This window comes from Ricinus communis, chromosome 7, assembly GCF_019578655.1.
Source record: "Ricinus communis isolate WT05 ecotype wild-type chromosome 7, ASM1957865v1, whole genome shotgun sequence".
NCBI classification, from domain to species: domain Eukaryota; kingdom Viridiplantae; phylum Streptophyta; class Magnoliopsida; order Malpighiales; family Euphorbiaceae; genus Ricinus; species Ricinus communis.
This window is the reverse complement of record NC_063262.1, coordinates 17,543,289-17,615,377: the sequence shown is the minus strand read 5'-3', so window position 1 is coordinate 17,615,377 and position 72,089 is coordinate 17,543,289. Positions and strand designations below refer to the sequence as shown.

At 33.1% G+C, this 72,089-nt stretch overlaps 2 protein-coding genes across 4 annotated transcripts; one reads left to right on the top strand and one right to left on the bottom strand.

Moving 5' to 3' along the window:
• Positions 1-30,942: 30,942 nt before the first annotated feature.
• LOC107260814 lies at positions 30,943-32,094 on the bottom strand. Its single transcript, XM_015715555.2, has one exon. It carries the CDS (start codon positions 32,092-32,094, stop codon positions 30,943-30,945), a length of 1,152 nt encoding a protein of 383 aa, XP_015571041.2.
• A 3,238-nt stretch (positions 32,095-35,332) lies between these two features.
• Positions 35,333-42,546, top strand: LOC8287576 (mannosyltransferase APTG1). Of its 3 annotated transcripts, none has more exons than XM_002513186.4 (9): positions 35,333-35,690; positions 35,910-36,027; positions 38,700-38,804; positions 38,966-39,252; positions 40,947-41,228; positions 41,335-41,536; positions 41,871-42,022; positions 42,121-42,283; positions 42,371-42,546. In XM_002513186.4, the coding sequence occupies exons 1-9, from the start codon at positions 35,467-35,469 to the stop codon at positions 42,449-42,451; spliced, it is 1,614 nt and encodes a 537-aa protein (XP_002513232.1). In that variant the 5' UTR covers positions 35,333-35,466; the 3' UTR covers positions 42,452-42,546. The 3 variants fall into 3 exon arrangements, with proteins under 3 accessions (XP_002513232.1, XP_048233355.1, XP_025012080.1); XM_025156312.2 differs by lacking the exon at positions 35,333-35,690 and adding an exon at positions 37,624-37,717; XM_048377398.1 differs by lacking the exon at positions 35,910-36,027 and having other exon boundaries at positions 35,554-35,690.
• The last annotated feature ends 29,543 nt before the right edge of the window (positions 42,547-72,089 follow it).

Sequence of the window (72,089 nt, the reverse complement as noted above, 5' to 3'; positions counted from 1 at the left end):
TCCTCTGACTTCTTTCTCCATCTTTGGTATTGGCATATTTTGAATAGCCTTGACCTTGTTTGGATCAATCTTTATGCCTCACTGACTCACCATGTGCCATAATAACTTCCTTGATGTAACCTTGAATACACTCTTCTTCGGATTAAGTCTCAGGTTATACCTTTCCACTAATCTTAAAAACTTATCAAGAGCTTGGAAGTGTCCTTCCCTTGTCTCGGACTTTACCATCATGTCATCTACATGCACCTCCAAATCTTTGTGCATCATGTTATGAAACAAGGTAGTGGTTTCTCTCTAATAAGTTGCTCATGCGTTCGTTAATCCAAAAGGCATAACCTTGTAGTAGTATGTTCCTCATTTGGTGATAAACGATATCTTCCACTTATCCACTACTGCCATCATGATCTAATTGTACTTGGAGAAGCCATCCTAAAGGAGTATATCACATTCGAGGCAGCACTGTCGACTGCTACATCTATATGAGAAAGGGGAAAGTTATCCTTAAGGCAATGCCTTATTCAAGCCTTGGCAATCCACGCACATCTGGACCTTACCATCCTTCTTTCAGACTGGGACAATGTTTCCCAACCATTCAAGATAGTCTACCACGTCAAGAAAATTGGCCTTAACCTACTTAGCAACCTCTTCTCATATTTTGTCTGCCCATTCTAGCCTTAATCTTTTCATATTTTATTTGATTGATTTAATGTCTGGATGAGTCGGAATATGGTGCTCTGCTACTTTCCTGTCTAGACCTACCATGTCATCATAAGACCAAGCAAATACCGTTTCTATTTTTTCTATTATTCTTTCAAATTCATCTCCTTAGGAGTTATACTGTGAGCTATTAAAATATTATGTGGATTTACATTTTTGCTTAAATTAAATGAATTGATTTTTATGGAATTAATATCAAACATGCACATGTCATAATTGTCAAAATGCATACCACCATCAAGAAAAATATTGCACAAGCAATTAAAATCATTCATATCATTACTCTTAGAAATGAAAGAAATATCGTCCTCATAAATGTCGAACATTATTACATCATCATAAAAGACATAAACAATATTATCCTTTATAAGAGCAGTTAGCTCTTCTTGACTCACTTTTCTCCAACAAGGTGATGAACACTTCCAGCTTCAGCTCCTCTATCTTGGTAGTCACCTTCTAACGGACTTTCTTGAGACTCAGCTCGACCATTCTATCGATGATTAGGTTCTTGAAAATCTCGAACCTTAGTACTTCAGTCCTAGTTATAATGACAGGTTTAGACTCCCTAAAGTAGGGCTTGTACTCCTGGACAAATACATCTTTTAGAGTCTTACCTTTTGGTTTGCCCTCGTCTTTCTCTTTGGAATAACCCAATCCATGCTGAGTCTTTTGACCTTTGAAGTCCGACAGCTCTGCGATATCGTATTGATTCTTTCCCAGCCCCATTCCAGGCATGAAGTTCATCTTCTTGAACATGCTGGCTACTTTAGGATCCATGCAGTCCTCATAGAGAATAACAACTTGGAATCCAGTAAGGGCATCCAGCTCCTTGACAGCTTCTTGGATAGCTGAGACAATCTTGCCACCTTCAGCGTTGATAATAATGATCTCGCCTTCATGAGGAACTTTACCTTTTGATGCACAATAGAAGGAACTCCTCCTAGAGCATGGAACCAAGGCCTTCCTAATAACAATGCAAAAGTTACTAGAATGTCTAGGACAATGAACTCCACACAGGATTTGATAGGACCCGTCTTATCCAGTGCTGAAAGTGTTCCCTCCATATCTTTCTTTATTTCATTGTAGGCCCTTACAACCATATTTGATGGCTTTAGGTCTTTCGCAGTCATCCCTAGCTTAGAGAGTATGTGAGAAGGACATACGTTGATGGTTGGCCTATCATCCACCATCACACATAGAGTTCTCTTCCCTTTGGCCTCTACTACTTTATAAAAAGCCTTATTGTGGTCTCTTCCCTCAAGTGGTAGGTTTTTATCCGAGAAAGTGATAATCTCAATGGTCTTGTCAGTAACCGTTTTGATCATTTCCTCGAGGGTAGCTGTTGTGCTAATGCTTATACTAGACAAGGCTTGGATTAGAGCCTTTCTATGATCCGATGAGTGCATCAGCAGGTCCCAGATGTCGGCTGTCTTCTTCTCTTTCTTCCATTACTCTAATAACCCAGCATCCTTATCTTCAGGCGCTTGGTTATCTTGCTTCAGTTCTTGTACTCCGGCTTTCTTACCCTTACTCGCTGGCTCAGTTTCCTGATCAAAGTCACTATCTGCCTATATATCCTTGGCCTCAGTGTCTTGGACTTAACACTCATCCCTAAAGCTATACTAGATGTCAATAGCCATGACCGACTTCTTTTCCCCTTCTTTTCAAACCTTTAAAAGACAAGGCTCACAAGCTGCTTGATCATCGTCTAACCTACAACCACTTGGCATAATTTTTTCAATTTGAATGTCGGCAAAAGGATGCCTCGAATATCAGACCTTGAAGTTAAATTTTCCTGAAGGCTGCTCTAGCAGGTCTCCACACTCATACCGAGGAAGTGCTCAACTTGCCATTTCCCACAGTTAATCAAGTCATGAATCTCGTGGCTGAGACGGTTGCACTGGTCTGTCACATGCCCGAAAGCTTTATGATACTCACAATACTAGTCATTATGAGGCCTAAGACTATTCTTTGGTAATTGGAACTTGAGTTTTCTACTCCATTTTAAATGACGAAACACCACAAATAGTAGCGCTCCCAGGTTGGTGAATGCTCTTTGTGTGTGGTTTAGTTCTGGTTCTTGCTTGGGTTGGGTTATGCCTTCGAAAGAGTTTATGGCCTCCTCGTCATTGAAGTCAAGGTTGATCATAGATACTTAGTTTGAGGGTGGTATATTATTGTACTTTGGTAAGGAATTTCTTTTGGTGCTGGGCTGGTCAGGATCAGTCAATTTTCCGGCATCGATATGCTTCCACCGAATACAGTTTTTAGTATGGTGGCCGGGTGCTTGGTGGAATTTGTAGTAGGTGTTGGGTTTATAACCGAGTGCATTAGGGTTTAGTGGGTTCTTAAGGGTAGTTGATTGGAGCATGCCATCTTGTACTAGCCTCTCGAAGATTTTAAAGAGAGGTTCCTTGAAGTTGGAAAATTTCCTTGGTTATTGCACAACATTCACATCCATGGTCCTGCTCCTTCTAACTTGTTAATTTGCCCTTCCACCGATTCTCACAGTCTTTCTTTTCTTATTTTTTATTTTTTCGACCTATAGCCCCTCGTCGTACAAATCCATGAAAGTCTTTGGGTCATCATCTGTAACCTTTCAACCCCATCCTGGTAGTACATTTCGGACCACCATATGAACTTGGTCTTTTTGAGAAGGCTTGTTCTTCATTAATCCTGCCTTATTCGTCCATCTTGTCAAGAAATTATAGGACTCATTTGGCTTTTGCATGGTGGACTTGAGATCCTTAATTGACATTTTCAAATGAATATTATAATCATATTGCTTGACAAAAGAATTACATAAATCATGCAATTCAGCTTGGTTGGATTTTTCCAGAACATTGTACTAGTTTACAGCGGGTCCTTCAAGGAACAACACAAATAGCTTGACAATTTGGGTTCTAATTAGTTAAGTAGTTCTCATGATTATTATATATTGTTTCAGATGAACTTTCGAATCACCAATCATATTGAACTTCTTCATCTCGGGCATTCTGATCTTCGTAGGCAGCTTGTCTTTGCCTATCAAAATCAGCTCTTCAAAATCATAAGTAGACCGTCTATAGCACTCATAACTACAGCTCAAACTCGATTATTTCTTAGTAATTGTTTTACTTCACAAGTCATATTAATTTCTTGACCAACAGTATCCCGACCCTTAACTACTAGAGTGCTATAAATATTAGGCATCTTTCTTGGAGGGAAAAGCTAGGCTGATCAAGTGGTTACGCTCCTCTAGCACGCCATATTCAAGTGGTCCTCGCCTGCACAAGTAGGTTTGGAACCCTGATTCTCTTATTGCTTGGTAGGCCTAGGTGAGCGAGGAAAGGTTAGATGCAAAATCCAAATTTATTCTTTATCTAACCAATTGTACTTATACATGACCAATTTTATATTTTTAAATAATTTGGTTGTTAAAATAAAAAAGAAAGAGATTGTTGACCTAAGAGTCAATTGAACTTAATAACCAAAATAAATATTGCTAACTTTATTTTTAAGTGTCTATATGACAGTGTATTAAAAGATTACAAATTGGCCAAAGCTTCCCTAAGCTTTCAAGAAAGTATTGTAAAAAGACCCAAAAAGCGTTGATGTGTGCTACTTGTGTTAGCTACAATCTAAGGCAGTGTACCTATCGATGCAGTCTAGCACTAATAGCGAGTATCAAGGTCGTATTCCTCGGGAAAGTGAAAGCCCAGAGTTACTCCTTTGTTCTTTGTTATATTAACCTAAAATGGGTAATGAATAATTTCTAAACTAACTAATAGCTACAAGCTAATTTCTAAGGGAGATGCAGGAGTAATTGATAACTAAAAATAACCAAGACAAGAAAGCGAACCCAAAGGGAACCTAAACTAGTTGGCAATCAAACAAAAGATAAAGGATTTGTGAGTCTAATTATGGTACCCGTGGATGAATTCTTAACCGAATTCGGTTTCTCTCTCAAGATAACCGAATTCCTAAACCTAATAACTTAAAGTTGGAATCTCTTCCTAACGATTGATTCTTAAATTAGCATTAAGCTTTAACCCGCCTCTATTAAGCTTTGTTAATTCTTAATCTAGCTAGTTAATTATCCTTATCTCTAAGCGATTATTAATCAGTTCTTGCTATTCAAAATTCCAATTGCCAAATGGACTTCTCAATCATACAAAGTAAGAATAATGAATTATCTTATTAATACTGAAAGCAAGAAAATACAAAACTAACCCACAAAACTAACCCAAACAATCCAATAATATAATACTAAGCCAACATAGTAAAGAAATCCCAATGGATTTAATCAATCTAGCTAATCATGTTCATTATTAAAATCCACAAGAATTCAATTACAACAATGAGTAAAGGTAGAGAAAACCCGATTACACCCTTGGATGAGAGTAAACAGCCCAAATTCCTCTTGCTCGAATTGAATCGATTCTTGTTCCTCTTGCTCGATTTGAAAACCAATCACTGAACCTCGCCCAATCTTCAATCTTTGAAGGGAATCCGATTGAAACCTTGATCCAAGTCTCCTTTTCCCTTGGTTTCAGCTCAGAAAACCCTTAGGGAGAGAAAAATTAGGGTTTGGGACGTTCTCCCCTGCTCTTATTTTTTCTTTTCCTCTCTTATTTCTTTTAATTAATTCCCCCTGTCGCCGCCAACACGGCCGTGTTCCTGGCCGTGTTGGGGACACGGTTTGGTGTTCCTGGCCGTGTTACTCTCTGTCGCCGTGCTCCCTAAGAACTACTTTTTCTTTAATGTTTGATGCACCCAACACGGCCGTGTTGGTGCCCATGTTGGGAACACGGCCAGTATTGAAACCAACACGGCCATGTTCAGCTTCCTCATGCTCGTACTTAGCTTGTTTCGACAGCTTCGGCGTCCAATGATGCTCCAATTCTTCCCTTTATCATCCTTTGACTTCTTTTGGACCTAATGCACACAAACAGACGCATAGGGTGAGTGTTGGGACCAATTCACATCCAAATGTCCATAAAATCAATCTTAAAAACCCCATTTAGATGTGTGTATTTTACGCACATCAAGCGCGATGGCTCCTTAAAAGCCCGATGGCACTTTTCACATGGTCAAAATTATACAAGTCGTTGAAAACTTCATCTGACAACTTGCCAATGATAAGTGACGCCTGGCAGTCAAAAGATCAAATCCTCAAGAAGCATGAGGCCACTCAAAAAGTGCAAGGGTACTCTAATTTGAAGCATAAGAATCAAAGTAGCAAATGATTTTACGAGGGCGCTTTTGAGCATAAACAAGACAAGCGCGAGGGCAGTTTTCATATTTAATGCAATTCAATAACAGTTGAGACCCTAACCACTAAGATAGAGCCACGTGTCTAGAGCCATTGGAGGCCCAACAACTCTTTTTAGAATGTGAGAGGGCGCTTGAGAAGTGTAGGGGCATTTTTCATGATAACAGGCAACCTTTTGCCAAGTCACCTAATTTGCATTAAATGAGCTTGAGACCTTTTGTAATGTCTCTAAGAGGTAGGTATAATTATAAATACCCTTCATAAAGACCTAAGAAGTAAGGTGTGTGATTGTGTTATGTCCAAACTCTTACAAATTTATTTATCAACTTTCTACACTTAATTTTCTTCTTTGTATAATGTATTAAGTTGAATCCTATTGTTTAACTAAAACTCTAGAAGGTTGTCGTGTGAGCCTAGGTATTAAAAATACAAGGAACATGTTGTTGAGTAACCATTAGTATTCGAGGATTAAAGGACTTAGTGAGGGATTAGTTCACTAAGGAAAGAGGTTAAGTGTTAGCCTTGGAAAATACCAAATTATTGGGTGAACTTGCAAAATTCAAAGGTTGTAATCTTGAAGATTATAGTGGAATATTCAAGTGTGATTTTGAGGAGTGCATGAAGGGAGGAATGTTCTCGAACCACTATAAGCCTTTATGTCAATTTCTCTAACCCTAACTTTCTTCCAATTCTCTTTACTGTTTCTTAAGTCCTTGTGTGCCTTCTAAGTTTATTCATTCTGCAATTTGAGGTCACCAATTCAACCCCCCCCCCCCCCCCTTCTTGGTTCCAAGGGACAATACTATTATATCTGGAATAACTAATTTAAGATGGAGTAATCATTATTTTCCCCTTTTGTTTTCTCATATTATACTAGTTATCCTTAACACTTAAAAATTATATTTTTTACAATATTTTCTTTTGCAATTTTATACTATCAGTCCATTAGAAATTCTGTTAAAATAATTACTAACTAGATTTAGTTTTTTATATTATTTTTCCTTTTAATTTTTAGTGTAGTATATAAATTGCCCCTTTATAATTTGTTTATTACATTAGAAACCTTTGTCTTTTAATAAAACTAACTATTGACCTAAGGAGTAATTGATCTCTATTTTGATCTTAACATCCCAATTGAATATTGCTAACCTTGTATTTGAGTGTCTATATGACAGAGCATCAAAGGAACCTATCCAAGTATAAGCATTCTTAAGCTTTCAAGAAAGTCTTGTAGAAAGACCCTAAAAGCGCGAAGGCACTTCCAAAGCATGGGGGTGCTTTTTATATGACCAAAATCATACAAGACATTGAAAAGTCCATCTGAAATCTTGCCAATTACAATGACACCTATCAGTCAAAGAGCCAAATCATAAAGAAGCGCGAGGGTGCTTCTGAGCGCGGGCAAGGCAAGCGCAGGGGCACTTTTCTAGACTTCAGGCAACTTTTGGCCAAGTCATCAATCTTACATTTAATGAGTTTTGGACCCATTATAACATCTCTAAGAGGTTGGTATGAGTATAGATACCCCTCATAAAGACTCAATAAGCAAATGTGTGATTTAGGTATACCAAACCTCTTACAAATTCATTTCTCAACTTTCTACACTCAATTTATTTCTTTAGAAAATATATTAAGTTGAATCTCATTGTTCAACTAAAATACTAAAGGGTTATTATGTGAGCCTAGGTATTAAAAACATAAGGAATTAGTTGTTGAGTAACTATTAGTACTCAAGGGTTAAGGACGTAGTAAGAGATTGGTTCACTAAGGGAAGAGGTTTAGTGTTAGCCTTGAAAACACCAAGTTGTTGGGTGAACTTGTAAAACCCAAAGGTTGTAATCTTAAAGATTATAGTGGAATACTCAAGTGTGATCTTGAAGAGTAGATGTAGGGAGGATTTTTCCTGAACCACTATAAACCTTTGTGCCATCTTCTGTAACCCCTACTCTCTTAAATTCTTCCTTAATCTTTCTTAAATCCTTGTGTTTTACCCAAAACTACTAAATTCCGCAATTTGAGGTCACCAATTCAACCTTCCCTTCTTGGTTCTAAGGAACAACAAGTGGTATCAGAGCTTTCTCACTCTTATCAAGCTTTATTGCAAGTGTAAAGATCATGGCAACCAATGAAAGAGCCCAACACCTCAAGCCATTCTTTGACGGATACAACTATGCTTTTTAGAAATTTCGCATGAAACTCTACTTGGATTCTTATGGCAGTATGAGATTATATGGTGAAGGAATGGAAAGCTTCCACCGAAACCATAAATGGTAAAGAAAGAATTCTTCCTAAAGAAGAATGGATGGATGCCCACAAGAAGCACAACCACAAGAATAAGCAAGTAATGGCTATACTTGTGAGTTGCCTTTCTAGAAAAGAATATGAGAGAGTGCAACACTGCACTATGGCTCATCAAATTTAGACTACCTTGGAGAACTATCATGAAGGCACAAAGCATGTTAGATCAAGGAAGATTCAAATGTATATTACCGAGTATGAAATGTTTAAGATGAAGCCAAATGAGTCCGTCACTATCATGAAAAATAGACTTCTCACCATCATCACCAATATGAGGAAGCTTGGAAAGCATTATGAGCTAGTAGACATCAACAACAAAAATCCTTGTGAGTCTTCCTTTGGATAAATATGGTGCTAGAGTGGCTGGTATTGAAGAAGCAAATGAAGATATAGGAAAGATTCCTACAGATATTCTTATAGGCATGCTTCTAACCCATGAGATGTCTCTTGTGAGTGATGAATTTGATAGAGATAGTGGAAAGAAGAAATTCCTAGCACTCAAGGCTAGCCCAAGAGCTCAGGAAGCAAATGATGTCCCAAGTGATAATAAAGATTAAGGGAAAGCACTATGTGAGAGTGATGATATGGCTCTCATCACCAAGCATGTAAAAGGAATACTTGAAGGCAAAAGGAAGAGAAGCAACAAGCCTTTCATAAGCAAGAAACCCTTCACCAAATCAAGAACAAGCAAAGACAAGAAAGAGGAAGTCACTTGCTACGAATGTGGAAAGCAAGGACATATCAAGCCGGATCATCCTAAATATATGAAGAGGAAGAATGGAGACAAAGAAAGGAAAAAGAGCTTGAAAGCTACTTGGAGTGATGCATCCTCATCCTCCAATAATGAAAGTGAAAGAGAAGAAGAGATCAATCTTTGTTTCATGGCAAACATGGAAGAATCCCATAAGGTATGTTCTACTTCTCATTCTTGCAATTCTTCTTCTTCTTATTCATCTTCTCATTCTTTTGGTAATGATGTGTTGGACGATGAGGATGAGCTTTTATAAAACATGATTTCAAAATTAAATTATTACAAAAGTAAATGTTCTAGTTTGGAGAAAGACCTTAAGGTTTCAAAGAAGGAAATTGCCTCCTTAAAAACTTCCAAAGTGGACATAAAGAAATCATTAGATAAAATTTCTAATGAAAAAATTTTTAAAGAAAATAATTCTTTGAAAAATAAAGTTGAGGAGCTTAGAAACTCAATCTCAAAATTTCATAAAGGGATAGAGTCTTTTGACACTCTAGTTGTATTTCAAAGATCTTCTCTTGTGAGACATGGATTTAGATTTAATGGAGCTTCATCATCCATATCTCATAACATAATTTTTGTCAAGGGCACTCAACCATAAGCATTTAAGAGAAACTCAAATGGAGTTTCAAAGAACATAACACACATTAAACCTTTCATTCAAAAGAAAAGGAAAGATACACATGTTCCAAAGGCTGAACCAAAAGGAATAAAGCATGCATTTATGTATAATAAACTTAAATATTAACAAATATTATTCATGTATGTGTCAAAATTATCATATTAGGTCGAAACCTTAGGCAAAAGTGGCTAAGAAGACCAACTCAAACTTTTTAAAAACTTCAAGGTCACTTGCCACTATTGGATGAGAATTGGACATATCAATGTCAAATGCCAAATAAGGAAGATACATTTTTCATTAATGGATTTTCCAATGCTAACTCCAAAGGACCCAACCTTGTTTTGGTATCTAAAATCAAGTGAACTAACTTCTTTTTATAGGTGTGTCTAAAATCTATAAGCACCAATATTTGGCATGTTGATAGTGGATGTTCAAGGCACATATGACAGGTGATAAGAGTCTCTTTGTGAATATCAAGAACTATATAGAGGCAAAGTAACCTTTGGAAATGATATCAAGTGTAAGGTAATTGGCATAAGCTCCATTGGTGAGGATAGTAAATCTTTCATTGATGATGTTTTTCGAGTTGATGGATTGAAACATAATTTATTAAATGTAAGTCAATTGTGTGACAAAGGGAACAGTCACTTTTGATTCCAATGGATGTCTTGTCAATACCCTAGTAGATGATAAAGTGATATTCAAAGGGGAAAGAAGTGGCAACACCTGCACAATTGACCTACACAAATTTACTAATCAATCTTTCAAGTGCCCTATGTCTATTACTGATGAATTTTGGTTGTAGCATAGAAGACTTGGGCATGCAAGTATGGAGCTTCTACACAAGTTAGCCAAAGAAGAGCTAGTAAATGGACTTCCTAAAGTAAAGTTCATCAAAGAAAGCCTTGTGAACCATGTCAAATGGAAAAACAACATCTATCATTCTTTAAGTGTAAAACTATTGTAAGTACTTCTATACCACTTCTACTATTACATATGGATTTGTTTAGACTTACTAGAATAGCTAGTTTGGGTGAAAAGTCCTATGCATTTGTGATTGTTGATGATTACTCTATATTTACTTGGATTAATTTGCTTGCTCATAAGAATAAAGCATTTAATATTTTCAAATCTTTTGAAAAACGTGTTCAAAATGAAAAAGGATGTTTGATTTCTTCTATAAGGAGTGATCATAGAAAAGAATTTAAAAATGATCTTTTTGAAAAACTTTGTAAAGAATTTGGAATTTCTCACAATTTTTCATCTCCTAGAACACCACAACAAAATGGAGTTATGGAAATGGCTAGGACAATGCTTAATGAGTATAAACTTTTTTCTTACTTTTAGGCTGAGGCTCTTAACACTAGTTATTACGTTGCAAATAGAGTTGTCAAAATACCTTTACTAAACAAGACTTCTTATGAGCTTTGGAAAGGAAGAAAACCTAAGGTCTCATATTTTAGATTTTTTGGATGCAAATGCTACATTTTAAATACCAAGGACAATCTTGAAAAATTTGATTTTAAAACCGACATAGGAATCTTTCTAGGCTATTCCACATCAAACAAAGAGTCTTTAACAAACGCACTTAGTAGTTGAAGAATCTACCAATGTAGTTTTTGATGAGTCAAACAAGCTTGATCTTGAAAAAGGTGTTTGTGTAAATGATCTTGGAGGTGCACTTAAGGAACTCAAAGTAAATATTGATAATCCCTCAAAAGGAGCGGACGAATCTATAGAGGAAATTCAAGAAGACCAACAATATCAAGATACAACTCAAGATTCCCAAGAGTTGGAGACCTCACAAAATCTTCCCAATGAGTGAAACTTCAAAAAGGATCATCTTCCTACTCAAGTCATTTGAGACTTATCAAAAGGTGTAAGTACTCGTTCTAAACTAGTAGCTTTAAATAATCTAGCTTTTATCTTTTAAATTGAGCCAATGACCATTGATGAAGCTTTAAATGATGAAAGTTGGGTAATTGTTATGCAAGATGAACTTAACTAATTTGAGAAAAACAAAGTGTGGGAACTTGTTCCTAAACCTAAGGATCACCAAATTATAGGATGTAAATGGGTGTTTAGAAACAAATTAAATGAGCAAGGCTCTATCACTAGAAACAAAATTAGATTGGTTGCAAAAGATTACAACTAAGAGTAAGGCATTGATTATGATGAGACCTTTGCTCCGGTTGCTAGATTAGAAGCTATTAGGATACTTTTAGCTTATACATGTCACATGAATTTTAAATTATTTCAAATGGATGTGAAAAGTGCATTTTTAAATGGTTTTATTGAGGAGGAAGTTTATGTTGAGCAACCTTTAGGTTTTAAAAATCATAAATTTCCCAATCATATTTCCAAATTATCTAAAGTCTTGTATGGGTTGAAACAAACTCCTAGAGCTTGGTATGCAACTCTTAAATGTTTGTTAATTGAAAATGGATTTCAAAAAGCAAGGTTGATACTATACTATCTGTGAAGAAACATAAACATGATACTCTAATTGTTCAAATTTATGTTGATGATATTGTATTTAGAGCTACTAATGAGTTGCTTTGTGAGGATTTTGCTAAGTGTATGACTAGGGAATTTGAAATGAGCAAAGCAAGGATGGGATATTCATCAACCAATCCAAGTACATAAGAAAACTCCTAAAGAAATTTGAGATGGTTGCAAAGTAACCAAGACCCCTATGAGTGTCACAATAAAATTGGATAATGATGAGAAGGATAAGAGCGTGAATAAAAAGCTCTATAGAGGTATAATTGGTTCACTTTTTATTTAACCACCTCTAGATCTGATATTATGTATAGTGTTTATCTTTGTACTAGATTTCAATCTTGTTCCAATAACTCTCATTTGAATGCCGTAAAAAGAAACTTGAAAAATTTGCGGGTCTTTGAACTTAGGGCCTTGGTATCCTAGAGAAACATCCTTTGATATAATAGGTTATTCGGATGTCGATTATGCTGGTAGTCTTAGTGTCATCTTCTAGGAGAATTCTTAGTGTCTTGGTTTAGTAAAAAATAAGTTTCGGTTGCTCTCTCCATCGTGGAAGCCGAATATATGGCAGCGGGATATTGTTGTGCTCAAATTCTATGGATGAAGCAACAATTAAGAGATTGTAGGATAGAGGTTGATCACATTCCTATTAAGTCTGACAACACTAGTGCTATAAATCTTTCTAAAAATCCTATTTAACAATCTAGGAGTAAACACATAGATATTAGACACTATTTTTTAAGAGATCATGTTCAAGATGGTAGTGTAGTGCTAGAGTATGTTGACACAAATAAGTAACTAGCTGATATTTTCACCAAGCCCCTAAATGAGGAAAGATTAAATTTCATAAAAAGAGAACTAGGAATGATAGATGGAAGTACTTTAACATAAACATAATTTTTATGTTGTGCTAAATCTATATGTCTTTTCATTGTGATATTTATACTTACGCATCTCTATTTTTTTAGCATAATTAAGTATTGAAATTACCTTGGCACAAGATCACTTTCAATCTTTGTGCATTCCAATACTCACTAAGTCATATGATCAAATTAAATGATGCATGCTCATTAAAGCACTTTTCTATTTTTGCTCAACTATTGCAAAAAGCTTGCTCGTGCTTTATAGGTCTATGTGAAAGCTATGAAATGACCTTAAAAGCACGCTTGTGGCTCTACAGCGCGATAACGGTTTTCTAAAATTATAATCGTTGTGACTAATTTTTCAAAAGCACGATCGTGCATCTCAAGCACACCCGCGCTTCTTTTCAATTTCTACAAAAACTAGTCGTTATAGTTTTATTCAAAATATGATTTAATGAAAAGCTAGCCTTTTTTGGTCATTTTTTCACCCTCCCCTCTTAAGGTTATAAAAGCCTCATTTCATAGAAATGCATCACCTTTTACATATATTCTTATTCAAGCTTTAAAATATTCTTCTTCTCTACTTCAATTCTTCTCAAACTCTCTTCAACTTCTTTAAGAATTGGTATGAGGCCCGAAAAAACTATTGGGAGAGGTTCTTCTTATTCTGAATCTATCATGGAAAGAATGAAGAGTGTCAATGATGAAGCTTGAATCAAGTTTATGACAATAGAGAGCAAAGAGACCAACTACGTAGGTTTTTCGATGAAGAGGCCCTCATTAAACTTGGAATTTCTCAAGAGGTAAATACTTTTCAAGTTAATGTTGGCCTTAGAGATTTTTTTCTACCCCAATCCATAGAATTAGGATTTGAGAACCTCACTAAGAAGTTTATTTCCAATTTAGTGATCAATAAAAAGGGAGATGTAGATAACTACTACAGAATAGAGTTTAGACTCTTTAGGAAGAAAAAGGACCTTTCAAGAACCCAATTTTCATCAATATTTGGTTTTCAAGAAAGAAGTAACATTTTCATCATTAAAAACCTTGTTGAAACGCCTCTTTCATTTTCTTAATTTTGGAGGCAAATCTCTACCAAAGAAACCCATTCCAAGGACTCTCTCTCCAAAGACCTCAAATCTTTGGCTCATTGGGTAGTGCATAGGATGATTGCAACAACATCCATGCAAAAGGTGCCTCAAAAATACCTTATATTCCTCTATGCAATAATCAATAGTAAGCACATTTTCATTTCCAAATTCTACCTTGATCATCGTTTTCATCTTAGTAACACACAAAAATGTGTCATCTTGTCTCTTCCCACATCACCAAGATTGCCAATCATCTTCAAGTCCTTTCTCCTCTTAACAAAACTTTTCTTACTCCTCATATCTCACCTCTCTTGTTAGGTTTAGTCTTTCTTGAGCATACCAAAGTCGTAAGACTTGGATCTAAATGGGAGGTTGATGGAGAATTCTTCCTTCTAATAGAAAAATATGTGGATGATAGAAAGAAGAGGAAGAAGGACCATCGATTGGCAAGTGAGCCTACTCCTTCTACTTTACAAGGATAATCCTTTCTCTCTTTTAAAGAAAAAGTCCTAAAGCAAATGGAGAGAACCTGGAACTACCTCCATCACTTGCATGCTGATTTGGTGGAAATTCAAAAAGTCCACAAGATCTCTCATTTTCATCAGGAGGATTGGGAATAAGACGAAGAAGAATAAGCTCCCATTCCCCCTCCTCAAGCAAGCATAAGCAGCTTCAGAAAAGGCAAGGAGCCTATGGTTCAAGAAGAGGAAAAAGAAAAAGAGAATGAAGAAAAAGAAGATTAATTTCTTATTCTCTTTAAATTTTTTTATTTTATTTTTATTTCTTCCTCTCATGCATGCATTCACTTTTATTGATCACACATGTAAAGTATTTTATTTAATGCAAGTCTTATTTTATCTCTTTCTGTTCTACTTTTTTACTAATTACTTCTTTTCTTGCTTTTTAATTTTGACAAAGGGGGAGACATATGCATAAATTGATTACTAAAAATAAAAATGGGAGAAGTATGAGGGAGGAATATGCACAATTTCAACATTGACTTAGTTTAATTACAAAAGAACTGAGGGGGAAAAATGCAAATATTGAGGGGGAGAAAATCTATCAAGTGAATTATGAGTAAATCTATCAAGTAAATTATTTCTTCGATTCTTGAATGTTAGCTATTAACCATTCAATTGTACTTATAAATGATCAATTTTAGATTTCTAATCAATTTGGTTATCAAAATCAAAAATGGAAAGATTGTTGACCTAAGGGGCAATTGATCTCTATTTTCATCTTAATATCCAAATTGAATATTGCTAACCTTGTGCCTGAGTTTCTATATGACAGAGCATTAAAGGAATCTATCCAAGTATAATCATTCTTAAGCTTTCAAGGAAGTCTTGTAAAAAGATCTTAAAAGCGCAAGGGTGCTCCTAGACCGCAGAAGCGCTTTTCATATGACCAAATTATACAAGACGTTAAAAAGTCCATATGGCATCTTGCCAATTACAATGCGACACCTGGCAGTCAAAGAGTCAAAGCATCAAGAAGCGCAAAGGCGCTTTTGAGCACATGCAAAGCAAGCGCGAGGGCGCTATTGTAGCGCAGGGACGGTTTTCATAATTAGTTCGATGTCAGTAATCGTTGAGATATCAGCCACCAAGTTAGAGCCATATTTCTAAAGCCGTTGGAGCCCTAACATCTCTTTTTAGAAAGCGCGAGCGCGCTTAAAAAGCGTATGGGCGCTTTTCAAGACTTCATACAATTTTTTGCCAAGTCCTCACTCTTGCATTTAATGAGTTTTGTAGCCATTGTAATGTCTCTAAGAGGTTGGTATGAGTATAAATACCCCTCATAATTACTTAATAAGCAAGTGTGTAATTTAGGTATACTAAAATTCTTGCAAATTCATTTCTCAACTTTCTACACTCAATTTCTTTTTCTGTAAAGTGTATTAAGTTGAATCTCATTGTTAACTAAAACTTTAAAGGGTTATTATGTGAGCTTAGGTATTAAAACATAAGTAATTGGTTGTTGAATTACCATTAATACTCAAGGGTTAAGGGAATTAGTGAGAGATTGGTTCAATAAGGGAAGATGTTTAGTGTTAACCTTGAAAGCACGAAGTCGTTGGGTGAACTTGTAAAACCTAAAGGTTGTAATCTTAAAAATTATAGTGGAATACTCAAGTGTGATTTTGAGGAGTTAATGTAGGGAGGATTGTTTCCAAACCACTATAAACTTTTGTGCTATCTTCTCTAACCCTTACTCTCTTAAAATCTTCCTTAATCTTTCTTAAATCCTTGTGTTACCCAAAACTACTAAGTTCTATAATTTAAGGTCACCAATTCAATCCCTCCTCTTGGTTCCAAAGGACAACACTAACTGTTATCTCTTTTATTTAAAATTAAGACAACTAAAAGATAAATTGATAAAATACTTTCAACTGGATCATTAAATTTATTATTAAGTATTAGATTCATCTAAAATTATTTTTTTAGTAATTTTATTTTAGCAAAAATAAAATTTTTAGTGTTTGTACAAAAATAATTAACTAATATGCTTTTACTTATTCTAATTTTTAGCATAATTTAATCTTAGTAAAATTTAAATATTTTAAAAGTAATTATTTTTAGTAAATTATTAAAAATTTATATAAATTAAATTTAAATTATCAAAATAAAATAAAATTATTTTTGTTATTATAAAAAGTTTAAGAATCAAATTATTCTTTTATCAATTTAGTTTTTTTAATTAAATCAACTTTTAAACTGTAAGGGGATCTTAGTATAATAAAAAAAATATAAAAGGCAATTTATATATTATACCAAAAATTAATAGGAAATAGTATAAAAATTAAACCTAGTTAACGATTGTTTAATGAAAATTCTGATGGAAGAACTTTTTAGTATAAAATTACAAAATAAAAGAGCCAAAGAAATAATTTTTAAATATTAAGATAAGTAGTGAAATATGAAAAATACATGGGTGTATAGTTTGTACCCCTTTTAAGATTTAGTTCAAAGTTGAACAAAGAATAATTATTCTATAAAATAGCTATTCCTTAATTTTGTATAATACTTATTCCATGGTAAATTGAAGAATGGCTATTTCATACTTTAAATATTAGTATATTTTCTTATTGTCTATCTTAAATTCATTTGTCATCATTTTTATTTATTCACCAACAAACGCTACCACTAGTACCACCACCTATCATCCACTATTGCATATATATTAATATCTATCATATTTAATTATTTTTTATTTAAGAATTCTTAATTTAAGCTCATGAATCAACTAGTAGAACAAGAATTATCTAGGAATGGCTATTATATTCTTACTTATTCTATTCTTTAGAAATTACTATTGTATTCCATACATATTTCATTTTATGAATTAAACATCGTCTCATTTTTATTTATTTGGAAAGAAAAAGGAAAATGAAATACAAAGAAAATATTTCTTATTTTCTCTCTGATTAAGAAGAAAAGTAAAATATACAAAAATAAGAAAAAGTAAAAATTAATAATGATATATTTTATCTTTTATTTTCTGCTCATCCAAACAAGACAGTGAAAAATAAAACGAAAAATTATGGGGCTATTTGTTATAGTATTTTTTTCTATTTTTTATTGTTAGAAAACTAGAAACTATTTTGTTATAGTTTTTTCTTTTTCTATGAAAATTATAAACTATCTTCTAATATTTTTGTCTATCTTTTAAAAACTATTAATTCTTTTATAAATACTATCATAAGTACTTTGAAGACACTATAATAATAAAGATCTTAACATAATATTATATAATAATATTAAATTTCAGAAATAAGTACAAAAAAGTAATATATGGTTTTACTATTTTATAATTTTTAGAATGTGTTGTTATTTAGATAAAGAGATATGTGGTTACAAATTGTGATAAAAATATATCTCACCATAAAAAAATCTCGATTCGTAAGATTCAACTATATAAAATCTAATCAACTATTATTATTATAATATCCATGTATGATAACATGAGTTCAGAACTTAACAACTCCCAGTTTCTTTATTTGACTGTCAATTTCCCATTTAAAAAGTCATTGATATGATGAGATTGATCTAAAGGGTCAAAAAATAACATTTTGAATTATTAAGCTATAGCCCATATTATCAAACACATATAATATGATAATGAGAGTTGATCGAAGTGAAGATGGTTGAATCTTTGCAAATTGACACTTTTTACAGTGAGATACTACTTTTTATCACAATTTTTCTTGTTTTAAAAAGCACAATACTAAAAGTTATCAAACAATAAAATCATAGGATACTTATTGTATTTATCTAAAAATCTTATTTTATAAATAAATAAATTTATTAATAAATTAATACTTGAAAGAAACTTATAATAAGAATTATATTGTAAGAATAATTATTATTTATGACTCATATGAAAAATTTATTTATAAAATAAATAAAATATTTTAATAAGAAAGTCATATGCCTAATGTTAAATATTGTGACTATTGGTTATAGATATGTTTAATGTTAAACATTGTGACTATTGGGATTATTTTTTTGGTTTAGTTTTGATAAAAAAACTGCCGTATATAAATAAGAGTATGATCATTTCTCTACCCCTAATGAAAAATAAAAATATAAAAAAATTTATGTTCCTTCTTTCTTTCTCAATCATCATAAAAAGGGGGTCATGTGAGAGAAATCATTCTCTATCAAATTCTTCATTTCATTGGAGTTATCAACTCAAGTTTTAATGGGCAAATGTATGTTTTGTTATTCTTGTATATAAGAAAACATGAAGTTCAAGATTTATTGGAGTTAAAGTTTTATGCTAATAGATTATGCATTAATTATAATGATAATTTATATGTAGTATCAGAGCTATGGTTTAAGAACTCATATTTTTCTATTAAAATTTAATATTAGAAAATAATTTATTAGTCACCAAAGTGTCCAAATCTTAATGCAAGTAATTTTTAAAATTTTGAATTATTTTATTTTATTTATTTATTTTTAATTACCCATGAATTTTATGTTTAAAATGACATTCAGTATTTATTATAGGTAATTGAAGTTTATCATCATAAAATATTTTGAAATGAACCCAAAGGTTGATTAATTGTCTTATAATTGATAAATATAATTGTGGTAATTATTTAATATGTTCTACTGATTTTTTTATTATTTTATTTTGTATATCTAAAAATAGCACAATAGATTTAATTAGTGCTTATGTATATTTTATTTTTACCCAAAGGATAAGTATGATATACTTTATATTGATATTTTGAATACAAATTATGAAATATATTTAATGACTTAAAGCATTAATGTGCGAGTATTTATTTTCCTACTATTTTCAGTATCTATGCATGTTTCACTTCATTCACATGTTTCATATGTTTCTATATTTAATGGAATGAGCTTTTTTGATTGGTGCAAACAAGTCTAGTTTCATTTAGGTGTTTTGGATCTTGATTTAGCATTGCAAATCGAGAAGCCTGCTGTTCTTACTTATGAGAGTAGTGATGATGAAATATTTTTTCATAAAAATTAAAAAAATCAAACAGATTGAGCTTAATATTTTTGCAAATGATAATTGCAAACAACTTAAATACTATCATTCCTAAAATTGCTAAGAAATTTATGAAATTTGTTAAAGAACATTTTCAAACTCCTGACAAGTCTCGTGTTGGTATATTAATGAGTTATTTAACCACCATGAAATATGATGTTTCACGTACCATGCATGATTACATTCTTGAGATGACAACTTTAGCAGTAAAATTAAAGACCTTAAGAATGAACATAGACGACTACTTTTTAGTACAGTTTTATATTAAATTTATTGTCTTCAGAATAATATGGTCCATTTCAAATGAACTATAATAATGTAAAAGACAAGTGGAATATAAATTAATTGACTAGTAAGCTTGTTCAAGAGGAAGCAAGGCTAAAGACTTAAAGAGCCCATTCTGTTCATCTCCTAAATTATCAAGAAGTTGAAAAGAATTTCAAGAGGAAAGGTGGGAAGAGCAAGAAAAATGGTTTACACAACCTGAATGAATCTTCTAAGGTTGCTCATAAAAAGGGACATGAAACTATGAAGTGCCATTTTTGTAATAAAATTGGGCACTTAAAGAAAGATTTCCTGAACCTTAAAGCTTGGTATGAAAAGAAAGGTATGGATTATACTTTACTATGTTTTAAATCAAACTTTACTGAAGTTCCTCATAATACTTGGTGGATTGATTTTGGTTCCACCACTCATCTTTCTAATACGACATATGGATTCTTTATGATCCGAACCATAAAGTCAAATAAAAGTTTTGTGTACATAGAAAATTGAAATATAGCTTCTATTGAACGCCTTGGCACTTATTGTCTAAAATTAGACACATTGATATTATTTAGATTTATTTCAAACTCTTTATGTACCTACATTTTCCTATAATTAATATCTTTATTGAAACCTGATAAAACAAGATTTTATTTTAAGTATGGTTATACTTCTTTTACTTTATTTAAGAATAATAACTTTATTGGTTTTATAACATTATGTGATGGACTTTACAAGATTAAACTAGATAATAATTTTATTAGGACTTTAATGACCTTGCATCATAATACTAGAACTAAATGGAGTTTAGTTAATGAAAATTCTACTTACTTGTGGCATAAACGTTTGGGTCATATGTACAAAGAAGGGATGCAAAGATTAGTAAAGGATGAAATCCTCCCGATTTGGATTTTACTGATCTAGATGTGTGCATTGATTGTATTAAAGAAAAATAAATAAAACACATTAAGAAAGGAGCCATAAGAAGAATACAACTTCTTGAGATTATACACACTGATATCTATGATCCTTTTAATGCTCCATCTTTTACTAAAAAATATTTTATTACTTTTATTGATGATTTATTATGTTATGGTTATATTTATCTGTTGCATGATAAATCTCAAGTAATTAATACGCTTGAGGTGTATATTAGAGAGGTTGAGAGAGAATAAGATAAAAAGGTGAAAATTGTAAAAAACAGATAAAAATAGTGAATATTATGAAAAGTATGATGAATTAGAACAATGTCTTGGTCCATTTGCCAAATTTCTTGAAAGATATGGTAGTTGTGCTTAATACACAATGCTAAGTGCACCACAATGAAATGGTGTTGTAGAGAGGCATAATCGCACCTTAATGGAAAATGATTATCTTCTTTACCCTTATTTTTATGGATGCATGCATTAAAAATTATTATTATATATATATATATATATATTTACTAAATAAGGTTCCTAGTAAGGCAATTCTAAAGACACCTTTTGAATTATGGACTAGTAGGAAATCTAATTTAAAGCATTTACATGTTTGGAATTATCTAGTAGAAGTAAGAATTTATAATCCACATGAAAAAAAATTAGACTTTAGAACAACCGATAGTTATTTTATTATATATTCGAAGAAGTCCAAAGTGTATAGATTTTATTGTCTTAATCATAGTACAAGAATTATTGAATATGGAAATATTAGGTTCATTGAAAATGGTGAAAGTAGTGGGAGTGTTGCAACATGAAATGTTTAAAAAGTTAGGGTGGAGATACGTTTACATGTAACTTTTAAATTTATTATTTCTATTATTGTTGCACAACCTAATAATACTCAACAATCTAACAATATTCAAGAATAACAAATAAATAACCAAACACTTTAGATAAAAATATAAACAATAAACCAATAATAGTTGAACCGTGGGGAATAACATTAAGAAGATCTCAAAGAAAAAGAAAAAATGCTATTCCAAATGATTATATGATTTATCTACAAGAGTCAGAAATTGACTTGAGTATTAATGATGATCTAATTTCATTTTCACAAGCCATGCAATGTGATGATTCTACAAAATAGATTAATACCATGGAAGAAGAGTTAAGATCTATGGGTTAAAATAAGTTTGGGATCTTGTTAAATTGCTTAAAGGATGTAAATGGATTTTTAGAACCAAACGCAAATAAAAGGGCAATATTGAAAGACATAAAGCTAGATTTGTTGCTAAAGGTTTACTAAAAAAATGGCATTGATTATAAGAAAATATTTTCACGAGTCTCTAAGAAAGTTTCTCTCAAAATTATTATGGTTTTAGTGGCTCATTATAACTTAGAGTTATATCAAGTGGATGTTAAGACTGCCTTAATGGAAATTTGGAAGAAGAGGTGTACATAGATCAACTTGAGGGTTTTTCAATTAAGGAAAAGAAACACATGGTGTGTAAATTAAAGAAGTTAATATATTGACTTAAACAAGCTTCCTGATATTGATATCTTAAATTTAATGATACCATCACATCTTTTGAATTTTAAGAAAATATTGTCCATTGGTGTACAAATATGAAGATTAGTGGGAGCAAGTTTATTTTCTTAGTTCTATATGTTTGTGATATTATGCTTGCTACTAATGCTTTTGGTTTATTACATGAAACTAAAAATTATCTCTCCAATAACTTTGAAATGAAAAATATAGGTGAGGCAACTTATATGATAAGAATATAAATATTCTGTGATAAGTCACAAGAACTGTTGGGATTTTCTCAAAAAACCTATATTAATAAAATACTTAAGAGATTTAGAATGGATAAATGCTCAGTAGGAATAGTTCTAATTCAGATACTGAATAAGTTTAACCTTATGTAATGTTTGGAAAATGAATTGGAACGAGAACAAATGAAGAAAAATCCTTACGAGCTTGATGTATACACAAACTTATGCCAAACTAAACAATAGCTTTGTTGTCAGAATGTTGGATAAGTATCAAAGTAATACATGCTTAGATCATTGGATAACTCCAGAGAAAGTTCTTAAATGTTTACAAGGAATGAAAGATCATATGTTCACTTATTAGAGATATGATCATCTTGAGATTCAAAATATGATAGTTACGTTGATACAAGAACATCCATATTTGGTTATTTATTCCTATTAGCTGGAGGAGCAATTTTGTGGAAGAGTGCGAAGCGATCTGTGATTTTTGCATCAAATTTAGAGGATGAGTTCGTAGCATGCTTTGAGGCTACTATTCAAGGATTATGGTTATGGAACTTTATTTCAAGACTTAGGGTTCTTGATAATATAGCCAAGTCGCTGAAAATCTATTATGATAACTCTGTAGTAGTTTTCTTCTCTAAAAATGACAAGTATTCCAAAGGTGCTAAATATATGGAAATTAATTTTTTTGCCATTAAGAATTAGTTCAAAAATGAAGGTTGTCAATTGAGCATATTAGCACTAATCTTATGATTGCAGATCCTTTAATAAAAGGATTGTCGCCCAAAATATTTAATGAGCATGTTGAGAGAATATTGCATTATAGGACGTCATTAATGATATTATATTATGTTTATTAAGTTTATACTTTTGACACGTTGAGCTCACTTATATAATTGAGTCAATAAATTTCTTATGTACCCATGGGTTATATTAGATTTGATGTTTTTTATGCTTCTTGTTTCAGATTTAGTATACATAATTGTTTAGACAGGATTAGTTTTGGGATAAAGACAATAAGGTTAGACCACTATGATTAGCTCATTAAAGATCATATTAAGGAATTAATGTGTAGTACTTAGAATAGACTATGGTTGAATAGATGACATACAATTGCTATGACCCGTATTGATTTTCCTAACTTAGTAATTTAATATTATAGCCAATATAAGAAAGTTCTAGACATATGTAATTCTAGAGACAACTGAGAGGGGAAGTGAATTGGTTGAAAATAAAAGTAAAGACAATCTTAAACAAAAAATGAACAAATCAAGCACAACTCACAACACTAAGAATTTATAGTGGTTCGGCCAACACTTGCCTACATCCACTCCTCAAGAATCCTCTTGGAGTTTCCACTATCAAATAGAGATTACAACCTTAACTTTATTCGTGTACTTTTACAATGGCTAAAGACAAATTTAAGCGTTTTTTCCAAAGGCTCACACTCTAACTCAAGTGTTTTTCTTAAGCTTACACTCTAACCCACTCTAAGTTTTTTAATCTTAGTTACAAGAGTTTTTAATCTCTTATTCAAACACTCAACCTCAGCTTTTAAGCTTTGAGTATAAGAATTAAACGCTCAACTACCTAAAGATTCAATTTCAAGCTTGAATCTTTTAATACGAAGTGTAAAGATAAAGATTTTGAATTGTTGAGAATAAATGCACAAATAGGGGCTCAAAGTAAATGCTCTTGCTTGACCTAGAACACTTAGAAATGTTGAGAAATGTTCAGAATAAATGCATAAAAAAGAGTCGTTGCATCTTCATTAAATGCAAAAATAACCATTTCTACAACTATAATTAATGCAGCTTCACGGACGTGAACAATCTTTCACGGCCGTAAATCATCAACATGAAAAGAAGATCTTAAAACCTGAAACCTATCATGGCTATGCATAGTATTTCATGAGCGTGAAAGTTGCTTTCATGGTGGGAACATAGGCCGTGAACTCTTCTGTGATTAACTAAAAATCTAGAGAGTTCTTCAATATTCACAGGCGTGAACAACTTTTCACGGTTGGAAAAGTTTGTTCACAGTTGGGACTCTATGTTCATGGCTTGGGAACCTTTCCGGTGAATTCTTCAAGTTTTAGGAAGGAGACCATTTTTCACGGGTGTGAATTATTGTTCACGATTGGGAAGATCTCCTTAACGGGTTAGGAACTCTCCCCGTAAATCCTTTTGTGATATCTTTTATTATTAAGGAGGAAATCCTTTTTCATGGGCTTGAATATTTCTTCACAGCCTTGAATTCTTATTTTCACGGCTGGGAAGCATCTCGCAAATGCTACTATCCTTTTGCTGCTTGAGGCGAGAATTCTCCATACTTGGAAAACTAGTGTTTCACTATCGTGAATACAAGTTCATGGGCGTAAATTTTCCCTATCTTAGATGAACTAATTTTTCTTTTCTTGCATATAAACACTTAGAGATAGGATTAATCATTCTCAATTGTTTGTAACCACTAAAATAATAACCTTCAAGGTTCAATTTTCTCCCTCTTTTTTATGGCTACAAAAAAAATCTTTCATATTGATTTCTCCTCCTATCAAAAGGAGTTTATGCTTAATATATTCAAGAATAGATAACCACAATAGCAATCACACTTAAAGTTAAATATAAATATCACAAGAAGATTTGAATATTAATGGATATAAACATTGATAGATATAGTTAACGAACTAAGAACTAGGAGCTAACAATAATAAAAAGGTGACAACAATAATAACGAGACCTTCACTATTTTCTCCCCCTTTTGGCACCAACAAAAACAATAAAGCCAAAAAGAGGAAAGTACAAAAAGAAAATGTTCTCAAAAGCTACAAACATAAAACAACTTGAAAAGTGCTTAAAAAGAGGAGAGGGAACTAAGGGGGACCTAGGAATTGATCTTTGATAAATTTGACATCAGCTTGAAGGGTGTCATATTTTTCTTCCAAACGATCAAACCGAGCGTCAAATTCACCAAACTTGGCATTGAAGTGAGAAATGATTTGGTTAATCCAAGAGTCAGAAGAAGAAGAGGAGGAATCGCCCATTTTATGGCTTCGAGGGTGCTTTCTAGAGGACTCATCCCGCCCTTGCCGGAAATCTTCCGAGTCTTACGCTTCCTAAATTGGTTCCCCATTAGCGTTGTGAAGTCTGAATTCGTTAGGGGCCACCTCCTTAATCACTTCCATTTTAGCCAAGCTGGTGAGCTCAAAATAGATGTTATCCCCAAGCTTGATGGGAGAGAAGGCATTTTCTTCGAGATGGCAGCATTCGAGGAAAAGAGCAATGCGAGTGACCAAACTTCTTACTATGATATCATTTACCTTCTTTTGAATAATGGAGAAGAGATGATCTGCCAACCAACGACTGTAGGTTACTTGATGGTTGTTCTCCATGCACCAAAGGAAGAAAAGCTCGGTTTTCCTAACTGACCCATTGCTTTCGCCACGACTACATTTAGAGTATGACATAAAGTGATGAAGGTACTTGTGGGTAAAAGAGACAAAGGAAGAACTTTTAGCGGTCTTGACATCCCAATTGCCTCTGCGGTGAGTGCTTGCCAAGCCTTTCCCTGGGTGAATTCTACTATTTCTCTATAATGAAGGGCGCCCTCATAGGGTAATTCAAAAATTGTAGCAAATTAAGAGGCAGTGAGTGATTTCTCTTAACCTTCAAATTGAAAGTCATGTCACTATTTGGTTTGAGGTCAAGGGATGAGAGGAATTATAGGGTTAGCTCTCTATAAGCTTCTTCTTGAAGGTTCATAAATTTTATCCAACCATTTCTTAAGAGAAGGTCTAGCATTTTTTTTCTTTTAAACCCAATTTTCCTAAGGTGGACCAACAAAATCGCCTAGTAGGAATAACATTCCTAAGCTTGAGACAAGCATACATTTTCTTATGCTCTTTATTAAGGATGAAAGAAAGATACTCACTACTTCTAGGTGATTTTCCTTCTTGGTGGACCACATCTTCATTTTGCTTGCCATGGAGGAAGAGAGTTTAGGGATTTGAAGATGAGAGAGAAGAGACAAGGTGGGATTTTGGTTTGAAATTAGAGAGAGGGAGTAAGGGATTTTGAAATTTTCAAATGAAACAAGTTGATATTTGAGGAAGTTTTTAAAACAAAATATTAATGAGAGTTGGATGGTGGTTGGAACGGCTAGTTTGAAGAGGTTCTAATGAGTTTTGAATAATTTTGAAAGAGATCCGTTGGTTTTTATTTTTACAAAAAATATAGCGTTCACGCTCGTGAAAAAATATTCACGGCCATGAAAACCTCGATACGCCCTTGAAGAAATTTTCACGGCCGTGAAAGTTGAAATCACGAGCGTGACACCTTCTCGTGACTTCTACTGCTAAAAAGATGAAGTTTTGGATCAAAAACTAGATTCACGGCCGTGAAATTTTCTTTCATGGGTGGAAAGATTTGTTCCCAGCTGTGAAGGAGATAAAAATCAGAAAACATTTAAAGATTTCAAGGAACACTTTTCAAGCAAGTTTAAGCATAATTTATGCTTTTGGGGAATTTATGTATATATAAGAAAATATTTCTCATAGGAGTCCTCAATAAGAATATACAACCACTCAAGGTTCACATTTCAACCATTTTGAACAAAGAAAGAATAAAATCAAGATCAATTCACAGCAGATTTCCATCAGTCATGCCCATTTCATGCTTAATATAGTCCATACGCTTTTCATTAAGAGGTTTGGTAAAAATATTCACAAGTTGATGTGTTGTATCAACAAATTCTAATACAACATCATTTTTTTTGCATATCACGCAAAAAGTGATGCCTAATGTCTATATGCTTGGTCTTAGAGTGCTAGTGTTAATGGCACTAGTGTTATCACATTTGATAGGAATATGATCAAGGGTGACACTATAGTCTACAAGTTGTTGTTTAATCTATAACACTTGAGTGCAATAATAACCGACGACTATATATTTAGCTTTGGCCGTTGATAAGACAATCAAATTTTGCTTCTTACTAAACCACGAAAGGAGGCAATTTTCTAGAAATTGGCAAGTACCAGAGGTACTTTTCCTATCTAGAATGTAACCGACATATAATCCACATCCGAATAACTAATGAGATCAAATGCATTACTCCTAGAGTACCAAAGATCTAAATGCAATGTTCCTACAAGATGTTTAGAATTCTTTTTACCGCATGCAAATGAGACTTCTTAGGACAAGATTGGAAGTGAGCACATAAGCAAACAACAAATATAAAATCTGGTCTACTAGCGATAAGATAGAGAAGACTACTAATCATACCTCGATATTTATTCTCACAAATTTGTTTGCCATTTTCATCCTTATCTAATTTGATCGTTGTGCTCATGGAAGTTTTGCTTGGTTTTGCTCTGTCCATGCCAAACTTCCTGAGTAACTCCTTTATATACTTTGCTTGATTTATGAAGATTCTTTCATCATAGTGTTTTATTTGAAGTCCAAGAAAGTACTTAAGCTCCCCTGTCAAACTCATCTTAAACTTACTTTGCATACATTTAGAAAACTCATCACACAAGCATTCATTAATAGCACTAAATATGATATCATCCACATATATTTGTACAATTAACATATCATGCTTATATTTTTTAATGAAAAGAGTCGTGTCGTCATTTCCTTTTTAAGCCATACAAAGCCTTTTGCAATTTAAAGACATAATTTGGAAATTCATTATTTTCAAATCCGAGTGGTTGCTCAACAAATACTTCCTCCTTAATATAACCATTTAGAAAGGCACTTTTAACATCCATTTGAAATAGTTTAAATTTCATGTAGGATGCATATGCCAACAATAGTCTAATGGCTTCTAACCTTACAATGGGAGCAAAGGTTTCTTCATAATCTATCCCTTCTTCTTGATTATAGCCTATAGCTACTAGCCTAGCCTTATTCCTAGTAATGGTACTGTCTTCATAAAGTTTATTTCTAAACACCCATTTGATACTAATAATATGATAGTCTTTAAGTCTAGGAACTAATTGCCAAACTTTATTCCTTTCAAATTGATTGAGCTCTTCTTGAATAGCAAGTACCTAATTATTATCAATTAAGGCATCATCAATAGATTTAGGCTCAATTTGAGAGAGAAAGGTTAGATTTATGATATTTCTAAGGGAAGATCTAGTAGTTACCCTTTTTAATGGTTCACCAATAATTTGGTCTTTAGGGTGATCCTTCTTTTATTGCCAATCTTTATCAAGGTCGGTGTGTACTTGAATCGATTGACTAGTGCGCAACTCTTCTACTTCCACTTTTTATGGTTCCATGCTCAATTCTCCTCTTTGATCTTCATTTGATTTATCGATTAATTGTTGAGTTGAGGTAGAATTGAAGATATCTACATCATTATCAACGAATACCTTTCTCGGATCAAAATACAACATGCGTGGACTCTTCAACCACTAGAGTTCTTTTATTATAGACTCTTAAGATTTACTAGTTATGGCATATCCCAAGAATATTCCCTTATCAGTTTTTGAGTCAAATTTTTCAAGATTATCCTTGGTATTTAATATGTAGCATTTACAACCGAATACCCTTGGATATGAGATCTTGGGCTTTCTACCATTCCAAAGCTCATAAGGGGTTTTATTTAAGATAGGTAAAATATAAACACAGTTTGCAATATAACAAGCGATATTGACAGCCTCTATCCAAAAATACTTAGGAAGATTATATTCATTGAGCATGGTTCGAGCCATCTCTACCACTGTCCTATTCTTCCTTTCAACGACCCCATTTTTTTGAGATGTCCTTGGGGAAGAAAAGTTATGTGAAATACTCATTTATTCATAAAAGGTTTTAAAACTCTCATTTTTAAATTCTTTTCTATGGTCGCTTCTAATGAAAGCAATTTTAAAACCTTTTTCATTTTAAATTCTTTCTGAAATTTTTAAAAACACTTCATAATTTTCATCCTTATGAGTAAGAAAGGCTACCCAAGTATATTTAGAATAGTCATCTACAATCATAAATGCATATAATACATGCTACCTAAACTAGCAACCCTACATGGTCCAAATAAATCCATATGAAAGAGTTGAAAAGGTCTAGAGGAGGTTAGCTTATTTTTAGCTTTGAAGGAACTTTTGTGTTGTTTCTCCATTTGACATGCTCCACAAACCTTGTCTTTATTATATTTGACTTTTGGAAGTCCAAGGACATGCTCATCCTTGCATAAGTTTCCAATGAGTTCCATGTTAGCATGCTCGAGTCTTCTACGCCACATCTAAAAGTCATTGTTCAAAGCTACAAGGCACTCAACTTTTTGATTAGTTAATTTAACAAGGTCAACCATATACATTATTGATCCTTTCACCATTAAACACGAATTTGTTCTCATCCCTTTGAGTGACAAAGAAAGTTTGATGGTTAAAGGTTACATTGTATCCTTTATCACATAGTTGACTAATACTTAAAAGATCATGCTTTAGACCATCCACATATAGTACATTGTCAATTAGGGTGAGTCTTCCTTACCAATTTTTCCAATGCCAATGATCTTACCTTTGGCATTATGACCGAAGGTTACCTTTCCTCCATTTTTCATTTTGAGGTATGAGAAGAGATGTGGATTACCCGTCATATTTCTAAAGCACCCACTGTCAAGATATGACTTGTTTTCTTTTGTGGTACTCTTTAAGCACACCTACAAAATAAAAAAGATTACTTCTCCTTAGGTACCTAAATGTACTTGGGTCCTTTGTTGTTAGTTTTGGATGCATTACCAAATGGATGTCCCATATGGCTCATCCTTATAGGAGATTTATAATTTGTGTGTCCATCCATGCAACAGTAAAAACAGGTTACATTTGTAAGATGATGATTGTGAGATTGATGTATATGAACATTCCTCAAAGGTCTAGCATGTGAGTGCTTGTGATTATGTTTCCTCCTTTGATAAATTTTAGAGTTTTGAGCTCTTTACCTTTGCCTTCCTTCACCACTTGCCCTTTTAGGTTGGGTCTTGGAGGATGAAGCTTAAGCTCATTTAGGTTTAGAACTAGAGGCTTCTATCATAGATATGGAGGATGATGCAAATAGATTTGATGGTTTCACAAATATTGTTTTGTTATTACTAGAAGAACCATGCTCAAAGCCTAAACTATGCTTAATTGAGGATGACCTTTAAGCATTTATTAAATCATTAAGTTTTTCTTTACCCTTTGAAAATTTAGCAATTTGAGAATTTATGTTTGAAAGCTCCTTTTTCAATTTCTCATTTTCTTTAGAATAATTTAAGTTTTCAATAGTTAAAGTTTCATTGAGTTTGACAACTTTCTTATATTCCAAGAAAGTCACTTTCCTTTAGATAAACATTCTTCTAAGGATGTAGTTAATTAGAAAGTAAGTTAGTCTCCTTTTTTAATTCATCAATTAGCTTCTCAAGTTCATTTGCTTTATTCTCAATGAATTTTTTCTTTAATTTCATTTTATCATACTTATGAATTGTAATGTCATACATCTCAACAAGTTTATTATAAGTAGGGGAGTTAGAGTCAATTACCTCATCGTTTGTAGGTTCCTCCATTGCTATCAAGCAAAGGTTTGCTACCTCATTCTCACTCGAGTTGTTATCATCTTTAGATTTGCTAGAGTCATCCCAAGTAGCCTTAAGTTCATTCTTCTTTTGCTCCTTAGGATACTTCTTGAGCTTGGGACAGTCTGCTTTGATGTGACCCTGTTTGTTACAACTGAAGCATATGATTGATTCTTTCTTTGCATCATCAAGCTTCTTGAATGGTTTGCCAAGCTTCTTTTTCTTCATTAGTATGTTCCTTAGCTTCTTGGCGATGAGAGTAAGATCTTCATCATAGTCATCACTGTGATCACTTTCGCTATCACTTATGATGACTTCCTTGACTTTAAGTGCAATTGACTTCTTCTTCTTTTCCTTGACTTCCTTGGCTATTTCTTTTTGATCATTCGTCATGGTCATCTCATGAGTGAGAAGTTTGCCCATAAGGAGGTCGGTAGAAAGTGTGGAAAGGTTGTTGACTTCTTCAATGGAGTTCACTTTTGACTCCCACTCCTTTCTAGGAAGAACTCTCAAAATTTTATTATTGATCTCTTCAAGTTGATACATCTTTCCAAGCTTCTTCAAGGCGTTGATGATACTCATAAGTCGGCTATACATTTCAGAGACCTTTTCACTCGGCTTCATTTGGAACATTTCATACTCATGAACTAAGAATTTAGTCTTCTTTATCTTGACTTGAGTTATTCCCTCATGTTTGTTTGCTAATGAGTCCCAAATTTTCTTAGCGGAAAGGCAATGTTCAATAACCTCGTACTCTTCTCTAGATAGAGCACAATAGAGGATGTTCATGGCCTTTCTATCCCTTGAATAAAGCTTTCTTTCTTTCAAAGACCATTCCTTCTTTGTCTTGAGCACTTCAATACTATTCTCCTTTTTTATTGGTAGAGTTACACTTTCTTTAACTATATCCCATAGGTCTATTCTGTCGCTTTTAGGGAATATCTCCATGCGATTTTCCCAATATGGGTAATCACTTCCATAAAAAAAAGGGTGGCCTGTTGAATGCTTGACCTATTCCATCATGGTTAGATATATATGCCATGGACCTTTACTTCAAGATGATTAAATTTTTTATAAAGAAGGCCAATGCTCTAATACCAAATGTAATTCTAGAGACGACCAAGAGGGGGGGAGTGAATTAGTTAAAAATAAAAGCAAAGACAATCTTAAACCAAAAATGAAAAAATCAAGCACAACTGACAACACCAAGAATTTATAGTGCTTCAGCCAATACTTGCCTACATCCACTTCTCAAGAATCCTCTTGAGATTTCCATTATCAAATAGAGATTACAACCCTAACTCTATTCGTGTTCTTTTACAAAGACTAAGAACAAACTCAAGTATTTTTCACAAAGGCTCACACTCTAACCTAAGTGTTTTTCCTAGGCTTACACTCTAACCCACTCTAAGATTTCTAATCTTAGTTACAAGAGCTTTTAATCTCTTGCCTAAATACTCAATCTTATTTTTTAAGCTTTAAATACAAGAATTAAATGCTTAACTACCAAAATATTCAATTTCAAGCTTGGATCTTTTAATACAAAGCGTAAAGATAAAGATTTTGAGTTGTTGAAAGTAAATGCTCTTTGCTTGATGTAGAACACTAAAAAATATTGTTTAAACACTTGTGAGTGAAAAAGAGTCGTTGCACTCTCATTAAATGCGAAAATAGTCATTTCTGCAACTATCACAAATGCAGCTTCACGGGCGTGACACAATCTTTCACGCTTGTGAATAGTTTTTCACGGGCTTGAAAGTTGCTTTCACTACTTGGGAATATAGGTCGTGAACTCTTATGTGATTAATTGAAAATCTAAAGAGGTCTTCAACATTGACTGACATGAACATCTTCTTCACTGGCGTGAACAATCTTTTCACGATTGGAAAAGTTTGTTCACGGTTGGGAGTCCATGTTCACGGTTTGGGAACATTTCTCGTGAATTCTTTTATAAATTCTTCAAGTTTTAGGGAGAAGACCATTTTTCATGGGCGTGAATTATTGTTTACGGTTGGGAAGATCTCCTTAACGGGTTAAGAACTCTCCCCGTGAATCCTTATATGATGTCTTTTATTATTAAGGAGGAAATCCGTTTTCACAGGCGTGAATATTTTTTCACGATCATGAATTCTCATTTGCATGGCTGGGAAGCATCCCGTGAAAGCTATTGTCCTTTTATTGCTTGAGGAGAGAATTCTTCATACCTAGAAAACTAGTGTTTTATTGCTGTGAATACAAGTTCATGGGTATAAATCCGCTCTGTCTTAGACGAACTTATTATTATTTTCTTTTTTACATATAACACTTAAACATAGGATTAGTCATTCTCAATTATTTGTAACCATCAAAATATGATTAATAACCATCAAGGTTCAACACATTGATTTTTCTAACTTAATAATATAATATTATAGCCAATATAAGAAAATTCTAGACATATAATGTTTTGTTCACATTATATTTCTTATTAATTATAAAAGTAATGTCATGTGAGTCAAGTGGGAGAATGTAAGAACAATTATTATTTGTGACTCATATGAAAATTTTATTTATAAAATAAATAAAATATTTTAATAAGAAAGTCATATGTCTAATGTTAAACATTGTGACTATTGGCTATGGATATTGTCTAATATTAAACATTGTGACTATCGGCTATAAAAGGGTTGTCTTTTTAATTTAGTTTTAATAGAAAACTACTATAGTAAAAATAAGAGTATGGTCCTCTCTCTACCCGTAAAGAAAAATAAAAATACAGAAAAATTTATGTTCCTTCTTTCTTTCTCTATCATCAAGAAAGGAGTCAAGTGAGCAAAATCACTCTCTATCAATTTATTTATTTTATTGGATTTATCAAATCAAATTTCAATTGACAAAAGTATATTTTACGATTCTTATATGTAAGAAAATATAAAATTCAAGATTTATAGGAGTTAAAGTTTTATGCTAATAGATTATGCATTAATTATGATGATAATTAAAGTTTTATGCTAATAGATTATGCATTAATTATGATGATAATTTACATATATTTTATGTAGGATTTGAAAATTAAAAGTTTTATAACGTAAAGAAGTAAAAGAAAAACTCATAAATAAGATTTATAGTTGATATGAAATTTAAAATAAATTTAAATATGAAAAAATTATAATTATTACCTAAAGTATAGAAAATCACAATTTGTGGTTTCTAAAACATATCTTTTATTTTAATTAAACGTTGTCGAAAAATTTAAAAATGATAAATTAAACACTTTCAGACAAATAGATTTTGTTTCTTTTAAAAAAAATAATAAACAATAAATAGAAACAAAAAACAAACAAACCCTACTTCTCATTTTTCACTCTTATTTTCTATCTTCCCCTTTTATGTTCTCAATTATATGGTTAACAAACAATTTTTTTCCTAAATAAATAAAGATTTTAATATTAAATATTCATAAAAATTATATTTATTTATTTTGAGCCTGTCTGATTCGGCTGATCAATGTAGTTGGTAGCTGATGACTGATAAATTAAGCAGTTTGGTAAAATTTTATTAGTGGTTACTATTAGTATGTTAAATGACCATTAATAGTAAATTATCGTTAAATATATCTTATTTATTATATTATATTCAATAATATAAATTAATAAAAATAACTTAATTTAAAATATTATAGTTATATTTCTTTAGACTTAATTATATTTATTATTAAAAATATTTAGAAAAATTATTTTAAAAGTAAAAATTTAAATTTAAATTCTATTAATAAAAATTTCTAATTTCAAATACCACAATTATAAATATTATAATTATTTAACTATTAATAATAATTTCAAAAAAAATATTTATTTCTTATAAAATATAAAAATCTAATTATATAAGATTAATTTAAAGTAAATTATAATTAATAAATTTTAATAAAGATAATAGTGTTGAAATAAATAAAAACTACCATTAAAGAAGAGTTTAAAAACTTCACTTGCAAATAACAAGAACATATTTGGTCCAAACAAAACATAAAGATCTAATGTGATAAAATAAGTTACTTTAGGTCCATATTTGAATTTTTTCCTATTTTCTATTAAGCCTAATTAAAACTAAAAAAGAAGCTATCAGATTGGGCCTTTTAAGGCTTTAGTAGCGAATGTTGGGCTAGCTGGTAAGAACCACTGGGTCAGTTAAAAGGAACTAAAGGAAACTAGGAGCCAGGGGCTCTTAGAATTAAATGAAGCCTTAACTAAGAACAAGCTATTTCTTCATCGAATCATGTCCAAGTAGCATTACTGCATCTTGCCTGCGTGCGAGGGATAGTTGAATGAGATTTTAATGTGAATAATGAGGCAGAGACAAAGTGCAGCTAAATCTGCACCCAGATCTCGAAATCATGATATTGAAATAAAAGGAGGAGACGAAGAAGACATTTCCATGAAATCATCTCCAAAAATCATATTTGCAATTTGTCTAGCTTTTCGAATAGCAAATGCCCTGTTAATACAAACTTATTTCAACCCGGATGAGCATTGGCAAGCCCTTGAAGTTGCGCATTACATTGTATTTGGGTATATTTTTTTTCCTTTCTTTAAACTCTCTGTTCTATTTGGATTATATCCTATTCTTTATTGTTGTAGTCAATTTAATATTTTCTTGGGGTGGATGGATTCTGAAAGTACACTTCTTTTTATTATTATCTTTTACTTTGTCAAAGTCAAGTTTCTATTTAGGAGACAATCAAAGTACTACGAAGTGATTATTAAGATATCTGGAAAAAAAAATTACAGGTATGGTCACTTGACCTGGGAGTGGAAGAAGGGGATTCGTAGCTATTTGCATCCGCTGGTGTTTGCTTTGCTGTTCAAAGTTCTTGCATTGTTAGGTCTTGACACGCCTTGGATTATGGTATAGTAGACGATTACGTGGTTTTAAATTTTAATATTAAATATGAAGTTAGTCATTACTTCACTTCAGTTCATGCACATTTTTATGTTTGATTAATATGGATTTCTCAAGGCAACGTGTTTTGCACCCAAACAAAAGTATATATCCTGTCCAAGTTAGGGATGTATTAGCAAAGTAAGTTATTCAGGGAAGTTGTCTTTTATTTTCGGGCAGTAGTTTCTTTATGATGTTAGATAGTTTTTAACTATTGGGTTGGTTTCTTATCATGTTTTAGGTAGTTATTTTCTACTTTTCTGTTGTCGTATTTAAGTGGAAGTTTCTTAACAAAGGACTAACTAGATCGGTGAAAGGTTTGAGTTCCTAAAACTCAAGAGGTTGAGGCATCCTTACTATCCTGTGATTTTAAGTTGATTTACTGCATGCTACTAAATGTCAAACTTGGGAGCATAACACAATGCTTAGCATTTTATTTCTGGTAATGGTATGTCTAATAGAACACAGTTTGAATAGTTAATTTGTATGACGTATGCTTTGCCAGTATTGTTGGTGCTAGATTCAATATGTAGTGAGATTAGGGAGTTTGATATCTAGAAACCTCCGATATGGTGTATTTCTATCAACGGATCAAATGTATTAATATTATAAAAGAAAATATTTGGAATTAGTTTTTGTTTCGTGATGCAGGAGCATATATTATCAAGTTTTCTTATTTAATACAGTTATAATATTCTTAATAGATTTGGTTCAAGTTTCTTTCATTTTTCTAATCTAATGTTTTAAGTTTCCTTTATTTGATATAAGTTTCTTTCATGTAGTATTTAGGTAGGTTACTAGTATGTCATACCCACTCATTAACCACCCAATTTTCCAAAGGCTGAGAGTGTTTATTTTTTAAGAAGCTTCAATTTGTCTACAACCTCTTTTAATATGATTTTTTCCATGATTTCTATATCGATGACAAGATCATATATTATTTTGCTCCACAAACAACACATGCATCGAAAAACTATCCCTCCCCCAATCCTCCTCTTCATTATTGATTTTCGTTGTCATTGCTCTGCACACAACTAACGACTGACCTTGTGCTTGATGAACATCAATTTCCTCTAGTCCTTCATCATAGTCATTATATATTACTTCTAACTCGTTCTAGGATTTTGCTAAGTTCACCCTCCATTATGGGCAAGCAAAAGAAGGGTTCCCTTCTCAACAAAAGTAAAACATCGACCTGGAGATTGCTGCGTCCTTTAGATGTCAAAGTACTAAAATTATTTCATCCATTGGAAGGCACCGTACTCTCGCGTTTATCACTTTTCTTAATATTGGTTGCAAACCCACCAATTTTTTGTTGGTTGTGATGGCCCCTTGATTATTTCGTGGGGTTGTAAAAAACCATATCCGATCCTAGTATTGCTTTGCTAATTGATGCCGTAATGCAAAACTCGCTTTTCAGCAACTAAGGCATATTAACGAGCATCTTCAATATTGTACAAACAAACTACTCCCTTTTCATCTGTAATAGAATGATTCAAACCAGCAAGATATCGGGAATATGAAAGCTAATTGACTATAAATTCCTTCATCTACGTCACTTAGGATTATTGAGGACTATGGAGCAGCAAGGAGAAAGAAAGAGAAAGAGAAGAAACTTTTTGGAAAAGAAATGGTTATATACGTGACTTTTTATGAGGTAGAATAGATTCTTGCTGCTATTGCATGGTCATAATGATCTTCAGAATTTTCTATTGTGGATGGATGTTTTAAAATGTTTGAACTAATGCATTTCGTCTGTTGTGCTATTTATGTAGTATATTATATAATTACATGAGCTAAAATAAGTAATCAACGAAAAACATCATTTTTCATAGGGTGCAAACACTTATATGCATGCATAAGAACAAAGAGAAGAATGGAACATGAAGTTGGTTGTAAATTTCTTGCCCATCATTTTTCTCAATTAAGCAGCTTTTTTATTATATTATTGACTGTTTCAAGTTTCTACAATTTAGCTCAGGTTCATGTTATTCTTGAAGTCTCTAAACCATTTAGTGGCTAGCAAATTGATGCAAATTGATTTATTATCAGGATATTTTGTGCTTATTGTGTGTAATTGCTTTTTGTATTTCCTTGTTTTATGCCTTCTAACTTAAGTTATTTAAGGAGCCTTTGGTCAGGCATGATCTTGGCAAAATAGATTCATGAGATTCTTAAGTCACAAACATTGTTAGACTCCTTGGTTTACAGCCTGCATTTTTGTGTTTATGACCCTTGCAGGGCCTTGATCACATATATCACTCGTTCATGTCTGCCAATTTGGTTCTATTAGGACACAATGCCCATGACTTGAGGCCTGGGCTAAGTGGTATGGCGTGGAATGAGGCAGGGTTATGATATGTCAAATTATTTTTGTGATGATTTGCACTCTATATCTTTTACATTTATAAATCAGTTTCTCTCCTAGTGTCTGCACCTTTCTGATTACTTGTAATGTATACTGGAAAATTTAAGTGCAAGTCAAAAGGAATAGGGGAAGAACTTCCTTCATTTGCATCATTATATTTCAGCTTTAATTGCTTCGCCAGATGAAAACAAGCATACATTCATGGAATAGCTGTGCGCTCATTTATTAATTTTTAAAGGTGTGTTAAATTTATTTTCTTTATGCTTTGCAGACCAAGATGCCACGTCTAATGCAGGCCCTATTTTCAGCAGTTGGAGATTTGTATCTGTACAAACTTTCTTATGCTCTATTCAATTACCCTGTGGCTAAATATGCTGTATCCTTCTTTTACGCCTCTGTATTTGCAGATGCATACATGTGTGCTCCAAATTAAGCTGTAGTTGATTTATTTTTCTCTCTTTCCTATCCAAGTAGAAGCTGCTTATCCATTACTATAAATGTGACTTTGTGAAGATTTTTCCCTTAATTATATGACAGCTCTTCTGTCAATTGGCAAACTGGTTCATGTTTTTCTGCTTCAATAGAACATTGTCAAACAGTTTGGAAACTGTTCTTACACTGGTGAGTTTGTACTACTGGCCCTGCATGAGAGAATCTCCCACTAAAATGACCGTGATTTCAAGGAAGTGGGCTTTGCTTGTAGCAGCACTAGCTTGTGCAATTCGACCAACCAGTGCTATCATATGGGTCTATGTTGGCCTTCTTGAGCTGTTTGTGACAAGTGATAGATTGAGATTCATATTTTTGGAAGTGTTTCCCATCGGGTAGGTATTTATGTTCCTTCCTGTTCCATATTTATTGCTAGGTTTTGTCATATGCATAATTTTTACTAGTTGATTTTTTTATGACTGCTATTCTGATTGTGTTGAATCATCATTTTATGATATAGATAATTTGATTTTATAGTTTAACCATGTCCAGATTTTATTATTTTAACCCTCATGTTAACATTTATGTTAAACATGTGTGGATTCTAGTAACCTTAGTGTTAACCTTATTTTAGGTGCTTACTAAGGGGAGGCATTTAACAGGTTAGCTCATCTCCATTTTGCTAATTGTGTATGAGCATGAACCAGAACTCAACTACCCCCTACAGGCGTCTACATTATTCATATTGTTCCATTCTACATGCATTTCTGTGTAGTTAATCAAGGTGTTCGTTCTGGTTGGTTCATAGGCCTCTTCTTTTGGGCATCAAAATTTTGTAGTTGTTCCTGTGTCCATTTCTTGTCCGAATCATTTAAATTGCTATTGACCATAAATTAAAAAATCTGTCTAACTTATGCATTTGAACACAAATATAGCATAAAAAGAAAATGAGTGGATTTATGTTGGTCTTCTTTTAATATGCAGCTTGAATGTGTACTGCTGTTTCTCCACTTTGACCATTGAGAATTCTTGCATGATAAAATATATATTTTGGTATTTGAGGGCTTTTATCTTTTGTGAGCTTGCAGTCCAAAATGATGGGTTTAAGGTTTAAAATCAGTCACTTTTATAATTGTTTTACATTGGACACTATCACAATATTTATTGTGTGAGGACCCTATGTTGGAAGGAGATTTAACCAAGTAACGGCATTTAGTACCTTCTAACAAAAAATGCTATTTATACTTGACTATTAAAAGTTGAAGATGGTCACTGCAATTTTCTATGTTTGCTCATACATTTGTGAGTTTAAGCAATAATTTCCCTATTGTTTGACTTTAGCAAAGGTAAGATGCTTCTCTTTACATTTACTTAACAATGAAAACCAATAATTGTTTTATCCCTTGGGATCTTTTTGGTAATTGAATTGAACATGTTAAATGCAAGTTGTATTAGCAGTTACAATTGAATTTGATGGTGATAAATGGGCTTGGGTAGAACTCATTCTCAAAAGCTAGCTCAAAGGAAAAGGGTGCCCAATCCACTTACGTACACTATAACAGCCTAGTAACCAAGCGATGTGGGATAGATACAACTTCTAACATCCCTCACGCTTAACATGACATGCAAACGGGCCGGGTCCAAACCCATTATCGCAGACAAAAGGCTGACTTTGATATCATGATAATTGGGCTTAAGTAGAGCTCATTTCCAAAAGCTAGCTCAAAGAAAGAGGATGTCCAATCCACTTATATACACTATAATAACCCAATAACCCAGCGTTGTGGGATAAATACAACTTCTAACAGATGGCAAATGTTTTGTCAAGGTACAATACTAGTCATAGTCTTTTCCCTTTTCGTATATTTAGTGGGGTGTGCAAGTGTTGGACTTTGTATAGTGGATAAGTAAGGAGTAAACGCTTAATTTAAATGCTTTTAGCACTTGTTTTATCAATGCATTATGAAAATTACCTGAAATCATCCATAAGTCTCATAGTTTTTCTTTATATATTTTTTTTATTAGTACTACTGTTAGTACTTTTCTGTGTAATTATGGTAGTTTTCTTGTGGTTTTTTTGTTGTACCAGGGCCTTGGTGCTTGGACTATCATGTTTCTTGGATCGTTTGATGTATGGCTCGTGGATCATTGTGCCTCTTAACTTTCTTAAGTTCAATTTTCTTTCTTCTGGCGGAGATTATTATGGAACTCATAAGTGGCACTGGTACTTCTCTCAGGGATTTTCTGTCATGCTCTTCACTTTCTTACCATTTTCAATAGCTGGGAGCATCAAGTCCAAGTGCTGGAAGTTTTCTGGTCTTATTGCATGGGTGTTAATTCTTTACAGTGTATTAGGTCACAAAGAATTCAGGTACTCTAGTGGTAAATTGTTTCTGTATGCAACTTTTAGTGCATCCTTGACCCATTAACTCAAGCTCTTTAATGTAACTCGTACTCTAATTGTATTATGAACATAGGTTTGTCTTGCCTGTGCTGCCAATAGCTTTGATGTTCTCTGGATATGCGTTAGCTGTGATGGCAAGACCTGATTCTCCAGATGGTAAAAGGAAAGGTTCTTCGACTGGTCAGACCAGATTGCTGTCAAGAGTAGGATTTGCTGTTGTGTTCTTGTTAGCTACCAATATTCCAATGGCATTCTATATGAGTTTGGTACATCAGGTAAATGATTTACCTCTTTCTTTAGGCATGAATATGATTATGATCCTTTCAATTTAAGTGCTTCACATGTCAAGACTTTTTTATTGGCAAAAGTTGGAATCAATTATATTCTGCTGCTTCCTTTTATTTCCTTTTATTTGCACAAAATTAATGTTGATGGGAGAAAAACTTGTATTCATCTTAGAAGGAAAGAGGAAAAGGAGGGAGAGAGAGAGAAGGGGAGAATCTGGGGGGTGCATGGTGTTGGGCGGGGGAACCTCGTTGGAAATGTTAACCTACAAATTTACTTTCTTAATGGTTCTGTTTTTGTTGATACTTTTAAGCATCATGACAGAGGGGAACTGAGGATGCAATGATATATTTATCCAAAGAAGCCCAAAATGAGAAAGTGAAAAGTATCTTATTCCTAATGCCCTGCCATGCTACGCCTTACTATTCCACGCTCCATCACGACCTGCCCATGCGATTTCTAGACTGCTCACCGAGGTTTGGAATTTGTCAACTTGGTTGGACTGCATTCTCTTTTTCAATACATGCTTTTGATGTTCAACATTGTCACTATGGTATTGTATCTTATCCTCCAGTGAAGAGAAAGGAATCCCTGATGAGTCGGATCGTTTCATGATGGATCCTGTTGGTTTTACATCAGAATTGGCAAAAAACTGGTCTCAGCCAAGTCATGTTGTATTGTTCGATTCAGAGGAGAGACTGGTGAAGGATTTTCTGGTTTCGCACTCATTCAGAGAGGTATATGCCAAGCTTTTGCTTATGTGGTGTATGTATGCTTTTGCTTTCAGTCCCAAGTCACTTATCCAAGTACATAAACAATGGCAGGTGAGGAGGTTTTTCCATGCTCACTTCAAGGTGGATCGTGATCTTCAAGCATCAGTTGTTATTTATGCATTAAATCATTAATTCTTTTTATTTTTATTTTTGCAACTAATCTTTTTTTATGACTATGCTTTTCTTGTTATATTATTAGTTTTTTTATGCACGAACTTTGCACGTGATTTGTCATAATCTAAATTCATGAATCAAATCATTAGATATCAAATAAAAAAAAAAAACATATATGAGTTAAGAAGCAAATTAAAAGATGTGTAAGTAGTTCTTAAAAGAAGAAATTTCACGGGGCACTTACTTTTATCTTAAACAAATAATTTTCTTAGTCAAAATTTTTTTTTTCTTACAATTTATTTTCAAAACTTTTTATTTATGCAGTTTTTTTTTATTTTTTAAATTTCATAGTAAAAGATAGCAATAATATATGTAAAAGGATATTTTTAATTTGTATTATTGCGAATTTAATTTTTTATTTTATATTTCTTTTTCAGAATTTTGTTAGAAGAAAAATATATAAAAAGTTTATTTATTTTAACTTATATTTTTATATTAGAATTTCATCAACAAAAAAATACTAAAAGTGTAGAAAGGATATTATTTTTAATTTGTATTATTATGAATTCAGTTTTTATTCATATATATTTTTAAATTTTTTTAAATTGTCAGAAATAATATATTAAATATATACTTGAAAGAAATCAAAAGTTTATTATTTTAATTGGTATTATTATATTTTTTTAAAATCTTTTTCGTAAAAGTATAATAAAAAGATGTCAAAAGAATATTATTGCAATCTATATTATTGTAAAAATCAGTCAAATGAGGTAGATTTATTGTTTTTATTTTATATTTTTATATTTAATATTCTTTCTAAATGGTATTATATGTTTTCTTTATAGCAATAGTGAGTCTTGATAATATGAAAATGTATCTTTTTAAAAATATGACATAATATATAAAAAAATATATTGAAATACAGTTTAAAATATATAAAGTTATAATTAAATAAAATCATAAAAGTAATTTAACAATAACAAGATATACTAAAAGATACTAATAGAATATCAAAAGAATATTATAGTGAGATTTCAAAAAAAATTATATAAATAATTTTTTTTTTTAAATGAAAGAAGAAAAAAAGTTACCGTAATACTTTTGTAATAAACCCTTCTTAAAACAATAATGTTCGATCTTCTCTTTATAGTTTCATTCTTTTATTCTTTTACATTTTTACTTATAAACTTATTGAAATAATTCTTTTTCTTTAATTTTTATTTATTTTTAATGGATGTAGAATTAAGAATAAATAGTCATATAAATATTCAGGATATGTCATTCTTTTTAAATATAGAAAAGTTAATAGACAAATATCAAATCACTATAATGCTTTGTTTCCTAAATTAGTTCCATGAAAAATAAAATTATTAATAGATTACTTTCGTGCAATGAGATATACTTCTATTTTTCTTTACTCGAATTGTATCATAATCAAAATCAATTTTGTATGATTATCTTTTATATTAAAAATAACAAATTAGTAATTTAAATAAATATAATTAATATACTAATGATTAACAAGTTCCTAATTAAAAGGCTAATTCACTGCATCTATAAATTTGAAATTGGACAAAGGATCAAACCCCACTTTGAAATTGTACATTCGGGCCAAATAAGTCTAATTTTAATTATTTTAGTAAATAGACCTATAATTTTTATTTAAAGGCCAAATAAATTCAAATTTTGACTAAAACTGTTGAAATTAATGGTAATAATGTTAATGATGGTTTGGAAAAGTCAACGATAAAAGTGAAATAGAAACAATAATTGTTAATTTTAATTTTTTAATAAATAAACAAATAATTTTTAATATATAAAATTAAAAAGTTTAGTTTTCAATATTAAAAATTAATATTTATTTTAATCTTATTTTATTTAATTAATTTAAATAAAAGTATGGTAGATATACTTATAATCTTTTCAAAGTATGGATTTATTTGGTCTTTATATAGAAGTTTCAAAACTATTCATTAAAATAGTTGAAAATTGGATATCACAATCCGACCAATGGGACCGTGACCAATGTTAGAGAATGGGTAGGATTAAAACTATCAAAACTCATAGTAAGTCTGACTAATCAATTGTAACACCCGGAATTTTTTTTTATATATTTAATAGTGAGTTTTTATTTAAGTTAATTTTAGCTTTATTTTTATTCAAGTAAACTATTTGAGAAATGATTATATTTTGGTTATTCAAATTTTCCTAAATGCATATTTATATAAATAAAATTATATATTGGAAAATTATGATAGAAATTGTAAGGGATGTTTTTATAAAAGAATTTTGAGAAAATTGGTATTATAATTGATTAGTAGTATTAAATTTTGAGTTGGAAATTGATTATTTAATTTAATTGTTTATAGGATTTAATTGGAGGATTATTTTGGAATAAGGATTAAAAGTATAATTTTATTTTTGTGAGGGTTTAATGGAAATTTGTGAGTTTGGTATTTTCGTAAATAAATATGTCGGTCATGGGTATTTTTGTAATTTTATATTTTCAATAATTCGATTTGGCCCAAATTAAATAGTTAGGGGCTTAATTGAAAGGCTAAAAAGAAGTTTGGGGGTCAAATTGGAATTCTGCAGGATGAAATTGTAAGTAATTAAGAAAGTTGAGGGACCAAATTGAAATAAGGAAAAGTTCAGGGTCAAATGTCGATATTGAAGGGAAAGAAATCGGGGAAGAAGAAGGGAGGAAGAGAGATGTCGGCGGAGAGAGAGGAGCGCGCGGAGGAAGGAGCTGCGGCGTCGGGGCCGTCTGTCCGGGGGCGCGAGGCTGGCCGGCGAAGCTGCAGGCGTCAGCGGCAGCTGCACCAGCGGGCGACGGCAGCAGCTCTCGCGCGAGGAGGAAGATGGCCGAAGCTTCCTTGCCGCCGTGCAGGCGTTTCCGGCGTCGGTGGTCGCTGATCTTGGTGCCGATCGACTCCTCTCGGCCTCGGCTTTGTTTTGGCGGCGGCGGTGTCGACAGTGGTGGCCGGAAACGGAAGATCCGGTGGAGAGAGAAAATGGTGGCAGCCGGCGTTTTTGGGTTTTTCCGGCGAGATCCGGCGGAGGATGGACGATCGGAGGACGTATCCCGACTCTCCTCAGCTCAAGCTTCGCGATGGCACTGGTTTCGTGGCGATCGGACTTCGTTTGCAAATCGACGGTCGAGATCGTCCGCAAATCTCTCCGGATGATCGGGTGTCAGATCGGAAAATCGAAAGCGGGGATCGTCATCAGCGCGTCGTTGTGAGTCCGATGGTGTGTTCGGATCGTCGATCGGACTCCGGCGGCTGGAGGCGAGTCGACCGAGCGACCGAGCGTCTCGGTAATTATCTTTGGCCCGTTAATTTTGGAATTCTTGGTTTAATTGTGTCTAATGGTTTATATTGAGTATTTGATGATTTTTGTGAGTCAAAAATAATTGTCTCGGTTACTGCCTTGTATTTTTGTCTTTGTGGCGAGGTCGGAAATAGTGAAGTTTGGGGACCCGACTCCTGTTGTTTGAATAGTTAAGTATTTGAAGTGTTCTTCTGGCAGGTCCTGGACCCGTTTTGACGGGGGGTAATGTTCGTGTTGTAGGGGAAGTTCTGCCGGATTTTCGGTAGAATTCTCCCGAGTCGAGATTCTTAGACAGTCAGTCCTAGGAGTCTAGACCTAGGATTAATGATGGATTGTCTCAGCGTATTGATAAATTGTTTTCCGTGATTAGATGATCTGTCTGTTCGGCTCGCTCCAACCGAGGCACCGGAGCAGAGCTAGGAGGTCGCCCAATCCTGTGAGTTAAAGTCATTTAATCATTGCACTATTGCTAAGTCTGATTTTAATATGCTATTTTGGAAGTTTATGTTTAACATGGTTACTAATATCTCAACATAATTAATTTTACTGGATTATTAATTATTGAAGATAATATGAGTATTATTATAGTAATGTTATAATAATTCCAAATATCATCAGTTTTCCACCTGAGCTGCCTGATGTTTTACTCTTAATTGTTAATCATTAATTTGATATGGTTGAATGACTTCATTATACAATGATATTTATTAAATGGATGATTGTGTCTTGGGAAACGTGGCTTGTAGAACATGCTGCCTGATGGGTTACATGACCAGTAATGATCATGGACATGTAATAAGATTTTCATGGGTTTGCCTGGTCGAGCATGGCTCTCTGGGCCGATTTGTGTAAATTCGCCGGAGGTAAGGTCCCTGGTCGAGCATTGCTCTCAGTCTTATTGGATTAAGAGAGCCGAATGGCTACTAGATTTCTTATTTGGATACTTAAGTGACCAGACTGGAGGTAAGGTCCCTGGTCGAGCATTGCTTTCGGGGCGCCAGTCTTATTGGATTAAGAGAGCCGAATGGCTACTAGATTTCTTATTTGGATACTTAAGTGATCAGACTGGAGGTAAGGTCCCTGGTCGAGCATTGCTCTCGGGGCGCCAATCTTATTGGATTAAGAGAGCCGAATGGCTACTAGATTTTGGGGTTTAGGGTTCTACCGAGCCACTTGTCCCGTAAAAGTAAATATATATTTTTATTTATTTATTTATTATGGTATTTGATTATAATGTGATTTGTATTTACGTGCATGGTTGATATTTTGATTCGAATGATTAATATTTTATGTGAAGAAAATAGTAGGGTATGATTATAGTATGGTTTGATATACTGATTTGAATAATCTATGTTTTCTGAGAAGAAGCAATAGTCCCTAGATTATTTGATTTTAACTCACTCTAGACCCATACCTCCATTTATGTTCTTTTCGGATTCGTGATCATAGTTCTCCCGCGACTCTTATTCAATAACCCGACTCCTTCATCATCGGGTGATGTATTTGATTTGGTATGTAAATTGGTAAATCTTAGATTCTCCGCAGTAGTAATAGTAAATGTATCAGTTGTAAATTTTCTGAGCTTCGGGTCTCGCCTAGTTTTTCTGGTAGACCGAAGTAATTTTGTAAAGTGTAACTATTAAGATAAATTGTGGCTTTAATAATATTAATTTGAGATGAGATTTGTTTAAATCAGTGAGTGTCAGGCTTACTACGGGTTTCGGTGGCCTTAAGCCTACCCATTCCCTAGTGCCGGTCACGGGCCCCCAAAGTGGGTCGTGACATCAATAATCCAAATAAAATATTATATACTAGTCAAATATATCAATAATTCATTTACTAATTTTCATTCGCATAATCACGACATAATTAAATCAGTCCATCAGAATAATTATTTAATATTTCTCTCATAAGTTTAATATGCCAAAATAAAATATTAAGCTTTAGAACTATTATTGTGGAGAATCTAGATTTCAGATGATCAGAAATGCAAATGAATTTAATTACATTAAGCCCGAAGAAGAAAGAAACCAGGCTGTCAAAAGAGAAGGACGACGGAGAACCTAAGTGTCATATGAAAATAATTAAATTGAGACTGTCAGTCTCAGAAATGAGTTAAAATCATATAGTCTGAAATTAAAGCGAACATTTATGTAAAGCAATTATTTAACTAATATAGAATACCACATAATAAATACGTGTCATATCATAATTTAGAAACATGTAATTTTAACACATATGGGACCAGTACCTCAGTAGAACCTTAAACTCCCAATTCTAGCAGCCTTTCGGCTCTCTTATTCCAATAAGACTAGCGCTTAGAGAGCAAAACTCAAGCAGGGTCCTTAAATCCAATCTGGTCACTTAAATACCAATACAACCAGCGTTTATAGAGCAATGCTGGACTATGGACCTTTCTTCTGGCAAATCAAAACTCTATAAGCCTAGAGAACTGTGCTGGACTAGGGCATATCACCAAATATTCTTCTATTACCTGTCTCTGATTTATACCGGTGTGCACATGGTCCTGATGCAACCCCTCAGGTGGCATGTTCTACTGTTGTCTCATCCCGAGCCATAATATACATTTAACATTAATAATATTAAAAGTAACATGATACTCAAACAATCATAATTTTATTCGATTAAGATAAAATACTAAAATTAAATCATATCAGTTGTAATGGCATAAAATAATAATGCAATAATAATAATAATAATAATAATAATAATAATAATAATAATAATAATAATAATAATAATAATAATAATAATGAAAATAATGAAAATAAAATTCTATGCTACTAATAATAACCATAATAATTTTTCGTCAAAAAGAATTACATTTAAATCAAGATATGACACATGCAGTAGATTATATGACTTTAATTCACAGTTCTACCGAGCTTCCGCTAACTGCTCCAACGCCTCGGGTGGAGCTGGCTAAACCGATGGATTATCTATTCACGAAAATAATTAAGATAATTAAATTAACAAAATATTGCATAATTTATTATAGGTTTACTTCCGATGTCAGATTTTCAAAATAAGGTTGGTAAGAGGCTGTCCACGATCATGACTCATTGCTCCTTATAACTCAAGTCTTCGCTCACTTCCACATACTAAGGTTGCAACAAATGCAAAGGATCCGAAATATACCTCCTCAATATAAATATATGAAATACCGGATGCACATGCGAGAAATTCGGCGGCAAATCCAACTTGTATGTTACCTCTCCAATCCTGTCAATAATCTCAAAGGGTCCCAAATAATGAGGGGCCAACTTGCTTTTCTTACCAAACTACATCACACCTTGCATAGGAAGCACCTTTAAGAATACATACTCCTCGATATTGAACTCTACGTGCTTCTGCTTCAGATCCGCATAACTCTTCTACCTACTAAAAGCTGTCTTCAGTCACTCGAGAATAATAGAAATCTTCTCCAAAGTAATCTGAACCAGCTCTGGTCATGCTAACTTCCATTCACCAACTTCTTACTAACACACGAGAGATTTGCACATCCTATCGTATAATGCCTCATAAGGAGCCATCTCAATGCTCACATGATAGTTGTTATTATAAGCAAACTCAATCAATGGCAGGTACCAATCCTATTGACCACCAAAATTCATAACACACTTCCGAAGTATATCTTCTAAGGTCTGAATTATCCTTTCCGACTGTCCATCGGTCTAGGGTGAAAAGGTGTGCTGAAGTCCAATATGGTACCAAGCTTTTCTTATAGCTTCCTCCAAAACCTCGAAGTGAATTGCGATCCCCTATCAAAGAGATAGGAATGCCATGAAGACTTATATTTCTCTCCAGATATACACTTGCATACTTAGCCACGGAATAAGTAGTCTTCACAGGTAGAATGTGCACTAACTTGGTCAATCGGTCTATAATTACCCAGATAGAGTCATAACTATCCAAAGTCTTAGGTAAACCCCGACACAAAATCCATACTAATCCTTTCCCATTTCCACTGTGGTACGGGAAGCGGCTACAACAACCCTGATGGCTTCTGGTGCTCTAGCTTAACCTGCTGACACGTTAAACACTTGGAAACAAACTCTGCCACATACTTTTCATCCCGTTCCACCAATAAATGCATTTCAAATCATGATACATCTTGGTAGAACCTAATGGATACTTAAGCTATGTAGTGAGTCTCTTCTAAAATCTCCTTTCTGAGATTATCCACATCGAGAACACACAGTCTAATGCCCATCTTGACAGTACCATCTTCATCAATAATAAAATCATTAGCTCGACCTTGCTGCACTTCTTTCTAAATCTTTCTTATCTGTGGCTCCTGACTCTAAGTTGACTTAATTTTGTTAACAAGCACGGATCTAACCTTGAAATATGCTAACAATGCTCCCGATTCTAATATCTTGAATTGTGACCCTTGGTTGCATAGTTCATGCAACTCTTTAGTCAGAGGTTTTTTCTCCGTGCTAATGTCAGTAAGGCTACTTTAGACTTCCTGCTTAAGGCATCTGCCACTTTGCTTTACTTGGATAGAAGAGAATAGTACAATTATAATCTTTCAAAAGCTCCAACCATCTTTTCTGCCTCAAATTCAACTCCTTCTGCTGAAATATATACTTCAAACTCTTGTGATCTGTATATATCTCGCATGTCTTCCTATAAAGATTGTGCCTCTAATCTTAAGGGCAAAAATTACTACTGCCATCTCGAAGTCATGAGTAAGATAATTTTGTTCATGCCTCTTCAACTATCTAGATGCGTAAGCCACTACCTTACTATGCTGCATCAAAACACAACCTAAACCCACTCTAGAAGAGTCACAATACACTGTAAAACCACTATTTCTAGATGGGAAAGTCAACACCGAAGCTGAAGTCAAACAATCTTTCAGCCTCTGAAAGCTCCTTTCACATGCATCAGTCCACTGTAATCTGACATTCTTATGAGTCAGCCTAGTTAAAGGCACTGCTATTCTTGAAAAGTCTTGCATGAATCGGTGATAGTAGCCTGCAAATCCTAGAAAGTTGTGAACCTCTGCCATTGTATTTGGTCTCTGCCAATCTGTCACTGCCTCCACTTTCTTGGGATCTGCTAGAATACCCTCTCTAGATACCACGTATCCTAGAAAAGCTACACTCTCCAACCAAAAACTCACATTTGGAGAACTTAGCATAAAATTGATGCTCCCTTAAAGTTTGAAGTACCATCTTTAAGTGCTCTTCTTCGCTTCTAGAGTACACCAAGATATCGTTAATAAATACGATAATAAAGCGATCCAGGAATAGCTTGAACACCCAATTCATCAGATCCATAAAGGTTGTAGGAGCATTAGTGAGTCCAAATGACATTACCAAGAACTCGGTAATGCCCATAATGCATCTTCAAAATGCCATCTTCGAAATATCCTTTTCACAAATTTTCAACTAGTGATACCCCAATCGCAAATCAATCTTGGAAAAGCATGCGGATCCTTGAAGCTGATCGAATAAATTATCAATATGAGGAAGCAGATACTTATTGTAAATCGTCGCCTTATTCAATTGTCGGTAATTTATACGGAGGCGCAGGGTACCATCCTTCTTCTTCATGAATAGTTCTAGAGTGCCCCAAGGAGACGTACTGGGTCTGATAAAACCCTTATCTAGAAGGTCCTGCAATTTCTCCTTTAGCTCCTTTAACTCTACTAGTTCCATTCTATAGGGTGGCATGGAAATGGGAGCTGTACCTGGTACTATATTGATGTAGAACTCTATCTCCCTGCCAAGCAGTAATCCCGAAAACTCTTCTAGAAAAGCATCGAGAAACTTGCTGACAACAAGAACATCCTCAAGTCTACCTTTTTCTACTGAGGTATCCCTGACCAAAGTCAGATATCCCGACACCCACGACGAAGCATCCGCCTAGCTGTAATAGTTGACACGAGATTCGATGTTGTAGGTATATGCTCGCCTTTAAAGTGAAACTTTGAGTCTCCTAGAATTTGAAAAGTCACTTACTTTTCCCGATAGTCCAATATGGCATAATGCATAGCCAACTAATCTAGTTCCAAGATTAGATCAAAGTCCATGATGTCCAATAGAATCAAACTGGCAATCAAATCTCGACCCTCAACTAACACTAGACACGTCTGAAACACAATATCGGTCTTTAAGTTGTTACTCAACTGCGTAATAACTGACATAGGAACCTGAAGTCTAATCTGTTGACCACCCAACCTTAAAGCAAAACTAGGAGATACAAAAGAATGGGTAGCCTAGAGTCTAACAAAATTCTAGCCTCAAAATAACAGACTGGAATAATGCTTAACACCACAACATTAGAGGCTTGGACATCTTGGTGGGTGAGAATGGACACTCTTGCCTGTCCACAGCTTGACTACTATGAACTTGAAGCTTGGCCCCCTGATCTACCTCCCACAGCCTTGCCTCTGAAACCACGGCCCTGTTGGCATGCAAATTGAGATCCACTTTGAGAATAACTAGGATCTGCAGAATAAGCTAGTCGAGCTACGCTTATAGATGAGCCCTACGAGAAAGCTGGCTGGATGAAATAGCGAGGGCATGCTCGAGCCATATGACCCATCTTATTACATTTGAATCAGGCTCTACTAAATACTAGGCATGGTCCTTGATGTGACCTGCTGCACATCTAACAAATGCTAGCTCCAGAACTAGAACTGTTGTAAGTAGAACTTTGTCCACTATCATTAAATCCTTGCCCTAGCCTGAATCCTCGGCTACCCTTTCGATTATGTCTACCTTTCTTATAAGTACGGTAGCCTCTCTACCCGACCTGCTGGTCAGAACAACCAGAGTATGCTCCACTATTATAGAACGGCACTGCCAGCTATGCATTACTCTGCCCCTCAATCTTGGTCTTCTTCTTCTTGTCTCATCAGTCTCTTGGTCAAAGCCCTGTAGGGTCATCTCCATCTGCTTAGCCATTTCAATAACCTCTAGAAAACCACTCCTTCTAGATTGAACCAATGAGACAAACTCTAGACCAAGACTTGAAATATCCTTGCAGTTCTTCTACTCCTCCGTCCCCACAGCATAGGGTGCATACTTGCTTAGCTGAACAAACTGCCTAGTGTACTCTACCACTGACAGATCTCCCTTAACCAGTCTCTCGAACCTTTCTTTATACTCCTGCCTTACATTGAAGGGAATGAAGTACTCCTCGAACCTATCTCTGAATTGCCTCCAAGTCAAACCATCCAAAAAGGGATGAATGTAATCCCTGAACCATTAAGATGTTATCCCCTTCAGAGAAAAACCTGCCATCTCAATGGTCCTCTTATCCGAACACCATAAATCTGTTGCTCTCTTCTCAACCTTGTCAAGAAAATCCAAAGGGTCCCTTGATACCCTATCGAACTCCATCAGTCTCAACTTGCTATACTCGGACATAGGGACCTTGTCTAGATTTTTAGTACCAGACCTACTACTACAGCTCCTAGAACCCTTAGCAGCATGCTGCTGCTGAAGAACCAATAGCTGCTCTAAGGCCCTCTGTACCCTAGTCATACTGGCTACAAAAGCATCAACTGGAACTCCACTAGCACCAAGTGCCTCCTGAGTATCACCCTAATCTAGTTGGACTGCGGTTCGAGGCCTACCTCGCCTCCTAATATCATGGGCTAGTGTTGGCGGTGACCGGGTAGAATTTCACTCGAGTACTCGACATAGCAGAAATTAAAAATAAACGAATGAGATATCAAAACGACAACAGACTCTCTAACGTGTAGCTAGAATCAACGAAACATACAAGGACAAACTCGACCTTAACTTTGCAGTAGCTAAGGAAGCCAACCTAGTTTGAATGAAATCTAAACCTAGGCTCTAATACTAATTTTTTCACATCCCAATCTGTGGGCCCGTGACCGGCGTTGGGGAATGGGTAGGCTTAAGGATACTAAAACCAGTAGCAAGCCTGACTAATCAATAATTAAAATAAATATATATATACTAGTCAATATATAAACAACTCATTTACTAATTTACAATATAATTAAATCAGTCCATCAAGATAATCGTTTAAAACTTCTCACGCAGGTTTAACATGCCAAAATAAAATATTACGTTTTAGAACTATTATTGCGGAGAATCTAGATTTCAAATGATCAGAAATGTAAATGAATTTAATTACATTAGGCCTGAAGAAGAAAGAAGTCGGGTTATCAAAAGAGAAGGATGATGAAGAATCTAGCTGTCACCTGAAAATAATTAAATTGAGACTGTCAGTCTTGGGAGTAAGTTAAAATCAAATAGTCTGAAATTAAAGCGAACATTTATGTAAAGCAATTCTTTTAACTAATATAGAATACCACATAATAAATACGTGTCATATCATAATTTAGAAACATGTAATTTTAACACATATGGGACAAGTACCTTAACAGAATCTTAAACCCCCAATTTTAACAGTCTTTCGACTTTCTTATTCCAATAAAACGGGCGCCTGGAGAGAAAAGCTCGACCAGTATGGTCACTTAAATACTAATACAGTTGGCGCCTAGAGAGCAATGCTCGACTGGGAAAATTTCCTTCGGCAAATCAAAACTCTATAAGCCTAGAGAGTCGTGCTGGACCAGGGCACATCATAGAAATTCCTCTATTACTTGTCTCTGATTTATTTCGGGGCGAAAACGAGGTCTTGATGCAATCCATCAGGTGGCATGTTCTACTGTTATCTTATCCTGAGCCACAATATACATTTAGCATCAATAATATTAAAAGTAACATGATACTCAAACAATCATAATTTTATTCAATTAACTCAAAATACTAAAATTAAATCACATCAGTTGTAACATCATAAATTAATAATGCAATGTTCATAATAATAATAATAGTTGAAACAACAATAATAATAATAAAAATAAATGTAATGACAATAATAATAATAATAATAATAATAATAATAATAATAATAATAATAAAATTTAATTATACGTATACTACTAATACTAACCATAACAATTATTCATAAAAAAAATCTTCAAAATCCAGATATGACATATGCAGTAGATTATATAACCTTAACTCACAGTTCTGCGGAGTTTCCGCTAACTACTTTTACGCCTCTGGTGGAGCTGGCTAAATCGACATATTATCTATTCAGAAAAATAATTAAGATAATTAAGTTAACAAAATATTTCATAATTTATCCTAGGCCTAAATTCCTAGATTTATACTGCCTAAAGAATCTCGACTGATACTGCCTAAAGAATCTCGACTGATTCTGACTTGAAAATTCTACCAACAATTCGGCAGAACCTCCCCTAAAATACAGACGCTTACCCCAGTAAAACTGGTCCAAAATCTACTAAAAATACTTTAAGTATTCATTATATATTTATCAGGAATCGGATCACCCATAACTACATTATTTTCCCAACTCTGAAACACACCGCAGATCATAATTAATAACAGACAGTCTGACATTAATATTTATTCCACAACCAAATCACAAATAATTTCCTGCCATCTAATTTAATTATTCACAACCATAATTATTACAAAACTAAATAATAATTAATCACACTAATTATTGTATAATATTTACAATTAAACTATCAATTAATTAAATTAAATTAATTAATTTTTTATAATTAACAATTAATGGAGTTAATAATTTTTAATAATTTTTATATAATTTCCAAGGTCCAAATAAATATTACGGAGCCAAAAATTTAAAATTCTGCGCATTCGGAAAACACTAGGGTCCGAAAGCTGGTACAGTCAATAGTGGCGAAATTCGAAACCAAAATTGCCTACGCAGAGCTTGAGATATGAAGAGTCTAGATATGTAAATATCTTTATCGGAATCTCATCGGAAGCCACTGGATCGAGGTCGCAAGGCATCGGCTTTGATGAGTCTTGGACACAGCTTCCGGCGACCGAAAAATAGAGGTAATGGCTGCCCTTAAGGTTTTCGGTGGTGGGGAGTCCATTTCCAATGTCGGATTTGCAAAATAAGGCTGGCAAGGTTCTGTTCTAGAGGTGGCAGCCGAAATGCAGCTCCTCCACTAACTTTTCTGTGTTTTTCGGTGAGCTAAGGAAGGAAGAGGGTGGCGCCGCTGAAGGAGGAGGAAATAATGGTGTTAGTGGCTGGATGGTGAAGGAAAATGGTAAAAATGGTGATGTGAGGGAGGGAGTGGGTATACATCGTGGGAAAGGAAGAAGAAGAGGGTAGGTGAGTTTTTTTGTGTATTATTTTAGGAAAATTTTCATTTTGGTCCCTCCAATTAAGCCTAGCTACCAAAAGTCATTATTCTTGTTATCAAATTATGCACAAAGAGTTAATCAAATAACAAGTTTTTATCTAACAAGCGAATATACAAGCTTTGAAATAAAAGCTTTGAAATGAAATATAACTTACAAGAGTAGAGTTGTAGAATATAAGAGGAAAAGTTTTCTCTCTCACTCTCAACACTCTTTTCTTACTATATTTCCACAAATGTACAGAGAACTTGAAGAATACAAGATTTTCTTGTGATTTTTCAGTCTGCCTTCTTCTTTGGAATCTCCTCTATTTATAGAGATCTTCAGCCTTCAGCTTCAATAATTCTTTCTTTGGATGCTTTTGATAATGGAGTAAGTGGCTTCATCATTTTTCTGAAATAAAGCAGAAGTTGTTCGCCATGCTTCAAAATAATGGAGTCTTTTTTCTTTTCAGAAACAATATTGCAGGATCAGAGAATCCTTTGTCTTTTTTTTTTTCTTTTTAAAAGGCTTTTTTGTAATATACATATATAAATGGGCTTTTGGCCCATTATAGAATGTTACCGTGAGCCGCCATTCCTAGTCTTCAACCCAAGGGCTTTACAAGACTTTTTAATATTTTATTTTATGGGCTTGAATATCCTAAAATAATCATATTTATTCGAGTTACCATCTAAGTCAATGGCTGCAGAGCTAGTGCTTGAAGAAGATGATGAGGCTTTAGACTTTCCTTTAGAGGAGGCGATTTCTGACAACTGTTTGATTAGTCGTAGGAAATCTTCTTCTATTTGGGCTGCCGCCATTTTTGGAAGTATAAGAGACTTATGTGCCAGGAAGGTAGTTTGTTCTTTAGGTGCTGGCAAGAAGCTGTTCTTTGTAAGAAAATTTTAAACCATCTTTGTAGATAGCTTTTCTTGGTGATTGAATTTGTACCATCACTTTACTTTGAATCTGTGGGTAAGATTGCCTTGTCCATCTGCTGCTTGATTGAAATGGAAATACCACACACATACCCGAAGGAGAAAGAAATTTGAACAAAATATAAGCAATGGGGAGAATTTTCTTTCTATTTTGTTCGGTTTGTGATGAGCTTTGTAGAGGTTAAACAAGGGAAATACTTCAGGTACTATAGTTTCTGAAACATTACCATAATAGTTCCACTATTGTTTAAGCCAATAACTGATCTTTGAGTTTGGATTATGCTAGTATGGAAGTAAAAAAGCCAAGAATGGCTTTGTCCTTTATTTTGCAAGAGAAAGGTATTGAACCAAGCTTATTGGTAATCCCAGTAATTAAATGTGGTTTTGCGACTTGAGTGATAGGTGTTTCAGATGGTCATTGGGAAAGATCTTGAAGAATGCAATTCCATTCCCCAATCTGAAGAGTGAAGGATTCTTTGAATAGTATAGGTGGAATAGGCTGGGTCTTTGTATTTTTTGAAATGTTTGAACTTTGCAGAGGCAGTCACCTCTAAGATAGACTGGTAATAAGACTGAGGTTTAGCTTTATTCCAGGGTTTAAAATACCATTCTAGAGGAAAAACTTTTGCAACTAATTTTGAGGGCTTTCTGTACAGAATCCTTCTTTAACAATTACAATTCTTTGAGAATTTTATTTTTCTATATATTCATTAGCTTTAAAAAAAAATTTTGGAAACAAAACTATTACTTGAGAATTTGATTTTGAAATGCTGTGAGAGTCGTGAGATAGGTTTTGTGAGAAAATTACTATCTCAGGCTTTAAAAAAAGATAAGGAGTATACCTTTACCCTTAGTTGAAGAAGAGCATGACTTTGGAGAAATTTCTGGCTGAAAGTCAGCCACATGCTTTATCTTTGAATATTTCTTGACCATCTCCAAACTTTCAAGAGGTTGCTGTACAAGCCACTTCTGTATTTGATTGGCTTTGAAGAGGAGGGAATTATCTCCTCTTCTTTGCCAGAAAGTATTTCTTCCTGGATGATTTCTGTCAAAGTTTTGATTGGCTTTGAAGAGGAGGGAATTATCTCCTTCTTTAGGCTTTATACTGAATTTGAACTTGCTTTTGGCTTTTCTTCTTTATCCTTTGCTTTTGTTTTTCGAGGTATTGTAACTCCTGTTTTTGAAGGAACTCTCTGATTAGAAAGTCTGGTATTGAATTTGAATTTCCTCTTATGTATTCAATTTCAAAATCAAAACCAGAAAAAATGGCTTGCCATCTGGCAAAAATTTACTTTGAAGCTACATTTTGAACATCTTTTTGTAATACTTCTTTTGCAGATTTACAATCAATCCTTAAAAGAAATTTTTGATTTATTTTGAAACTTTAAAATGCATAGGACTATTGAAAAATTTTCTTTTTTGATGGTTGAATAATTTTTTTGAGTATCATTCCAGTGTACAGAAGTAACTAGACAATGCATTCTTTATTACTTTAAACTTGTTTTAGAATTCCACCATAACCTAAATCTGATGCATTAGTTTCAACTATTTTGAATGCAGATGGATCAGCTAGATGCGAACATGGAATTTCAGAAATTTATTTTTTGATGCTTTAAATAATCTTTGTATGCTCATCAAACATGCAGAGAGATTTTTCTTCAACCTATCATGGAGAGGCTTTGCTAAACAGTTTAAATTTGGATAAAAGTCCATGACATAATTTAAATTGCCAAGAAATATTTATAATTTTCAAAATTTTATGAGGAAACTTTGAAGTAAAGGCTAGAGATCTTTCCATTGGGATAATAGTTCCCCGAGAGATGTAATGCCTAAGAAATCTAATCTTTTTTGGGAATAAAGAGATTTTGGATTTTGAAACAACTAAACTGATATATTGTGTTTAGCATAGGTATTTAGGACATTTTCATGCGTTATTAGTTTCATTAGTTTATAATTTTTCTTAGTTTTCATGCATTTTTATTTATAGTTAGGAATTTATATGATTCCAAGTGTTTATTTGTGTTTTCTTATTATCTTTAGTGTTTATACATGTTTTTGTTGTGAATCTAAGCTTTAAAAGTGTGAAATTATCAGAAGGGGAGCTAGCAATGGATCAAGGTTAAAGAGTGTGGCTTGGAGGTTGTCACTACTAGTTACGCATGTCACTAGTGGTGAAGATTTGCTGCTGTCACTACTAGTTATGCATGTCACTAGTATTGAAGAGTAGTTATTCATCAAACAATATGACATTTCAGTTTGAGCACTCTTCAGTATTTTGGGCATAACTGCTTCTACAAAAAGCTGATTAAGGTGAGTAAGATGGCTTTAGAAAGCTAAGAGACGGGGCTACAACTTTCATGTTTTAAGGATTTTCAAATTCTGTCGTCTTAAAGGACAAAAATGCCCTCGAATTTTCTGCCCCTGCACAGTATGGTGTCTTTTCAATTTGAATGGTGCCTTTCTATTGGGGGGCGAATTTTGATATTTGTAACCAACTCTAAGGCCTATATAAATGTTATTTCTGTTCTTTAAAGGGGAGACAACATCAAAACATTAGAAGAAAAAAAGAGAATATTAGTTTATGTGCATTTGAAGATAACACAAAGGCAAAAGGAAGATAGTTCTTGTAAAGGCTATATTTTCTTAAGTAACTACTTGGAAGACATTGGAGATCACTACATACATTATTTTTATTCCTTTTTCTCCTTTCTTTTACTTGTTTTATTTGATGTTTTTAGTCTAGTAATTTTTATTTTATTGGTTTCATCCAAGATGTATCAAGGCTAACTTCCTTGTTTATTAGAATTGCAAGGATGAATTGATCTTGTAAACTACTTTTATTTTATTAGTAATGCATGATTGATTTGTGTTCAATTGAGTGCCTAATTGTGTTATGTATGCTTGATCACCATATATAATATGTTAATCAAAGATTCACAATGAGAGTTGGGATTTTTGGTGGAAATGCAATTGAATTCGTTTAAAGGTTAGAAAAGTACCTAGAGATAAGAAATCTGCTTTGAGGGGTAAAAGAATTGGCATGATTCTTAATGGTTTTTGTCTATCTCTACAATGATATGAGAGTGCTTGTAGACTCTAGATGGAAATTTTCTTAATTGACAATGAGAGTTGCTTTTAAGGATTTTAGGTCACATTCTCCAATCAATACATGTGTTGACAATAGTTCTTAGTTTCTTGATCATTTCTGAATTATGGTTCTAGTAAACATATCTTGAAATTGTTGTTAGATTAATTAATTAGTTTTATTAGTAGTTATTAATTATTGATTAATGTTAGTTTAGTTTTAGAATAATTAAATTAAACTTTACAATAATATTTTGCTTATCCATCTTAGTATCTTTATTAACTAATACAAAATTACTCAAAGTTCCCTAGAGTTCGACACCCTACTCACTCTATATTTAGTTTGAAAACTATGGTACAATTCCACCCACATCATAAACCATTTTTCTCAACAACATAGAAAAATATCTCTAAATATTTAAAATATTGTTCAAGAGAATTTGATAAAATCAATACATCATCAATGTACACAATGCAGAACTTTGAATAGGGATTAAAAATGTCATTCATAATTCTTTGAAATTCAGAATGAGCATCTTTTAAATCAAATGGCATTACATTCCATTCATACTGGCGAAATGAAACTGTAAATGCAGTTTTGTAATAGTCTCTAGGATGAATCTAGATTTGCCAAAATCCTGACTTCATATCAAACTTTGAAAAAATAAAAGCAGAATGAACCTTTTGAAGAAAATCTTATTTTTTTTTTAATAAGATATCTAATATACTTAAGAGCTTTATTTAGAGGTTTACAGTTAATTACTAACCTAGGGGTACCTCTTTCTATTTCACTATTTTTATTGACATAGAAAGCTGCACATGACTAGGGGGATCGTGATTTAGTAATTAAACATTTCTTCTCTAAGTCTTCGATTTCTATCCTACAATAGTATTCTAAGACCTCGTTCATTTGAATGGGCCTGGCTTTGGTAGGGATTTGTCTTTCACTAATTTTTTTTCATATCGTAAATCTACCGTATGTTGTTTTCTTTTCCATAAAGTATTTGGAATATCTAAACAAACTTCTCTTTCAATTTTTTCTTGAAAATCAAAAATCCTTTTTTCAATAAAATCATTTTGTAATTGGCTTTGAATTCTTTTTAAACCCATATCTTATTTCAAATGGAGCAGTTGGGTTTGCTTTCCTTTAATTAAAGCATTTATCTCAAAATTATAAATTGAATGAGCCTTAATAAGATTGAGATTTCTTTTCTTAGGTTTTTCTGAAAAAGGAAAAACGACTTTTGAATTCTTAGCTTTGAAAATGATACCATTTATAGTTACTTTGAAGGGAGTAATCAAATTAATGAAAGGAGTCCCCAAAATAACCATTTGATGTAAGTCTTTTGTAAGAATGAAAATATTTTTAAAGTAATGTCCTTGCTTAAAATTGGAGATTCAGTTTTTCTTGTAATTTTAGTCTTTCATTTATTAGCAGAGGTGAGTCTTTCATTTGTCTCTTGATGATACCTTCTAGGAACTAACACATAATTGATACAATTAAGGTCTGCTCCAGTATCAAACAAGGCTATAGTTTCTATTTGAAAATCATCAGGGAAAATGAGTTTTATCTGAATCAGATATTTTCTTGAGGTTATTTCTTTTAGAACATTAATGAAATTTTCTGGAACGTTTTCAGAAACCTCAAGATTTTAAAAATCATTTTCTTCATCAGAATTTGATTCATTATTTTGCTTTTGGAGTAAAACAGAATCATTTTGTTGCTTTTCTTTTAATTATTTGAGTTTTGTTTTAGTAGCTTTAATTTTTTTTTTGGAGTTCTTGGACAGTAGGAAGGGAATGGTTTTGCCTTTTTCCTTTTTCCAAAATGGTAGTAAGATCGTAGGTGTTTCTACTAGATTAAGGGATAAGGGTTTCGATTTTTAAAATTTCTTTCAAAACTTGTTTTTGAATTTTGGGGTCATTATATGCTTGACAGCTTCAAGAAAAGCTTCTTGTTGCCTAGCGAGCATATTAATGGTATTTGGAATCTTGTCAGAATCTGATTTAGAGTATTCAGATAAGGTTTTAATTTCATCAATTTAGAATTCTTCCTCATCATCAGAGGGATTAGAAAACTCTTATTCGGAGGTTTCAACTAGAAGAGCTGAAATTTTGTTTAAAATTTCTTTTTCTATTTGAAGCTCCTGAAATTCTCTAGAAAACTTACAATACTTTGAAGTATGGCTTTTCTTACCACACTTGTAGCAAGTAATTTTGCTAAACTCTTTTTTAGGCTTCTGTTTTGAGTATTTAGTTTAATAGATGGCCTTTTGTAAAAATTCTCTTTGTTCTTTGGCACCTTCCTGCTTTTGTGAAAACGTTTTTTCTTATAAGATTTTGAAAAATCTTCCTTACATTTTCCTTTGCAGGCATGGGATGGCTCTATGGGATTATACTTAAACTGGTTAAAAAAACTACCTAGTTCTTGCTTAGTTTTCTTCATTTTCCATTTGAGCTGTCTTTGAAGCTTAAGATCATGGCAAATTTTTAGTCCTTCTTTCCGAGTAAGGTTAACTAATTCACTATAAGTATAGAGATCATAAGGGATTTGGTCACTATGAGCTTCTCTCATAACATTCCTAATTTTCTCACCTAGTATTTTAGGTAAACCAGCTAATAATTTCTCTTTCCACAATGGCTCTATCAGAGGTACCGCTTTGGATTTTGTAGGCATTTACCGCCATAGTCATCTGTTGTAAGAAATCAAGAATGTTATATTTAGACATTCCATCTATATTCCATTCATAGACGAATGAGGCATTATGATAGGAAATCATCATCTTAGCAACCATACGCTCCAATAACTAATGAGTTATGATATATGTGGAATGCAAGAAAACACCCTCCAATCAAAATGATTCCAAAATCCAAGGATCTCCTTAAGTGAAGTTAGGAAAAACTAGTTCCAATAATGAAACTAGCACTTGAATTCAACTCCAAATGGCACAAACCAAGTATGATTTGATAAGTTAAGAATCAAACACAAGATTTTGGTTAGAGAACACCACAAACTAAAAAATACTTTGATAAGTTCAAAGTTCATGCAAGAACTTAAGCAAAAACACTCACAAAGAGCAAATAAAGATTATCATGCATCAATTCATTTTTACAAATGAATTTGGCTTTGACATTTATAGCCAAAACAAGACAAAGAAACCTAAATGGATGTCTTTTGAGCTTTCCCACGTTTTTTCCTTTAATTCCCCTTAAAACTCATTAAAAGTGGTTGTTTTTACATTGATGACACTCATTTTGTTACTCCTAAATGACAATTAATCATGTGCATCCATTTTGTAACTCCACACATAACATATATAACTCACACCTAATAAAATAATCCTTAATTAAATAAAGATAAACTAAAATAATTACTTAAGCTAAAACTCAAAAAGATAAGAACCCATATAAATATGAATCAATCCCAAAAGCCTAATCATGACCGAATGGTTTTTATTCTTCAAATGGACTGAATGCTTCATTATAAGGTTGGACTCTTATTTTCTTGCATGTGTTGCATTTCCATTTTGGACCTTTTGGTGCATGCCTTCGCAATGGAATCTCATGGCAATCTTGATTCATATCACATTGAATCTAGACTGGGTAAGGACATTATTCCTATTTTCTATGCTTAAGTCAGGGGCAGTAGTCGTTAGAGTATGCCAAGTCAATCTAAGGGCTTGCCATCCCAATCTATTGATTTGGGAGGGTTCTTTAGTAACACTTTCTGGTTCTGAATCATTAGATTCACTGCTTTGGGCTTGCTCTATACCACTAATATTCCTACTGGATTGAGGAGTATCTGGTACTACGTTCTTTGAAGACTCATAAGTGACTAACTTGCTAAGTTGTTCTTTGACTGCTCTAGCAAACTCAATTTGCTTTTGAAATTGTTCTTGACTAGGTTTTGAAATTTGACACGGTTTGAAGACAGGGTTCTTAAGTTTTTCTATTTGACTCTTTTCCTTTAGATGACCAGTATTAGAGACTACAGAGGTCAAGGCTGTAGCAGGTCTTTGAATCTGGCTTTCTATCTTAAGTAGCTGCTTTTCTATCGTGTTAAGACATGTATTTAAAAAATTATTCTGTTGAATAATATTTTTGACATTCTTTTCAAAATCCTCACCTACTAGCTTATAAGGTGTGGCTTCAATTTTCTTTTCCCTATAAGGAATAGTTATCTTCCTAAGACGAGAATGTTCAGACTGGATGGTTTAGTTTTTTCCAACCTTCCACTCTGGCGCTTTGTTCCTAATGGTAACAAGACTAATGACCTTATCTTTGAAAATGTATGAAATACCATTTTCTTTGCAATAAATTTGAAACCAATCAAAAAATGTGATTTGGACTTTGTTTTGTAAACAAAATTCATATATCTTTCTTGGATACTATCTTTTTCTTTTAAATTCTTTTTAAAAACTAAAGTTTTTTCGAATGGTTTTTCTTTTAATATAAATCTTCATGTAAAAGGTTTTTTATTGATTTGAAAATCTTTTAAAATCATATTGATTTATGCTTCTAAATTTTGAGTTATTGCTCACGATGATGGTGAAGAGGGGGTAGAGATGGATTCCATGTCATCTTCTGATATGGAACCTCCACGAATAAGCTTGAGAACCCCTTTTGAATTGCGAACCCCCAACACATTAACATGAAAACCCCAAGAACCAATTCGGTTCAACCCCTAAGAAAGGTTAGAAGACAGATTTCTTAGAAAGATGATCAAGAATTAGAACCTAAGGAAAACTAAGTCCATTAAACCCCAATCCTAAGTACGCTACAAGGATAAATCAACTCCTTGATAAGTAAGTTTTGCATTCAAACAAGAACACAAGATACAAGCAATTTTGGTTTGAAAGGAAGTAAAAACTTTAATTAATCATAATCTGCAAAAGGCATACGAATTTTACATATTTTAAAGAAATATCCAAAGTCTTAGTAAGAATAGAACTCTTACTTAACTAATAAGGATTTATATCTAATATAGGATAAAGATAGCCTTCCTAACTACAAGAGATAACTTAAACAAAGTCCTAATTAGGTTAAAATACATGTGTGGCCGCCCAAAATAAGACATAAAATCCTAATTTGCATAAGTCATATAAATGGACCTCATAACACAAGCCAAGTTAGGCCCAAAGTCTTCATATGCTCCAATTCAGCTTCTTTGATCTTTTTAAGCCCAATTATATACATTCAAGCCCGATAAACTGAATTAGATTAATGAGCTTTGAACTTAAACCCAATTCTTCAAGCTTTGATGTGTCCTTAGCCCAAATGTCTTGGATAAGCTCATTGACTTGCAATTGTAATCGAACTATGACTCCTAGTTGAATTAGAATTCCTTTCATTGCTTGAACTCCTAATATCATCAGGATTCCTTGCAGGATTAGGATTCCTAGTTGAGTTAGGACTCCTTATTGGATTAGAAGTCCTTGAGCTAGTAGGATTTGCATCATCAAGACTCTTGTTAGAGTAGGATTTGTTGTGCTAGTTTGGTTCGTATCATCTTCTTTCTTTGATTAGCTTTCATTGTAAACAGGTCTTGGGACATTGCTTTGGTAATCAATATTTTGTAATATGGTGTTTGGGGTTGGCAAATCTAATGTTGAAAATCTTGACAAGCTTCGTGTTGGAATAGGTTCTTTGTAAGGGGCATAGATGATAGTGGGTATGTTTGAAACCCTCCATATATCTATGGTTGAAGTGGAAGAAATATCATCAGAAAATCTAGAAGAAGTTGATATTCTATTGAATGTGAGCTTTACTTTTCCATCTAGAAACTGAGTTATGTTTCTGAGGTTTGTGTTTAGCTCCGTCTACTGTGGAGATTCAAGTTAGGTTGCTCCTTCGAGTATCCATTCTTTTGGAAGTGTGATGTCTTTCCATTTAGTGGTCTTTGGGATAGTTGCGTTGGCTTTAAAGAGGTCTGTTTGGAGGAATAAGGTTTCTCCTTTTGGTGAATGAAGCTTGTGTTTAGAACCAAAAGTAGAAATCATGGCTTTGTAATGTATTTTGAAAATCAAAGCTATTGGGATACATCCTTCAAGCATTTTGTAATTATACATTTTAATTTGGAGAAAAATACTCTTTAAAACATTTTTATCATTTAAAAAAATTATAATATTTGGGAAACAATTGAAACTGATAGGTCATTTGTTAAGACTTGACTCAATAGTACCTAAAAGGGAATCATAAAAATTTGAGAACTACTAAGATGGAAGTATCTAATCCTTCTCTAGTAAGGGGCTTTATTCCCACCTGGACAAGACCTATGTGGATGTATTTGTAATCTTCTTCTTTATGTTTGTGAAGGATTTTTGGGTTTAGAAGATAGATTTCCTCAAAAAGTTGAAATTTGCTTTCCTCAATAGGCTCTGTATTTATTCTTGCTCCAAACTAACCAACTTTAATATAGACTCATTAAGTATTTTAAAAATAAATGTACATGTTAAAATTAACTTAATAAAATTTTATTTAAAATCATAAAACTATATTTAAGATTCACTAAAAATTGATATAATATAATTATTAGATAAGAATAATTTAAATGGTACTTATATTACTCGATTATTAAAATATTTCATTAAATGCTCAATTTAACACCAAAAATATTTATTTACCAAAATACATCTGAATATAAATGAAAATGAAAATTTAAAAATTACCAGTATTACATTGGACTTATTTGATCATGAGCTACAAGTTTAAGGAGATGTTTGACCCTTTATCTACTTAAAATTAGCACCAACTTAGCGTCATGGTGATTGAATCTTTTATACGCTTGGAAGACCGATCACATATCTCATTTTTTCGAGTTTGATAGGTTGATAAATAGAGTTCTTTTTCTACTTCAAGTTTTTTAAGTAAGAAAAATTAAGAGTTGTTTTAAGATAATTCTTAGAAGTCATATGTTTGAAAGAGAGCTCTACAAAAAAATTTCTACAGATCTAGATGACTATTGGAGACCAAACACACTATTTATTATTTATTATCTGTCCATTATTCCTGTCTCTGCAATTTCTCTCTAATGTACTTCATCAAACATTTAATTATAGTTTTTGCTATTCTTTCAAGATCGGAAAAACTTTCAAGAAGTGAAGAGTGGTGATCAATCATCTTCCTATTTTGAAGAAATTTTGGATCTAGAGGGAGCTTTTATTTTTAGTTTTATTTTTATGTCTTACTATTTAATTACTATGATCATGAGATTAAATATGTTAGACTATTATTCTTTAAGTATTTAGTTTACTATATTTACTTGTATGGACCTTGTTATCTTTTTATTTAATGAATAATTTCTTTATCAACATATCTTTATTAGTTTAAGTTATATTTACTGATTAACTATCATATTGATTTTAGTAATAATAATTGTTATGAAAATATTTAGATTAAATATAATAGAGGCACCATCTTTGCTTCAATCTATGTTGGTATAAGGAATTTTAGTTGCATCAGTAGCTTGAGTAATTAAAGAAAAATGAACATCACAATCTCATTCATTAGATATATGATTAAGGTTAAATAAAAAGATTACTAAGTAATTGGCTAGGTTAAATACTACTTTTATCATATAGTTTATTAAAACCATCTCATTATATATTTATTTTATTAGTTTATTTTATTATTTTATAAATATTATATTCTTTTAAAATATTGGTTTAGAGTGTTTAGATTCACTCTCATTGTTTTATGTTGATAATTAGTCTATATAATAAGTGGCCTCATAGTTCCTTGAGAGATTGATATTGATGTGAATTTACCGCTTACTATAAGAATGGTTTGTTCATTTGTGAGTATTAAGTTTGACATATCAAGTTTTTAGCGTCATTACCAGAAAACTGTGTTCAAGTTTTATTATATTCAAGTTTTATTTTGTGTTTTTTTTAGTTATATGTTTGTGTTGTGTTTCTAAATTTTATTTTTAAGTTATTACAACTAGATTTTTTATTTATTTTGTATACCTAGTAAGAAAACTAAATCAGGTGATTCATCAACTCAAATCTCCACAACTTGATATCAGCTTTAAAAAGGTAGAAGAAAATCAAGAAGTAGAGGGTGAATTTGTGCAACAAAAGCTAGAAGAAGAAGAGGAAGTTGAAAAAAAAAACTAGAAGAGGAATCAGAAGAAGAGGTTGAAATAATGACAAATGAATAAAGACAAGTAGCAGTGGAAAGGCAAATAGCTATGAAGGATTATGCTCGGCCTATAATTAGTAACACTACTTCATGTACAGTTCTAGGTAATGCATCTAGGCATTATGAGCTTAAGAATATTCATTTTAATATACCTCCTTCATTTTATGGTATGCCTAGTAAGGATGTATTAACATTTAGTTCATACATTCCCATTATCTAGATTAAATAAGGAGCAATTAAGAATGAGATATTTTCCTTATTCATTGAAAGAAAAAATAAAAGCTTGGTTAATGACCTTGTCTCCTAATTCTTTGAGAATTTGGGATGAAGTTTATAAAAAATGTACGAGTAAGTTTTACTTAAAAAAAAACTAAAGATTTAAGGGCTGAAATATCTAACTTTTAGAAAAAAGGATACTAAATCCTTTCATGAAGCATGATATCACTTCAAATCACTTTTATTGCGATGCCCACACTATGGATACCTTTATGATGGGTTGACACAACAGTATCAATGTATGGTTGATAATTGTAGCTGGGTGCTAGATGTGATGCTACTTGTGTTAGCTACAATCTAAGGCAGTGTACCTATCGATGCAGTCTAGCACTAATGGCGAGTATCAAGGTCGTATTCCTCGGGAAAGTGAAAGCCTAGAGTTACTTCTTTGTTCTTTATTATATTAACCTAAGATGAATGATGAATAATTTCTAAACTAACTAATAGCTACAAGCTAAGTTCTAAGGGAGATGCAGGAATGAATGGATAAATGAAATAACCAAGACAAGAAAGCAAACCCAAAGGGAACCTAAACTAGTTGGTGATCAAACAAAAGATAAAGGATTGATGAATCCAATTATGCTACCCATGGACAAATTCTTAACTGAATTCGATTTCTCTCTCGAGATAACCGAATTCCTAAACCTAATAACCTAAAGTTGGAATCTTAAATTAGCATTAAGCTTTAATCCGCCTCTATTAAGCTTTGTTAATTCTTAATCCGGCTAGTTAATTATCCTTATCTTTAAGTGATTATTTACCAGTTCTTGCTATTCAAAATTTCAATTGCCAAATGGACTTCTCAATCACACAAAGCATTCTAAACACCACAATTCACAACGTCTCATGAATAATGCTATCTTATTAATACTGAAAGTAAGAAGAATACAAAACTAACTCAAACAATCCAACAATATAATATTAAGCCAACATAGTAAAGAAATTCCAATGGATTTAATCAGTCTAGCTAAACATGTTCATGTTTAAAACAATTAGGAAATCAATTATAATGAAAGAATAATGAAAATAAAACATGTACACCCTTTTCTCTCGAATTGGATGAATAGCTCTAAATCTGGATCTACACTTTGATTAATCTCCCAAATTGCCTCTTGAATTGCTCCACTACTGTTTTGCACTCGGAACCTTGCGATTCCGGGATTCTTCCTCCCTATAACTCTTTCTCGCACTCAATACTATGCAGAAACCAAACCAGCCGCCAGGGCTCTATGTCACTCCTTCCCCCTCTCTCTCTAACCCTAAAAAATTCATTTTCCTTATATATTTTATTTCAGCACGACCGTGGTCAAGGCCGTGCTGAAACTATGGATCTCACCAAGTAGGTTTTCACCATGGCCGTGCCCCCGCTGGTGCTGGCCTCGAAAACCGTGCCTAAACCATTATTTTGAAGACCAAGTTTTGATGGTTGGTCATGGCCAGAGTCCAGGCCGTGATGGTTAGCACGGCCTTGACTCAGGTCGTGCTCAATGTGTGCAACGCGAGCTCTTGTCCGATCTTAATGAATTCTCGTCCATTTCCACACGTATTGATCTATAATTGCTTAAACATCGATGATGACGATCCTATAAATGCTCTTGAAATGCAAAAGAAGACAAAACACGGGTGATCTGGGAATAAAAGCACAATAATTGCTAAGAACATACGCAATAATATGCAAGCAAATATGTGTAAAACTATGCACATCAATGCTATGTTAGAAAAGATTATTGATGAGATTTATGATATCTTTGAGATGTTAGAGTCAATTCTCAATAAAAGAGTGTGAGAACAAAAAGAGTAGGAGCAAATGAAGTTGTATCTAATAGTGAGATGACTAAGCAAATAGCTAAATTAATTAAACAAGTTAAAATATTTGCTTTAACTAAAAATGTACTAAGCAATGAGTTTTATGGTATATGTGGTATTTATGGTCATAATGCTAATGTTTGCTCATGTTTTGAGACTTATGCAGGTAATGATTATGAATAGGTTAATTTGATGGAATCTTATCAGCCTAGGTAACCTAGAAATAATCCTTATTCTAACACCTACAACCCAGGTTAGAGAAACCATCTGAATGTTTCCTGGAGACATAATGACCAAAACCCACGACAACTATTGAGGAACCAAAATCAGCCCCAATATTAAAACTAAGAGCCTTAATACTTAAGAAACCCAAATCCTCCATTCTAAAACTAAGGACAAGACCCTCAAAGGAAACCAAGCTTGGAGGAAACACTCTAATCTTTTATGATGGCTACCCATGCTAGAATGGAGAGGAATTAAAAGAAAACTAACATTAAAGCTTTAAGGAAGTGCTTAAAAACACAAATTGGGCAAATTTGTGAAGTTGTATAAGAAAATAAGAAAGAAAAAGTGTCAAGTCAATCTAAGCAAGCCAAAGCCATCACCATTCTTAAATATGGTGAGTTATTTGATAATAATGTTGAAACCTTAATTGGAAAAGATTCTTCAATGTAGGCACATCAAAATATGATGGATTAGTTGATGTGAAAATAATTGGTGGAGAAATACAAAAGGAAGGAAAATTGAAGCCTAATCTTAGGCAAAAGAAAAAAGAGAAGGAGGCATTTTCAAGAACTGAATTCCATAAGGCAACTGAGCCTTATAAGTCTCCTATTCCATTCCCTAACAGATTGAAAGAAAACAATAGTGATAAGCAATTTTCTAAGATTTTTAATATGCTTTCTAAAGCTAACATTAATTTGTCTTCGTTTGGATGTTAGTAGGAGTATGCCAACTTATACAAAATTCTTTAAGGAGCTGAATTCCAACAAAAGGAGATATGAGAATAATGAAAAGATAATGGCTTTTAAAACAATAAGTGTTGTTCTTCAGCAACAATTACTGCCTAAAATGAAAGATTTTAGAAACTTTACCGTTGATATTACAATAGAGGATAAGAAAGTTCCAAAAGCCATGTTGGATTTGGGAGCAAGCATCAACTTCATACCTTATTCAATTTATGCACAACTTGACTTGGGAGAATTGAAGCCAATCACAATATCTCTATAACTTGCTGATTCATTAGTAAAGTATGTAAGAGACATAGTGGATGACATGCTATTCAAGTAGGAAAAATGATAATCCCTGCTGAATTTATAGTTCTTGACATAAAAAATACACTAGCAACGGATAAAGAGTAAATTATACTCTTTGATAGACCTTTCATGGTAACTACCAAAATAGTTATTGATGTATAAAATGAAAAGCTAACTATAACAGTCTTAGGAGAGACTGTTGAATTTAAAGTGTTTGATTCTCTAACTCTATCTCCTAGTACTTCAATTAATGAATGTTCATATATTGATTATTTTAATTATCTTGTGTATGAAACTTCTTTGTAGAATAGAAATGATAAGATAGAGGTTACTTTAACATTGAAAAACTAAATGAGAACTTAGATGATGAAGTCTTACACTTTCATAATAAAGTAGATGAATCTATCCAATGTCACTTGATGGAAGCATTAGTAAACCTTTAGAATTTTCCATGAAAAGTGAAATAGAAATTACCATGAACCACCTAAACTTGAACTTAAGGAATTGCCTGCAATACTTAAGTATGTCTTTTTAGAAGAGAAAAATACATACCCAGTAATTGTAGCATTTGATTTATCCCCCTTTTAAAGAAAAAGGCAACCAATTAAGAGTTGAG

What these genes read in the sequence shown, in the direction of transcription:
- LOC107260814 (XM_015715555.2), bottom strand. Translation starts at nt 32,094, where the DNA reads ATGGAGATATTCCCTAAAAGCGACAGAATAGACCTATGGGATATAGTT.
- LOC8287576 (XM_002513186.4), top strand. Translation starts at nt 35,467, where the DNA reads ATGAGGCAGAGACAAAGTGCAGCTAAATCTGCACCCAGATCTCGAAAT. An exon ending in TTGACACGCCTTGGATTATG is followed by an intron (nt 36,028 to 38,699) that starts GTATAGTAGACG and finishes TATGCTTTGCAG; the next exon opens with ACCAAGATGCCACGTCTAAT. An exon ending in ATATGAGTTTGGTACATCAG is followed by an intron (nt 41,537 to 41,870) that starts GTAAATGATTTA and finishes GCATCATGACAG; the next exon opens with AGGGGAACTGAGGATGCAAT.